Below are 72,089 nucleotides of genomic sequence, written 5' to 3'. Positions count from 1 at the left end.
AGTTTATTCTCAGTCCTTTCTTTTCTGTGGGTTAATCGAGCCCCAAGAATTGTGTGTCTATATAATTTTTTTCATGGTAATGATTTATACAAGATTAATGATATTTTGATGTTCATTTTATCAAAAAATATTTTTCGAGTCACTTTATTTATAAATTAATCATAAGCATATAAAGTGTGTTTAAGTGAACTTTGTTTACATTTCATGCTTTTTTTAAATAGGCGGTAAAGTTTAAATATTTTTGAAAACCTAAATCTAAATATTAAATGTAAGGCTGGAAAGGTTGCCAGTCTGTTACAGGGTAATAACATTAAAACTATATATATATATATACATAGATAGATAGATAGATAGATAGATAGACAGACAGACAGACAGACAGACAGACAGACAGACAGACAGACAGACAGACAGACAGACAGACAGACAGACAGACAGACAGACAGACAGACAGACAGACAGATAGATAGATAGATAGATAGATGGGAAAAAATGTAGATATATTTTACTTTAGTTTTAACTTTAAGGCTTAAGTTTAAAGATATGTATTTAGATTTAACTTTTACATGTAAGCCATAGATTTATATATAGATCTAAAATTTAGATATAAATATAGGCTACAACATTGAAATAGAGTTAACATTTATATTTAGAGTTTGCCATTAAATGTTCCAAAAAGGCACTAAAGGTAATAAGCATATGCTAAAATGTAGAAATGTCATAGTAAAAATTGTTCTACAATTTTGCACATTTAGCACCCATAAATGGTTGTATAATAATTAATAATGAATATAATTACTTCACAATATATTCATACATTTGTAAGTATTTACAGTATATATATTTTGTTTGTTGCATGATTATTTTTGGGGTCTCATGCTGAAAGAGGAGACAATAACTCTTCATCTTCTCTATTTTCTAACTAGCTCCTTTCTTTAGGTGCCTTGTCTAAATATCTAATTACCCTAAACAGAGGCTATAAGGTTTGCTGGTTTCTCAGCCAACGTATAGTTTAATTAAGTATTGATGTGGTCAGATGAATGTAACTGAAAAGCTGTCTTTCACCTGTTTGTTGTAGGGGTTCACCTATTGAGACTAACAATGAAATCAATCCTGGTAAATATGATGCACCGCTCGAGGAAAGAAGAGGAAATACTGCAAGAGATACAACGTTAGTATAGAAGAAACTCCCTCTTTATTGTTAATAATGAGTTTAAAGCTGTGAATAATTATCATGCTATGTTACAGAACCACATCACCAGCAGAAAAACTGGTTAATAAGCCAGAGCCACAAAAGCAAATGCCAGTTATAAACACAAATGGACAAAAAAAGGAGGTGGGAGTAGAAGCACCAGCTGACGAGTCCAATATGGAAGACAACATGGTGCCTGTTAAGGTCCCAGCAGATGTCGATAAAGAACAAGAAATCCAACCAGCTCCTTCAGCAACCGAAAATGTTGATGCAGCAGATAAACCTGCAGAAGTCGAAGGAAAAACCGCTGATACTGAGCCTAAAATAGTAGCAAAGCAGCTTTTCAGTGATCTTCAGGAGCCAGCTAGTGTCACAGACACTGAAGAGGTTCCTGCTACACCCCTATTCATACCAAAACCTCAGGAGGAAGCTTTAATCAGAGCAGAGCCAGCAAATACACGTAGTTTGGGGGATGCAGGGGAGGAAGAATCTGTGCTAACTAAAGACGGTAGTGCAGAGAAATCCCTGCAACAGGAGAGAAATGGAGAAATCCTCCCTGCTGTCTCTCAGTTTACAGTGCAGGAGATGGCTGAGAACTCTGCAGCACCTGATGAAGACATTTCTCCTCAAGCCACCAAGGAATCCGACATACAGTTTGAAACTGTGAGCAAGTCCCTAAGTCAGTTTGACAATGAAACACCTGTGGAGGGCAGTTGTGAAAAACAACCCCAAGAACAAGATAATAAAGAAGCTGAGGTTGAGAATGTGATGGCAACCCCCAAAGTTGATAATGCAACACCCAGTGAGGAGGCACCTCCACATAACAGCATGCAACCAGGCACCAATACTCCGTCTGAGTCACATTCTGATGCTGAGGATGTTGTTGTAGCTGTGAAGTGTGAAGTTGATCAGGAAGCCATAGAGGAGCCAGTCTTAAAAAGCAGAACGGAGGAGGCTGTTGAGGCCGAAATCCAACCGGTTAACAGCACTGCTGTTGAACGACATGATGAGCCCTCAGTGGAAAATGAACAGGTGGACCTTAACATTGAAGATGTTCATAAAGCAATACCCCCTGGAGATGATGGAGCTGTTCTGGATGCTTCTGATTTTAAAGCCATTGATCTGACAGATGCACTGGATATGAAAGTACCTCAGAATGCATCTGTTCCTGAACCTGAAGAGTCAAAAGGACTTAATCAGGAGGAGCTGTATGAGCAGCGTGATGATACCAAAGAGTAAGAATGCTTTCATAAACAATAAATTCACAATTTAATGAAAGGTGTAATATATTTTGATCATTTTGTTGTTTTTTATAGTTCCAATGGGATTCAAAAACCCGAAGAAGAGCCAAATTCAACCAAAGCCCCTAAAACACCCAGGTATGTTTTCAGTATCTCGTATAACACCCTGTCATCATTTCCCATGGGAATATAATGAATATAGTCAGACCAATAACTAACATTATGGGCCTGATTTTTAGAAGGTTTGCATGAATCAAAATAGGTGCAAAGTTGTCTTCAGGTGCAGAGCAGATCTTCAAAGATGGTTTGCATGTGTGTCTTCATCAATATGCGGATTGAATTTTAATCAGATAACTGCACAGATTTTGGGGCAGAGGATACACAAGTGAAAATATTTAGAATGTGCAAAGCTATTTTTCAAGGCTGACACCTAACTGAGGCATCAGTTTTATGTCTTTTTTAAAAATTTTAAAAGTTGCGTGGAAACTCACAAAATTTTCTGTGGTCGATGTTACAGACCATAGAGATCTTCTGAATGTAAACCTTTGTGTCCAAAGGTCTGCCCTAATCACTATATAGGGCACTATATGGTGGTTACGCCATTTTAAATGAGTGTCCGACAAATAACTGTAGCTGGATGACCCAATACTCTAATGCAATCTACTAGCTTCCACTGTACATCCAAAAACCCCACATCAGAGTCAGTGCCGAGAGATGGCACTGCTCGGACTTGTCAATCTGGAAGAAGAAGAACTCCAATTTTTGCACGTGCAGTGCGCGAGTTTCAGGTTAATCGGCTTGTAGCTCTGCTTCAACAGCAGAATTTGCCCACAAACACCTCACGAGGGCCAACTAACTTTCACACGTTGATTTTCTCCCGCCCTTACGATTCATGATTGGGAGGTGGTTGTGAGAGGCTAATAGCCCCTCGTTACTCCCTGTATACTACACTACGCAGGACGCTCAATGAGGCTGAAACTCGGCCGGAACAAAAAATACTCACACAACAGGAAATTCGGCCCAAAAACGGGCAAAAACTCGTAGAGTGTGTGCCCGGCTTTAGTGAACGGGTGAGGAGAGGGAGAAGAGGCTGGAAGGTGACTCCGACGTCTTTTTCGAATATCTCCACTGGTAGGAAGGCCAGGGAATTATCCAGGACAAGCTGGAGGGACTATGTCTTACAGTTGGCCCAGGAATGCTTCTGGCTTCCCCTATAGTAGTGGCTCTCAACATTTTCAAGCCACAACCCCCAATTTAACATGCACCGCTGTCCACGAGTAGCTGGACAGCTGGTTTTAAGTCATAAAAAGCCTGTTTGAGACCAGCCGCCTTCCATCTGTCTAATGTCTGGTCAGAAGTTACATTCATTTTGCACATTTATATTTTTCTAAAACTATTTGGCTACCCCCAGAATTCATCTTGTGACCCCAAGGGGGGTTAGGATCCCATTGTTGAGAATGGCTGCCCTAGAGGAGCTGAGGAGATGTCTGTGAAGAGGGGAGTCTGGAATCTATGTTGACACTGCTGCCCCAATGACTCACCTCTCTTTTAAGGCCAATCTGTAACTGTCAGTATAACACACAGTCTGCTCATTTCATTTGGGTGAAACCAAATCGCTTTGTGTATCGTAACGTACACGCAAACAATTCTTAGCTAACCTATGGCCCTATAGGCTTAAGAGGGCAATAATTTATAGACAAGGCGGATAATTGGGGAGAGATCTGTCACAATCTTTGAAGATCAGGCCGTGAATGTCTTACTGTAAAGGTAATGTTTTCAAATCTGTTTCAGGGATGAAAAATCCATCTGCTCCTACTGCCTCAACGTCATCGATGGGTGTATCAAGCTTTATTTTAATTATCCGCCTATGGCATGCCATCCAGAATGCCTCAAGGTTTGCATTGCATTTCAATTTAAATGTTCCATTTTTAAACACCTTGCCTTTCAGAAATATTCATATCATTTGTAATTATTTCTATTTGTTCTTTTTATAACCAAACGTCTGATGAATTTTGTGTTTTATGTGATAGACCTCTACACAAAGTAGTCAGTGTGAGCTAAATATTGTCAGCTCTTGCTAAATGTTTAGCTTTTGCTTAAATTGTCAAAAGGGTGGTGGATGTGGTTGTGGACCCAAACGTAGCATTGAAGGAGGGAGAGATGAGTTTTTGCTGATTTAATGAAGATGCCAAGGCAACACAGAAACATACACAGAAAACCAAAAATTGCACAGGTGGTGTATATAGGGGAGATAGAACAAAACTGAGGTAATTAGCTAACCGGGAGCAGGAGTGGATAGAAACTAGTTGAGAGGGGACTGGAACAAGGGGGAAACAAAGAGCAACACAAAAAATACAACACTACTTAGATATAACTATAAAACAAATATAATGACACAAAACAGAAAATAAACCAATGACCAAAAAACAGATTGACATAAATAATTGAAAATTCAAAAAGAAAATAAAAAAGAAGTCCAAAGGGGAGAACCATAACAAACAGCTGCCGGCTTTTTGGGGTCTTTTCTAGTTTTGAACATCTAAAACAAGTTTTATTCTTTTACAAATTAGCTCCAGGTCAGACAGATAGGTTCTTTAAGCAGAGTTTTTTTTTTTTTTTTTTTAAGTCTCTTTACAAAGTCTCAATTGGGTGTACAGTAAGTCTTGACTTTCACTGGACTTTTCAGACAAAATATTCAATACAATTCAAGACAATGCAATATAACTCTGGCCACTGGCTCTGACTTAATTCAATTCAATTCAATTCAGTTTATTTATATAGCGCCAAATTCACAACACATGTCATCTCAAGGCACTTTACAGTTCAACCAGATCATACAGTCAAATTGATACAAAGTTTTCTGTCTAAGGAAAACCAGTTGATTGCATTGACTCATTGACTCAAATACAATCCCTCACACTAAGCATGCTTGTAGCGACAGTGGAGAGGAAAAACTCCCTTTTAACAGGAAGAAACCTCCAGCAGAACCAGGCTCAGTGTGAGCGGCCATCTGCCGAGGCCGACTGGGGTTCAAGGAGACGGAAGCAGAGACACAAAAAGCAGCTGTAAAAGGCGGCCCCGTCCAGGAAACACACAGCCAGGCAGACGAGCTCCGAGCCAGCTCCCATTCCAGAGGACGAAGAGAGCACATCCACTCAGTCACGGTCAGAGAAACAGGACTACACTGGAAAACAGGCCGATCTCCAACATCTATAAACAAGGGTGTTGATGGAAGCAGCACAGCTGATGTTTCTTTCCAGGATGACGTCACAGCCAAACAGGAACAGACAAGGCAAAGCTACTCTGAGGAAAAGCAGAGAGAGCAGATGGTTAGAGATTGAACTAACAGATTCTGCAGAATAGGAGAACAGAGAGAGAATGAAGCAGAATGATGAAATGGGGGTCCCTATGTCCTCCAAAAGTCTAAGCCTATAGCAGCATAACTATAGAGATAGCTCAGGATAACCTGAGCCACTCTAACTATAAGCTTTATCAAAAAGGAAAGCTTTAAGCCTAGCCTTAAAAGTAGACAGGGTGTCTGCCTCACGGACTAAAACTGGTAGTTGGTTCCACAGGAGAGGAGCCTGATGACTAAAAGATCTGCCTCCCATTCTACTTATAGAAATTCTAGGAACCACTAGTAAACCTGCAGATTGAGAGCGAAGTGCTCTGTTAGGAACATAAGGAACAATAGGATCTCTGATATAAGATGGAGCTTGGCCATTTAAGGCTTTATATGTGAGAAGGAGGATTTTAAATTCTATTCTTGATTTAACAGGAAGCCAATGAAGAGAAGCCAGGATAGGCGAGATATGATCTCTCTTTTTCATTTTCATTAGAACTCTGGCTGCAGCATTTTGGATCAGCTGAAGGCTTTTAACTACAGTTTGTGGACTTTCTGATAGTAAAGAATTACAATAGTCCAGCCTTGAAGTAACAAATGCATGGACTAGTTTCTCAGCATCACCCCTGGACAGGAGATTTCTAATTTTTGCAATGTTCCTCAGATGAAAGAAGGATATTCTAGAAACCTCTTTGATATGGGATTTAAATGACAGGTCCTGATCAAAAATAACACCAAGATTTTTTACTTTATTATCTGAAATCAGTTTAATCCCATCCAAATGAAGTGACTGGCTAATCAGCTTCTTTTTCAGAGACTCTGGTCCAAAGACTATAACTTCTGTTTTGTCTGCATTCAGAAGCAGAAAGTTAAGAGTCATCCAGGTTTTTATGTCTTCAAGACATGCCTGTAATCTATGTAATGGGTTAGCTTCATCTGGATTTATAGACAGATATAGCTGGGTATCATCAGCATAACAGTGGAAATTAATCCCATGCTGTCTAATAACTCTACCAATTGGGAGCATGTATAAAGTAAAGAGAATTGGTCCTAGCACTGATCCCTGTGGTACTCCACAGGTAACCTGTGAGCATGTGGAAGATTTGTCATTAACATGAACAAACTGAATTCGATCAGATAGATAAGATTTAAACCAGTCTAGTGCTGTTCCTTTAATTCCAACAAAATATTCAAGTCTTTCTAAAAGAATATTATGGTCAACTGTATCAAATGCAGCACTAAGATCTAACAGGACGAGCACAGATACAAGTCCATTATCTGAGGCCATGAGAATATCATTAGAGACTTTAACCAGAGCTGTTTCAGTGCTATGATGAGCTCTAAAGCCAGACTGAAACTCTTCAAAAAGTTCATTATGGTGTAAGTGATCGCAAACTTGTTTGGCAACTACTTTCTCAAGAATTTTGGATAAGAAAGGAAGATTGGATATAGGTCTATAATTAACCAAGTCATCTGGGTCAAGAGACGGTTTCTTAAGCAGAGGTTTAATTACAGCAACCTTAAAAGCTTTAGGTACATATCCCTGTAACAGAGATAGATTAATCACATCTAAAATGGAGGAGGAGATCAAAGGGAATACCTCCTTAAATAACCTGGTTGGAACTGGATCTAACATACAAGTTGAAGGCTTAGATGAGGACAATAATTTTGCTAATTCAGGAAGTTCAACTGGATCAAAGCAGTCTAAACCCGGTTCAGATTCCATGACTACCTCAGGTAATTCCCTACAGCATTACCACAACATGATACTGCCACCACCATGTTTTACAATGGTGCATTCAGCGTGATTTAATATTCATTGGTAATCAAACCAGAATACCCTCTATCACACATGTACTCTGTTTCTATGGAAACTGCTGGACACTGAAGGAGAGGTATGGGTAATTATAACAAGGCTGGAGACTGTGGAATGATGCCTCCTTGACTCCATATTGATGAGTGCAGAATAGACCCAGAACCATCTCTACTTACGTCTAACTCCCAGTCCAAAGCATAGCTGGCCTTTGGTCATAATCCTGAGGCATTACGTTGTGGTTTATTAGTCCTCCATTTTTCAACAATTCCTAATTTTTTGGGGGCATAGCAGCTCATTTCTCTGTGCTCATCGTGTTATTTTCATTGCATTGAGTTCTAATTCTTTTCTAATATATTTCACTGGATCTTGTTTTACAAAGGGTGTATCTTTGCTCCATCACACCACACAACAAGCTCTGCAGTAATTAAGCACCCTTTATAGTCAACAAAAGCCTTTACAAAGCAAAGACATCATTAAAGTTACTTATGGTGTTCTAGTATTTATAGTATTTATCTTTATTTATTTATCTTTTTTTGAGTGATTTCCCATTTCTTGTGCATGTTTCTCAGAGCACCCCCTGGGCGTTGGATTGTGGGAGAGCGAATCGAGTGCTTGTAATGTCAGCTGTGGGTTATACACATTATTCTAGACACATCCCATGGGTTTCTTGTACCTGTGCTTCTGCTCTTTTTAATTAGTCGCCTTCCTTCAGTTGCCCTCCCACAGCTGCTCCCACTTCCATCTGATTAGCTTGTCTCTTTATTGTTTCTTTTTGCAATTTCTCCTGACCCAGTATATAAACCCCTGTCATCTCATTGCTCTCTAATTGATCCCTCGTTTACTTTGTCAATTTCAATCCTTGTTTGTGCTGCCTGTGACTTTGCTTATGTTCCCCACTCTGACCTCCCTGTGGCAGTCTGCAGATTTGTTTTTTTAATTTTTTTATTGTAGTTAGTCTTTTGATTTACTTTTTATGTTAGTTCACTCAAAATTTTACTTTAAGAATTTGACATTATATTTTTGCATTAAACCTGTAATAAGGTTCGGTTTCAGACCAGCGGACAGCCTCAGCTGGGCCTGGGACAAGATCTATCGATCAATCAATCAATCAATCAATCAACCAGTCGACGGACAGCCGGGTCGATCGATCTATCAATAGATCGATAGAGTAATCGATCAACATTACAAATCCAAATTGTCATGACTGACTTTCCTGTTTGATTTTAACATTTACAAATAGAAATATTTCCACTTATTACTAAAGGATTATTGAAAATGTGGCACTTTTGGCTTTCCATAACCCCTCTAGTAGCAATTTATTCTAAACGAAGACTGTTGGGTTACTGTGTTTGTGTAAATCATCAATTATTTTTTTGCTATTAGGAGTCTATTTCTCTTGCTTCTTCTTTTTGTTTTTAGTTGTTTTTTATTTTCTCTAGTCATTATTCCTGGATTTCTGGATTCATTCTTAGTTTATTTCTCCTAGTATTTATCCCTGTTGGACCATTTCTCCTTCTGTTAATCAGTCAATTCTCTGCACCTGTGTTTCCTCATTTGTTCTGTCGTTTGCGCCTGTTTTCACCTCTACTTAAGGTCTCAGTCATCTGCCAGGATTCATTGGGCCCTCAGTTCATCTTCATGTCTCGGTGCCTGTTTGTTGTTCCTCTGCCTCTATATCTCATTAAATCCTGCAAAGACTTACCTTGCTGCTTCTGAGTGTCCGTCTGTGTTCTGGTCCAGAACAGAAGCTTATAACAGTAGAGATTTTTTCGTTATTAAGATTAGTTTTTAATCACCATGCTGCTTTCAAGTCCTTGTAGGCTCTTTGGTTCATCTTCAAATTCACTGATCAGAGCCCTTAAACTGGTGATCTTACTAAAGTATTGTTGGGCCTTAGTGCAGCATCTGACATTGTTTTTCACTACATTTCATTAGAGCGCCTGGAAAATTGACTCGGCCTCTCTGGTCCAGCAGTGGACTGGTTTAAATCTTACCTGTTCATCTTTAGTAGAATTGATCCCTGCAGCGGTGTTCTCACAGGTCTGCCTAAAAAGTGGATAAGACAGCTGCAGCAGATCCAGAACGCTGCTGCCTGCATCCTAACCTGAACTAAGAAATTGGAGAACATCAGGCCAGTTCTAAATCCTCTGGCTCCCTGTAGAGAATAGACTTTAAAATATACATGTTAGGCTAGAAATCACTAAATAGCTTAGCTCCAAAATATATCTGAGATTAGCTGTCAGTGAATCAAACGCCAGAGATCCGAGGTTTTCCGTTTACTGAAGCAGGTTTACCAAAAATCTTAAGTTTTCTAAACTTGAAAACAGGGAAACTGACTTTTCTGGTTCACAAAGTGATTTATTCAACCTTTGTTTCAGTCATAGTAAAAAATTTTCCAGAGCTAACCTGGTCAGTAGCAGGTTTTCTTCAGTAAACTTGGAGTTTCCTCTGTCTCTGCTGAAGACTGAATCAACATCAGGAGGAATGCATGAGATGATCCACAGGTTTTATATATTAGAACGTTTTTAGACTTAATTTTCACCTGCTGCCAGAAGATTTCACCTAAATATATATATTGATCTGCTACCAGTCAAGAAATAATCCCATAATATTATCGCAGTCATAACAGGGTATGGCAAGCCATTTTGATATGTACTAGTTTTACTGAATATGTATTCCTGATATCTGAAAAAAAAACTTTTCTCTTTTTCCAAATTATCAAACAAAATGACATTCTCCACATCTAGAGTAAGCATTCTGGATGTCTAGAAATTAATTTCAGATCTCCATATTCCTAATATTACTGGTCAGCATTATATCATCACAATTATACTGGTCAGTATTATTTTAATTATGATTTTTTTTTTCAGATATCACAAATACATTTTCAGTCAAGCTGATAAATGTCAGAACGGCCATTTAATCTATGTAAGCATTTCTAGATATATAAAACTTAGTTCTTACTAGAAAAATGTTGTTTTTTTTTACTTTCTAAAATTCAGTTTCTGCAACAAAAATGTAATTTAGAAAATATATTATAATAGCTTGATCTAGGACTGTGATTTTGATCAGGAAGAATCTTATGTTAGTGATCTACAAATGGAAAAACAGAGAGGAGTGCTTTTAATAAATAATGCCTTCCATAACTCACTTAAAGGAATAGTACACCCAAAACATGATTAGCCTTCATTTTCTACTCACCCCCATGCTGAACAAAACTCTGGAGTACTTTTTTGATATCTCAAATGCATCTGGAGATCTGGGAGGCTTCTTGCTGTCTGCTGACATTCAAATAATGGAGGTCTATGGCGCCCGAGACAGAAAGGTCCACAAAAGTCCACAAAAACGTGTCAATATTCCTCCATACTGCTCGTCCAATGTAATCCAAGTGTCCTGAGTGGGTAGCGTCCATAATTTACTCGAAACGAAGTCATTTAGAACGTTTTAGAGCCTAAACAGTAGTGTATAGGATTTCCTAATAGCGCCCCCATGCGCGCTCACGATTCTACGGAAGTCGGCAGACCAAACCAGCGCATTCAGCTCGGCAAAGAACTCATGCTCTTCCTCAACACTGAAGTCCTCAGACATTTTTCTTTCGTTGTTTCTTTCTTTGCACAGGTAAACAGCACATTTCTTCTTCTACGCTTGCATTATCGGCAGAGCAGACGCTGAATGCGCACTTTCTTCTGGTTTGGTCTGCCGGCTTCCGTAGAATCGTGAGCGCGCATGGGGGCGCTATTAGGAAATCCTATACACTACTGTTTAGGCTCTAAAACGTTCTAAATGACTTCGTTTCGAGTAAATTCTGGATGCTACCCACTCAGGACACTTGGATTACATTGGACGAGCAGTATGGAGGAATATTGACACGTTTTTGTGGACTTTTGTGGACCTTTCTGTCTCGGTCACCATAGACCTCCATTATTTGAATGTCAGCAGACAGCAAGAAGCCTCCCAGATCTCCAGATGCATTTGAGATATCAAAAAAGTACTCCAGAGTTTTGTTCAGCATGGGGGTGAGTAGAAAATGAAGGCTAATCATGTTTTGGGTGTACTATTCCTTTAATATAAACTTACGCAGCACTTGGAGCAACTATCTTCCTCTCCTGCGTAGGTTTAGCTTGGTTTCAATACATTCTCCTTTTTTATTTTATTTTTTTACATTGCTGCATTAAAATCTCTGGTTCCATTGGGGTGAAATAGGCATGTCCTGTTGCCTGTTGTCATGGTGACTCGTCGAACCTGTGCTCCACTGATAATGACTTTTCATACTTGCTGTGCACACACTTAACTCTGAGTGGACCTAGTTAAAATTGATTGAACGGATTGATGGCAGCCGTTGTGACACCAAACTCAGAGTTCAGATCAATTTAGAGTTGTGGATTTGAATCTAAATTTGTTAAACCTGCTTCATAAAATGGACACCAAGTCTTTTGGATCTAATCTGATCTGGAGAAACCAGAACCAAACATGGAAAATCAGCTTTTAGTTGTTATGCTCCACTAATGTGGAATAAACTCCCAGATAACTGCAAAAGCTCTGAAACTCTGAATGCTTTAAATCAAGATTAAAAACATATTTGTTCAGAGTGACTTTTGACTGTGATATATATAAACATAATTAGTTAAGTTTGTTGTTTAACTTTTCTGTCATTGCTTCATCAGTAATTTAATATTTTTTATTTCATTTTAATTATCAAACAGTATTCTCTCATATTTGTTGCCTTTATACCATTACAATGTACTTTATTCTGCTTCTCATTTATAGCAACTTGATTTTTGCCTCTGAATATTCTATAGAAATAAACTTGCCTTCCGTGCCTTGAAGGGACTGGATCCTAACTAATGGTATCAAATGAAAGAAGATGAAATCTGCACTACTTTGTGTGGGTCTGACACATAAGATCCTAAATAATTACATTAAGATTGTGACAAAATGTGAAAAAGAACACCTGATACTAATACTGTATTCAAACACTGTGCAGAAAATTGTGACTCTTAATGGTTAATTCTAATAATATATTTGTGTTTTGCAGTGTGGCGTTTGTGAAAAGGCGATTGGAGACCTGAATAGCCGTATCTTCCTGCATGACAAAGTGATCCACTGTAATGACTGCTTTTCTAGGGTGCTTAATATTTGAATTCAGCTGGGGACAAACACTGTATGTCTCACAGGTTACGGTGAATAATGTACCCTACAAAATATCTTCCAATTATAAGCTCCTGCTCTGAACGTTGCTTTTCTGATTTATGTTTTTTTTTCCCACTTCAAAGAAAGATTTGGTTTATATGATGTTTAAAAATGGTGTAATTAAAAACACTGTCAGTGCTAATTACCACAAATGTTTGAATGAAATGCTCCACGTTCAGCAAAAATTATTTTATTGCCACTTACAGTATATGATTAAAATCAAATTACAATTAAGTCCCTTAGATCAAATCGTTCAATTAGCTTTAATTACAAATAAGCACATGCAACATTTGTCAGCCGCTGCACAGTTATTTAAATACAGACTTCTCTTTTTCTTATTTAAGTAGACATGAAGACTGTCTCTCATGTTTAACAGAAAGAGAAAGAAATGCACAGCTGATTTATTCAGAAGTGACAAGTTCCAAGATAAACTTACATTCAGCTTTGCTAGCTTTAGACTCATGATGCTCCTGGCGAGGTGCGGATAATAAGGCAGCAGCAGCAGCAGCAGCAGCAGCAAAAAAAAAATCATATTCAAAACCAATATCTGCACCAGTAAACACTGAGAAGGACGAACACAGTTATGAATTGCAAAGCAAAGCTGTCATTGCTCTTAATTATTCATGAAACCTCCTACATCACAATCAGCTCCAGCAAAGCCTCACAGAGTGATTTAAAAGAGAGAAAATGAACAACAAAGCATTGGGAATCATCTGAGAGGATGACTTGTGGAGCAGGTTGGGGCTCATTACTGCGGGTGAATTATCTTCATCTCTCTGCCTGTTGTTCAAATATAACAGAGAAGAAAAATGTTTGTCTGTTATCTGAAAAAAAAAAGGATGGCAGAGAATCCAGGTTTGAAAGATTCTGCTTCAAGGGGGTGGAGATGAAATGTGGAGTCACACAGGCATCTCAAAGTGAACTGTGCAGCACTTAGCGAATTCCTTTTCTGCCAAGGAACCGCAAGACTGCGTAGTTGTAGGTGGTGGGCACCAGATACAGAATCTGCAAAAAAGGACAGGCAAGGGAAGGGAGGGTGTGTTAATATTTTATACTGGTGGTATGTTTGCCATTCACTGACGAGAAACTGAAAGAACTTGATAAAAACATTAACTGCAGCCTTTGGTTACAGGTGGTAAAAAAAAAAACCAGAATACATCAATGATTTCTACCCATGATTTGGGAAACTGATCTGGGTATCTTTGCTGATTTCTGCAGCATGGATGGTTCAATGCTGAGGCCACCAGAGACCAGTGGCTCTGAAGAATTGGAATTGAATTCACTAATAATAATCAAAATATTAAAGTATTGCGCATTAGCTTCAGCCATATTGAAAGATATGATGGGATATGTTTCTATCTACTAGATCAGGAGCTGCAACATGCAGCTGCAGGACTGCAAATGGATATTTGGTTCGGTGGCTCCCATGATATTTTAAACGATAAGCTATCACCGTGTTTTGTTTTTTTCATCCGTTTGTTCTGTGTCGCCATGGAAAAAATAAAAACTGGACCCACCTTAACCCCACTAGTAAATTTGGTCTAGAAGCACCACTAGCCTGCAGGAATAGTCAGGTTTAATAGTTTTTATTTTGTTTTATTTTAGATAGTCTGCTAAAGGAAAAGGAAAACTGGATAATTTTTTCACTGACTTACCGCTAGCTACAGAGCTAAGGACATAGTCAAGCTAAGTCATATTAAAAACAACTCCTGCTTTAAAAATCTCCCAGTGGCAAAGAACAAGGTAGTTAATGAACTTTCTGCAGGAGGAAGCATGAGTACCTGATTAACACATGAATGTGGAGAACATGCTGACTGTATGCAGAAAACCCACAGCCTTGTTGCTGCAAAGTAAATGACTCTTTTATACTGAACCAGGTCTGAGATACATTCACTTTTTATATTTATTTATATACATTTAAACTTGATGATCTGTATAATACAATAAAATTCTCCAGTAAAGTCAGTGATACTTTTATTGCATACTAACAGTTAGCTGCTGAAATTAACATCAGCTATCGGCATCAAATGAGCATATTTCAATATGTAATGAGCTTGCACTGAGGACAATATTATTTTAATTTCACAGGGAATATGTAAAAATTTATTTTATTCTAACAGAAAGATGCATTGTATCAGGTTATGGCAAGCTATGCTAACTTCCAGCTGTAGTCCTTAGGTATGCTGATGTTAACTACATGAAGGTTTATAGAAATAGTAAAAAAAATGGTGCAGCCTTAGAAATAATTACAGTTCATTGTATTGTATAAATATGCAAAAAAGTTATAAATCACATTTTCCTCAATCAATCAGAATATTTAATCAACAACGTTACACACTCTGCAAAAGTGTGGCTTCACTCATGCAAAATTGTCAGTAAAAGGTGCAAATCTTTTCCATAATATCCATTAACTCTAGTTCAAGATCTTAAATACCTGAACTAATCAAACATGAACTGGAATAGTTTTCAAACAAACTGAGATTTTAGAAAACATCTAGGGCTGAGATAAAACCTTTATCTTATTTGTAAAAACTTAGATTTGGTCTTCTTTATATCATTAGAGATTTATATGAATTATATTAACATACAAATCAAATTATATGGGCAAGTAATGCACTGACTGGAATTAAGGGGACAGTGTATAATTAATATCTCTATTTAATAGCAAAAATCAAGTATTTTTTTTATAAGTGCACATTCTGTCAAACTCTAAAAATTCCAACATGAAAACTAGTTAACTTCTGGGGGACAAATTGGTTAACTGCTGGGGTTTTAAAGACAGGAGTTACTGGTTTCCTCCTAAATCTTATTCCTGATTAGTTGGAAGAAAGATCCAACCTTTCATTTACATTTATAGAAGTCTATATCAGTATCATGGTGGTACACAGCTTCCCTGGTAAAACAAAGTAAGTCGTATGTGTGTAGCAAACAGATCATCAATCTCATAAAAATAAAGATAGGTAAAAGCATGAATGTTACAGCATTTCAAATGATTTATGCTGCCCTACAGCTTAGCTTACTTCTTCTGCATGTTAGTAAACTGGTTACAGAGATCAAGTTCTGCTTTAGCAGATACTGGTGCAGACCAAAAACTACAATGTTTGTGTGTTGATTATTCTGCATTGCAAGCATGTAAATGAGTGTAGAGGTTTTATGAACCTGTGTTGGCAAGAAACAAGGCATCATTAGCAATAAACACAGGACTGAGTTTCTTTCTGAAGAAACAGGTTTCTTCCTGACTAGTGGAGTAAAGTTTTTTTTTTCCAGTTCTTCTGTTTTCTCCAGTTCTTGCAGAAGAGACTGGAGGAAAGTCCTGGTAATACATCATATTTTGGAGAACTGGGATAGTTTCATTGAAAAGTCAACTCATTATATCCACTAGACTACATAAGGAGAAATCTTTATGAGAATACACATAGTGAAACAGATTATTTAAGAATTTATCAAATTTATTAAATGTATGTAATACAAATCTAGATTAAGGAATAACTATTGGTCACATCTGTTTACTGCACCAGCTGGCTTTTTCTTTTATTTTTCTTCTGCTATTCCTGCTCCCAAACCTACTTTAATGGATCTGAGCCTGCTTAAAGCAAAACATTCACCAAAATAAAACAAAACTTTTCAGTAAATTTGACTTTCCAAATTTCTTCTGGAAGAAAATAGAAGAAACTCTTTCTTCCGACCAGCAAAAGAAAACATGGAAAAATCCTGAAAAAAAAAAAAACTTTCAACCCTGAATAAAAATAATCACATTTTTTTATTTTATTTAAGATGACAGGAGCTTTTGTCTCTGCCTAAGTTTAACTAACATTCGCTGGAAAATGGCATTCTAATTTATTAAAATAAGGATACTGAGAGAATAATCCATTACAAATAAGGTGAGTTCTCAATGGTGAACAACACCCGACTCCAAATAAAACCATACAGTAATAAAAGGGAACCTTACCAGTGCCAACAGATTGACTCCTGCCCCTGCAAATGTTGCTATGTACAAGTCATAGGTGCTGTGGAACTGTAAGCAAAAGGAAATTATTTATTGGTTCAGTTAATAATACAAAAAAATAATTTACCATTCTGTGTTATCATCTTCTTTTAACTAAAAAGGCTCAAACAAATATAAAAACTAATTCCCAAACAATAGCTCACCTCACTGGTTTTGCAAATAGCTGCCAAGGTCATTCCACAGGACTTTCCCGGCATCACATCCCAAGGAAGCAGACCTGAGGTGAAATCATGACGTAAGAGAGAGATCTCCTGGTAACGCTTAATCATGACAGGCCTGTGATGCATAGAGATTCTGCTTTACATGCAACACATCAGAAACATAGCAATGAAGAATTATCTCAATCTCTCACAGCAGATTCAACTATCAGTCACATGGCCAGGCCTCACAGATTAATCCCTCTGCTCCCTGGGAGACATTAACATGCTCATCTGAGGGACGTGCAGTCATTCATTGTAAAGCAACCCACCGAACTGCCTTGCATCTATGCAGATCCAGTTTTGCAGACTAACGGGAGAGGATTCAGCCTGGATGTTGATGGTGTGACAGGTGTGCTCCATGTTGAAGAGAAAGAAAACCGGTATAGCAGAGAAAGCAAACACCGCCAGCCAGATGAAGGCCAAGATGTACGTGACTATTACAAACTGTTGAAACAAGAGTGTTACAGATCAGTAGCCTTCAGGTGTCAGCTTGAAAAATGTGTTTTCTGTTATCAGCAATAATTAATGGTTCAGAGTTGGAAACTGAAACAAATATGGTTTCCTTAACACAAATCGGTATTCAGTGTGTCAACAATAAGCTGACGTCATACCCCCTCCCCAAACACATACACACCCCAACTCACCGTCAGGCTGAGGCAGCGGCCACACTGGGTGCTCCTGAACTCCCCAAATGTTTGCTTGACTGCACTTGTGGCATAGAAACCCTCAGCCAACAACAGGATACCATAGAGGAAGAAAAATGATGCCAGACCATAGATCACGAACTGGAAGTATTTGATACTGGAAAAGTAAGAGAAATTCATTTGAGCATATACAAATATAAAAAATAAATAAAATAAAAATCAAGCAACATGTGAGAACATAAATGAACGCATTCAAGCATAACTCACAAAGATGCCATGACCTCATAGTCCTTAGGTTCACGGGCAAAGTGAGTCTTGACGAGCACCTCCGTCTGGGCCAACGCCTCGTACCCACAGCCACAAAACAAGGCAGTGCCGGCGTAGCACAGCAAGGTGGCCACCAGGGATGGGTAGGGCACTGCCCCAATGCAGCGGATACAGCAATCATAACAACCTGAGGGGGCATAATATATCAGCACACAGGCGGCACACACCGCACATACAACCACACAACACATCAAGGTCCCTGCAGGAGGGGGGCTCTTTCACCCCGATGGGGAGCTATGAGAAAGGTCTCGCTCTGACTGCAAATCCATGAACATGAGTCAAAAACCCCCAAAGAGCAACAAAAAACAAGAAAAACAGAATTAGACAGCAAAAACAAGCAAGAGTTCAAGCCAGCGTCCCGCAACAAAGCAATCAACCAATCTTCAACACGTCTTCCAGTTTAAGCTGCCTTGCTGAAGCGTTTATCAAATATCCAAAGGGTTAATAATCAATGCATTGCCAGAAATTGCATAGAGAAAAGCACCTAAGGCTTTGCAAAGCCAGTGTTGTTTGACCGGAAACATTTGCTGCCCGTGATGCCGTACTCCGCAACGAGAAGAGATCCCTCAAACCAAGCAGTTATGTACAAGGTTACCCTACTGTACAATATTGCTACGCTTCTGCGCTGATTTCATACGTATGTGACTGGACAACACCTCACAGCTTAGTCCTAAGTAAATCTGGTCCGGCCCCTCTTTCAGCGACGGTCACGGGCGTCACCAAGGCCATTCAGGGACGGTGGTGAGACCCTGGATTCACTGAGAGCCCGAAGAAAGAAAGTACTTCTCTTTGTGGTTGGCGGAAACAATGTTCTTTGTGTTTGGAGAGATCGGAGATGGACAAAGAGCAGTGATGTCAAACAAACAATGGCCATCATGAGAAACAGTGTAGTGAGTGATGGCAGAAGGGGTCATCAGGAATGTTTAAGTATCGCTGGCAGAGTGACTACTCTGGCTATGCGCAGCTGGCTGAGGCTGGCACTGGGTGTCAGTGTGGGCAGGGGCCCGACTCAAGTGATCCGAGAGTGGGTCAAAGGAAAACGGGCAGAAAATGGGGTGGGGTTGTAATTCAAACGTCTTTGCAATAACAACAACATTCAAAATGGCAACAACTGCACATGAAACCTTATAGATCCTCAACTCTCAGAAGACTTTTAAAATCATCCCTGAAAGATTTCTGAAGAATCTGTGTCATTTTATTTTGCGGGAGAAGGATCTTGGGGTACATTAAAGTTCTACTAAATGATAAACTCTAACAGGAGGAAGAGGGATAGACTCTATAGATAATAACAATCTACTGCAGAGGAAATATGCTGTTGTTGTTGTGGCTTGATGAATGTGACCGGTACCTCACAAGATTTCTTTTGACTGCATCTACATGAGTTGCAGTGAATATGCAAAAGTTTATAAAAACAATGATTATGCAAAGATAAGCACACAAGGTGTTTGTTAGGTTATGTAAGTGCCTGACTTCTCTCACTCACATAACACCAAATCCCCACCAGTCCTTTCTGATTTGTCTTAGAATAATGCCAAACCATAGATCTGAACTGGATGAGATGCATCTGCAGTAAAAAAACATTTTCCATTAACTGTGAAATCATCTTTGGTTACAGAGCTTAAAAAGTCATCCAGAATATTTTAGCAATAAATAAAATGTACATGTACCTAAAAGAAAAAAGAGAAAGAAAGGCTAGGAAAAAAAAAGAGCAAGCAAGCTTTGCCCACAGTGCAAAAAGGTCAACGGCGTCCAAAGACACATTAAAAGGCAACATTTGCAAGTTATGAAAATCCACAGTCTTCAAATTCCATTAATAAGAGATAAGAGGTATTAGAAATTCTGTGCACTCACCCATGTCCAGAAAGAAGAGCGGGGATATTGGAGTTTAGCTGGACGGCTTTGTGACTGATATGGGGATATGAGAAGTTATTCCCCGCCACCCTTATATGAATCTGACTCGCGCTTTTGTCTCATCAACAATAGATGGAGCACATCTCCCCGAGTCACATCTTAAAGTCACAAAGTCCCATTTCAGCTGCCAGTCATTATTTGTGGAGCCGCTGGTTTCAGAAAGGGGGATGAGAAGAGAGGCCAAAGTCCTAATCTAAACTTTATTGCTTGTTTTAGCGTGTGGAGCAGCTCTTTTCACTGTATAATCTGGTTTTTACTGGTTTTCACAAGAACACCTGGATTTATATCAAATACTGTACATGTTTAAAGGAAAAGGTTTTTTTTTTAAGCTATATTTAGTTGAATCTACTCTCTCTTCTCTCCTGTTATATTTAATATTCTCAGCGCAAAACGCAATATGGTGGCAAGACAGACTTGTTTAGCTCTCTGCACAGTAGATTGCAAGATGCATTCAATTAACTTTCGCTCACAAAATGTGTTTATTGTCAGCATGCCTGTGAGCTGCACATGCTAGATGTCACCAGCACACAGTCAGACAGTTTTAATGCTCTCCTAAACAGTGTGTTCATAGACAAAGAGATAAGAAGTATGCAGAAGGAAAAGAGCAAAATAAATCACAACGCCAGTGACTGACATTGATGAAGTTGGCTAACAAGGGTGACATTGATGATTCGGTCCAGCTGCTGTGCTCCTTCCCTCCCTCCAGTTCGACCCAGCTGATGTCAAAGCTGAGTTTTCAACAAAGGCGCCAGTGTGGGACAGGAGAAAACACCAAGCTGCTTCTTAATTTGGAGAAAGTCTTCAACTTTTTAAAAACATTTCTTATTTGAGGCCATACATATAAAGTTGGATCAGATGGTGGTAAAATATTATAATTGTACTACTACATATGTCGAAATTTCTTAAAAAGTTAGAAATTTTGCCATATTAGAAACAGGTAATTTTGAGATTTTGAGTCCCAGATCATAAAAAAAATCTCTACTCCAATAGTCTCTATAAAATCCAGAGAAGATAATTGCCTCTATATATCGAACATGATAAATAAAAAAAAGCTGTTTGAGAAGAGAGTCAACAAACCTCCCAATGATCAAAGCTAATATTTCAGGAGTAAAGCTGTGGAGAAGTTTAAAGCAGGATTGAGATATGAGCCTCCATCTCAAGGTTTGAAAACCTCATAGTTCTGCTTGATTTTTTTTCTGCAAATGAGAAGAGGATGGCACAACTGTCATTATACCATGTCCAATGAAGCACCAGAGGGGAATCCAGGACGCGGTCGAGAAACAATTCCAGGTTAGGCAACGGGCAGGAGGACAAACAGATCAGCGTCAGACAGGGATCAGGCAAGCTCAGAAACAGGGAAAGATCAGGTTTAGAGAAACAAGCAGGAAGTCAGGAATCAGAATAGATCTCACCAATGGCTCGAAATAATCTGGCACTGATGATTGGTCTGAAGGCTGGTTATATACTGATAGGTAGTAATAGAATGGGGCGGAGCGGAGCAGGTACGTCTTGAGAGAAATAAGACCACAGCATCACTGCCGGGATTATGACAGATTCATTCGTTTTGAAAAGCGCCAACCTCAACCTCTGTGGTTCAGAAGTGGAAATTCCACTTTTAATCTGCAAGACACAGACTCAGTCCAAATTGGGCCAAGCAGTAAGGGGCCTTAAACCTAAGTGAAAGTGTATCAGCTGATGCCACATCACTGTCAAAATGGTAGTAAAGAAGGAGGTAGGATGAGGAAGCAGGATGCTTTCTATTATAGTTCAGTTTGCAGAGGAACCTCCTGAGGTTACTATCATTAGACATTCCTAAAATACATTATTTGATCACATGCACTCTTGTGACACATGCAAAATACGCACATTATTTTTTTTGTGGTTTTATGATGGAGAGCTTTGGCCATTTACTACATTTGTTTGCTTTCTTAAGGATTAGTGTTTAGACTTTGTGTTTCTGACCCCTAATGATGTCAGGCTGAATGCTGTCCAGATTCAGCACAGCAGTCCGCAGCTCTTTTCCAACCCTGGATAGAGTTTTTACTGATTCAATTCAATTCAGTTTATTTATTTAGCGTCATTTCACAACACATGTCATTTCAAGGCACTTTACAATTCAACCAGATCATACAGTCAAATTGATTCAAAGTTTTCTAAGGAAAAACCAGTTGATTGCATCAACTCATGGACTGAAAGGTAATCCCTCACACTAAGCATGCTTGTAGCAACAGTGGAGAGGAAAAACTCCCTTTTAACAGAAAGAAACCTCCAGCAGAACCAGGCTCAGTGTGAGCGGCCATCTGCTGAGGCAGACTGGGGTTCAAGGAGACAGAAACAGACAGAAAAAGAAGCAGAGATACAAAAGGTAGCTGTCAACCTGCACCACAGATGGCCCCATCCAGGAAACACAGCCAGGCAGACAAGCTTCTAGCCAGCTCCCATGTCAGAGGATGAAAGAGAGCACATCCAGTTAGTCACAGTCAGAGAAACGGGACTACACTGAAAAACAGGCCAAGCTCCAACATCTATAAACAAAGGTGTTGATGGCAGCAGCTCAGCTGATATTTCTCTCCAGGATGGATTCACAGCCAAACAGGTACAGACCAGAGGAAGCTAATATGAGAAAAAGCAGAGAGAGCATAACATTAGAGATTGAACTAACAAATTTTACAGTGGGAGAATAGAAATAGAATGAAGCAGAATGATGAAAAAGTGGGTCCGTATGTCCTCCAGCAAGTCTAAGCCTATATTAGCATAACTTTAGAGATAGCTCTGGATAACCTGAGTCACTCTAACTATAAGCTTTATCAAAAAGGAAAGTTTTAAGCCTACACTTAAAAGTAGACAGGGTGTCTTAAACTGGACTAAAACTGGTAGTTGGTTCCACAGGAGAGGAGCCTGATAACTAAAAGATCTACCTCCCATTCTACTTTTAGAAATTCTTGGAACCACTAGGAAACCTGCAGATTGAGAGTTAAGTGCTCTGATATAAGATGGAGCTTGGTTATTTAAGGCTTCATATGTGAGAAGGAGGATTTTAAATTCTATTTTGGATTTAACAGGAAGCCAATGAAGAGAAGCTAGGATAGGAGAGATATGATCCCCCTTTTTCTCCGAACTGGGTGAAGCATAGGAGCTGCCATTAGCTTGATCTGAAATCAGCCTCTCAACTAATAATCTCACAGAGTTACTTCATAGTCTTCCCCGTAAAAAAAAATACAATAGTCTTTGAAAAATTCAAAATTGAAAAAGTGGAAAAAAAGTTAAATGTGGAAAAATAGCAAAGTAAAGTTATTGGTGAACTTTTGTGCGCACACTATAATTATGTTGGAAAAAAATATGATTACACAAAAGTTAGGCACCATACACAATTTTGATCAAACCTTAATTGCAGTCCATTGTCATTTAAACGATCAGAACACTTTGCCACATGCCTTAACTATCTGCCACAGACACAAATCTGTTTGATTAACTCTTTTGGGGACTGCCATACTCAAAGCCATTAACAAACTTCAATTTTAATGGTGTCTTCAAAAAACAGTCAATTTCTATCCTTTTATCTCCTGAGAAACAGAGCGATTAGGGATCAAGTAATTAGTGTGTAAAATGGAGTTATAAAACATGCTAAAAGTGAAGCGCATGAAAAGATGCCTTTGAAATATCAGATAAAACCAGGGAATAGTAGAACGGAAGGAGACCCGGAGCATCAGTCAACCTCCATGCTTCAGAGGATGTTGATTGAATGTCATCTCTGCAGCTGAGATGCATGTCACACACATGCGAGATAGATGCATGTGTCGGTTATCAAAGGATGTAGTGGGAGGGAAAATTTTAGTGGTTCTGACACAAAGAAGGAGAATATATGTTTGAAATACAGTGATCTGAGTTTGATTTGTATGGGTGATGTGAGGAGCTCATATGATAAATGACAGCATATCTTAGGATCACATTAAACACCCAGGATGTTGCATAAGCTAATGTCACACAAGTAGACCTTAATATTTCAGATGTCATTAAGCTTAAATATCTCATTTAGTGACTCTGCATCATTGCCTTTTAGTCTAAATGAGCTATACTTCATGTCAATTGCATGTATGGAATTTGGTGTGCAGAATGTAGATGCATAATGGTACTGGGAACTCTGCTGTAAGGCGGATGCACTTCTAATATTTACACACTAAACGCAGCAATACGCAAAGGCCCACGTTATGTTTTCAGCCTCCTTTCACCCGTTATCACGATGCTTCTTATGTTATCTTTTGGGACAAACCAGACAAACACTCATCAGGCAAACAAACAAACCCTTGATAATTCAGCGGTGATGACCTCCCGTGTTGAGAGAGTGATGAAGTAAAGTTAGAGCTGAGCTTGTTTTCCAGCTGGGCGCCTGTATTCGCCCGCGTTTTTGATTGACTTTTGTGATTATGCCATGCTCTGTGTGTGGCTGCGTGTTTGAGGCCTGCAGGGTATGTAAGCAGTCACACGGTCTGACAAAATCCTCATGTTTGTTAGAGGCACGTCTAGCTTGAAAATCTTACAATGATACAGAGCGATTTCTGGAGTATGTTGTCGTCAAAAAAAATCAATTTCCCATCAAAGCTCTTCATAATATTTTCTTAGGAGTGCTTTCATTTACTTTATTATTCACTCAGGCCATCTCACACCTGCAAGGCTACCCAGTGTCTGGGTGAGAGGAGTTGTTTTAAACACAACAGAAGATAATGGAACAGATAATTTTTCCCATCACAGTTCAGACTCGTTCTTCTCAAGGTTCTTTCAACATTTTACTGTTAGGATTAATTTATTATTGATGTATGTTGTTGTTAAACCCTAATATTACATGCCTGTTATGTGTTAAGGCTCATGTTTTCCCTGGCAGTTTATCTAATTAGGACCATTCTTCTGTCAGGATAAAAGTCAATCATCTTCATAATGTGGGGTACCTAACAAAGATTTGGGAATGGGAGTATAAAGACGGAGTGGATTATTCTTTACACATAGCTCTTACTCTGTGCAATCGGGTCGTCCTTGATCTAAGAACACTGTCTAATACTTGATATAGCAGGAGCAAGTGAAGTCTCCTCATGTTCAAATATATGTATTACGAAATGTATCAAATGCTTATTTAACCGTTATTCAGGGCTGCTGCCGAATCTCTAATGCAGCGAGCCCGAAGTTAACATCGTATCGGTGCAACCTCTCTGAAGTACGATTACATTTTCTATTAAAATCTGTTCTCATGGGTCATAGTACATTAATACGTAAACCTTGCAAGGGTGTCTAAGGCAAGAACCTTTGTAGGAGAAAAACTCAGGTTAGTGACCACAAAATTTGATGGAGGATGTGAGTCACTTACCTGGATGAACAATTCAGTCAGTGACCAGAGAACAAGGAAGAATCCAGCCGGTGGGCTGCCAACAGGATTCGGCGGGCGCCGCCCAGAGTGTCCTAGATGCTGCAGCCCCGCAGGATGGAGAACAAGCAGGAGAGCAGATCCGAGTAGAAAAAAAGAAGGCAGGATAGTCCAGAAGGCAAAGCTAAAGCCGGTGCCGAGGACGTGCTAGGGATTCAGAACCAGGAGATCAAAAGTCGGAGGAGGTTCCAAAGAAAAAACTCAGGTCGGTGACAGGAAGCAGCTCCAAGTTTAGCAAACACGCAGAATCCACAGGAGTCTGAAGACAGCTCAGGTAAAGTGATCAGATGGGAACAGGAAGGCTCAGTGGTTGAGAGCCAGAAAAGGATCAGGTAACCAGAAACACTAAGGTAACGCTGAAACGCTCTCACCACTGCACGAGAATATTCTCACCTAACAGCTGGAAGCAGGCAGATTAAAATAGACCAGATCGGAACAGGCGTACTCAATGGTTGAGAGACACAACATGAAATCAGAGACACCAAGGTAATGCTGGCACACTCTCTTCACTGGCTAGAGAGAAATAATCTAGCTCTGACGACTGTTAGCAGGCAGCTTAAAAAGAGGCAGGAGCAGGTGGATCAGATGAGCAGTAATGAAAAACCTGAGTTATACAGGTGAATGAAATTAGTAATTAAGCCAGTCATCAACAACAAGACCATTACATTCTTAAGTAGTTAGGGAAAACCTGTGCGATTCAGAACAGGTAGGAATATTGGCAACAGTGTATCTGTCCTCCCTTGCAAAGTATTTCATAGAATGTTGGCTTGAATGAGAAAGACTGGATGTCAGTTTCTTGTTAATTAAGAATTAGACACTTTTTCCATCAACAGTGTCGTAGAGATGACTGGCTGCTACTTCATGGCAGTGCCTTAGGCTTTTCACACCCCTTATTTGTATTAGGATCTTATATAATAGAGTAAACAAAGTAGTGTCTGATTTCATAGTGTGAGAAAAATGACACCTATTTTTTTAAATGTTATACAAGTAAACAAAAAAAGAAGTCTATATTTGCGGTATTGTCATGATCTGCCGTCATAGCTGAGCTATTTGTTCATTTCACTCACCTGCCCAACTCTGCCCGGTTTCTAATCATCTCTCATCTTATCCAACTGCGTCTGCTGCTTTATATTCGGCTCAGCCCAGCTATCAGGGCCAGATCATTGTATGATGATTGTTTGTGTTCAGTTTGAGTCATTTAATTAGTTCATGTTTTTCGTTCTCTTAGGCCAGTGGTTAGAGAGGGTTATTTGTTTTGTCATCATGTTTCCTCATCGTGTCCTGGCTCTCTCCCGCTTTCTGTTCCTGTTTTGGCTCATTAGGGGGGAAGCTAGTTTACACTTCTGTAGTCCTGGCTCTTGAAGAGGTTCAGTTTAAAGTTCTGCAGTTCTCCTTGTACCTTGTCTTGTCTCTGCCTCTCACCACTGATGCTGCCTGGCTCCCTCTGAACGTATCTGCCTGAGCTCGCTGCTGGACTCATGGAGCTCTGAATCTGCCTGAATGCTCTGTGGATTCCTGGAACCCTGAACCTGTTTGTTGCTGTTTGGATCAGAACCCCTGATCGGGCTACGGACTCCTGGATCTCAAAACCTTCCTGGTGTGATCTGTTTTCCTTGACATTGATTGGACTCCTGCCTTTTCATTGGAGCCTGCTGTATCGGGGGCACTCTGGACGGCTCAGCGCCACATATCATTGGCGGTGCATCAGCTGAATCCTATCTCAAAAAATGTTGAAAGTCTTTCCAGGTTTCCTCAGCTTCCTCCTTAAAAGTCCCATATTATGCAAAATTCCCTTTATAAACTTTTTTTTAACACTCATATGTGTGCTAAAGCCTGTGTAATATAAAAAAAAAAAAAACCTTTCCCCACTCTCAATGTCTTAATCCTCCTCCAAGTTAATGTGTGCTTAACATTCTGATTGTGTGCTTATGTTAAAGTACTTATGTAAGTAGCAGCTTGGTTACTTAAATACAGCTTAGGGTAACTGGCTACTGGTTGTACATGTTGGTTTTTTTATTGAAAGACTTTAATTAACCGTGTACCGGAGGCAACAAAGTGGACAGTATTGTTTCTGTAAAGTGCCTTGAGATGACGTGTTATGAGCATGCGTTATATATATATGAATAAACAAAAATTAATTCACAGTCTAGGGTTTCTAGCCTTTCCTTGAAAAATGAGATTGTTCTGTATATAGAAGGATTGCTCCATGTTATATATTGAGGTGATTTGAGGGAAATTTGTGCATATTGGGCTGGATTAGGTTTTTGGTACTTGCTGTCTCCTTTATCTCAGAGATTTCATGCTCAAGCAGTAAAAACGTGTTCTGGGTTGGCTTATTGTAAATACTTTTTATTTTCAAATGTAGTATAATGTGAGATCTTTACACAAACAAATCTTCCAACAGTGTATGACTTTCCAATTTCCTAGTCTCTAGGAGTTTCTTAGTGTTTATTTTCCTAAAACAGAATTCCTAATTTACTGAAAATGCAGCCGTCCTGTTGGAGATAAATGTTTCACTAATGGTTGTTCAGCTGTGATCTTATATCTTCTTTAATTTCACATTATGACATTTCTCAAGGGACTGCATGATGGAGAAGAGGGTATCATTGTTGCCTTGCAGCAAGAAGGTTCTGGGTTCAATTCTCAGCCCAGGATCTTTCTGTATGGAGTTTACATGTTCTCCCTGTGCATGCATGGGTTCTCTCTGGGTTCTCTGGCTTCTTCCCACTGACATGTCTGTTAGCTTAATTGTCTTCCCTAAACTGTCCTTAGCTGTGAGTTTGTACATGGTTGTGTGTCTCTGTTTTGCCCTGTGAGACCCTGGCGACCTGCCCAGGGTGGACCCTGCCTCTTGCCCATAGACTGCCAGAGATGGGCACCGGCCCTAGCCTCGTGAGACCATCCTGATCTCGTGAGCTTTCAAGATTTCACTCGCTAATCAGTCTGGAGACTCTCCGTTGAAGAAAATTTGGAGCCGTTCACCAAACGAACGTCCAATCAGCGTTGGCTTCGGCAAGAGTTTGATCTATCAATTGGCTCCTCTTCGTCGTCGCTCTGTTGCTTCGTTGATCTGATTGGTTTATTAGGCCCGTCTATCACCAACATAGGCCAATCAGCTAACCAGTATATTCGCCCCTTCCCAAAATTACTTCAACGGAAGGTTTCCAGATGGATATGTGGAGCAAATCCATCTGGTGGAGTCAGGTTACACCGGCCCCACCGCGACCCTGAAAAGGACTAAGCAGGAGAAAATGGATGAATGGACATCTCTTACCTTTTATCTCAGATTTTTTAAAGGATTGAATTCAGTCTCTTTCGTTGTTCATCTTCACAAGGGTTTTGGATATTGAGATCACAATGCAGAACCAGAAAGTATGGAGAACATTCCCAAAATATATAAATAATATACTATCAATTAAGGATACAGTAGAAGGGATGCACAGGCAAGTTTCAATGTCTGACAGGAACACCACTTTAGTTTCAAAAATCTTTTAATACTTGTCTGGTTTAGGTTAAACAATGTTATGATAGGTTTAAAGAAATCAAGGCTCAGTTCTCCAGGTTCATCATGTCCAGTCAGTGTTGGAAAATCCCTTTGATTTACTTAGAAAAGGGTCCAGACCACTTGGAAAAGGAGCAAAGTCTACCATAAAGTCATAAAGCTCCCTTTTTCTTTTCTTCTCTTCTCTTTTCAAATGATGAATAACTGAAGTGGTTTATATACAGCTAGAAAGTAATTACAGTCTTCTCTCTGAGGGGCTTACAGTATTCATAAACAAACAACAAATCAAACATCAGTCTAAGTTTATTCTGTACAAACAATCCGAGCCAAAACCATGAGTTAGTTAGAGTAGGAAAACACATCTTATAAGCAATATTTTGTTTATAGTGAAGCAGAAGTTATATCCCTTTAGCGTATTTCGCCAAAAGGAAACAAAAAACCACACAGAGCCAAAACAAGGATACTCAAGTGGACTACAATAAACTACACAACACTACATATGCAAAACCAAGAGGTTAATTTCTAAACGATGCCTAATTTACATTTCTGTTGCACAGATTTCAGTACATCCACGCACTCTCACACCCAAACAAACACACACATACATACACGCAGGTGCCAGATTTGCACCGCCTGATGGGAACATTTAGGCAAAGTTGAATATTTTCTATGGAGGGCCAGGGGAGAGGTTGAAAAAGAAATACAAGCGTTTCAAATGTAATATTTAAATCGCACAATTAGAAATCCAGTTTAAAACCATTTGATTACTGTACATTTTCAATTACATTTTAAATAGGAATTTTAGATTATATTTATGAATCCATTAACACTGAAAATTGAAGACATATTTTAAAATCTTATATCCAAGTAAAGATTTAAAAACATACATCTAATTACAAGTAGCTTTCCTCATTAAACATTTTAAAGGCAATTTATGTTTCCCTTTTTTCTTTTCACCTCTCATTTTCAAATCCTTCTTGTGTTTGTATTTTCTTTTTACGTCATCCTCTCCTTTTATTTTTGTAACCCAACAATTACAGCCTTTCAACAGTTTACATAAAGCTGATAAACAGGCTAGTTTTAATTTATTAATGGTTTAGTTGCATCCGATTAACATTTTTGTTAAACCATATAAGCAGTGCAGAAGCAACTCACAAAATAGTTTAGCTACAGCTCATTATCAGTAAAAGCTTATAAATCTTTATCTAGAAATATGAACGAAAAAACACATGTTTAAATTGCATTACTTATTAATGATCGATAAATACAATTTGCAATTCCTCTTTAATAATACAACTTAAAATGTGCAAATACAAAATGCTTTTCAACTGGATTTTTAATGAAATTATTTAAATTTTTGATTCTAAATGGTAGTATTTCTTTTTCCGTGTCTCTCTAGGTCCTCCATAGATTTCATGGTGTGTTTCATTCATCATCCACTGCAGCTATGCTTCCACAGTAATTTAGTGTTAAAGAGATGTACAAGGCGTTTGGAAAGTAATTAAGAGTAAAAATACTTTTTTTTCATAATAAGCAATATGACATGAGAAATGTGTATAAAATAGCTGGATAATAGCAACGGTAGTAATGCTTCTCTGTTTTTCCTCTCTAGCCGTCATGAGTCGTAGTGTCACTTTGTTCTGCGAGAGCAAAATAGATATTACAGAGTAAGAAAAAAGCTTCCCATACAAATCCCACTGTATAAACATTATACTAAGTTCCTGCTAGGCAAGTATCCAGAAAGTGGAAAATGAAATGCACTTGTTTTCTTTTAAACTGCCTTTGACAATGATTATTATAAAATGACTGCAGGTAAGACTTCCTACTATGAAAGAGCAAAGGCAGGATGTTTGCGGTGTCACACCTTTGGAAAAGACAAACATACTCGATCCTAATTTACGTTCACATTCTAAATACAGCTTTGAATGCTCATGTTTGGTGTTCTGTCAACAGGCTATACCCGAGTGGTAGAGTGGGTGCTGGGCAAGCCTGTGGAGCTGTAGCCGGCGGGGAAGGTGCTGTACGGACTCATGTTGGACAGACCCATCAGGGAGTTGGGGATCATGGTGATGTTGTTGGGCGTCATCAGAGGGATGTCGTCAGGCGAGCGGCGCTGGCTCAGAGAGTAGCTGGGTGAGGCGTGGAGAGGATTGTGAAGCGCTTCACACGGGCTCCTTTGCTGAGACGACAGGGTCTCGTCCACTGTGTTGGCATGGCTCGCATTGTTGCCTTTGCTATCGCGTTGTGGACTGGGCTGCTGTGAAGTCTCCTGGCGACTGCGCTTGTCCTTGCGGTAGTACAGGGCGGCGAAGGCCAAGACGTTGAGGAAGAGCAGCGATGCTCCCACGGCGATGGTGACGCTGAGCTCCGTGGAGTAATCTCTGGGGTTGGGCATAATCAGAGGACCCATCTCTCTCCCGCCCTCCCCGTCACTGTGGGAAGTGGACATGGGAGGCCGGCCTGTGCTGCCAGACCTCTTGCCGTTGGACTGGGTGGGGTCCAGGGGGGTGACTTTGGTGGTGGTCGATGAGTAGTGGAAAACATCGTGAATGTTGTAGAGATGGGGGACCAGGTGTTTCCAGAAAGCTACTTTCGTGGCTCGATAGTGGTCACGGATCCGAGGCTTCAGGCCGATGTGCAGATAGAGCTGGTCGTAGGGGTCATACTTGGACCAGGCCACCTCCTCAAAGCGGTTGGCCTTGGTATGGATGAACTTGGTGTCCTGTGGGACTGGCTTGTTAGGATCCCTAAGAATAAAACACACAAAAAAAAAACTTTAGCAAACAACACTAGATTAGATTAAACTTCACGGACATTACATAAATAGAACTAAAAAACAATGAAATAGTTTTTGTCTCATCAAAGACAAAAAAAAAAAAACTTAATACAGTGGATCATAAACAGTATTTGTAGTTAAAGCATTTATTGCAGACACTAGGGGTGTAAATAATAATCGTTTTGTATCGATGCATCGATACAAAAGCCGACGATCCGATGCATCGATACGTCCGCAAGATAATCGATTCATGTTTTTTTTTTTCCTCCGGTCTATTTTTATCCATTTGCTCCTGGGCGTAATTCTACCTCCCGTGCTGCCGTGGCGCTTAAAAAATTCATAACGATATTACAGCTTTCATTGATTTATTTCAAACTTGAAACTTTGTTTAGCCTGTAAGGTGTAAAAAACATAATAATAATTTTTTTTTAACCAATTAATCGATTAATCGAATCGAATCGTGGTGTATTCTTGAGTATCGAAAATAATCGAATCGTTGGGTCAGGAAATCGATACATAATCGAATCGCCATGATGGATGTGATTTACACCCCTAGCAGACACTAAATACATTCAGTTTAATTTTTTGAAAAGGTCAAAGTAAAATGATGAATAACTGATGTAGCATCTGGTGGAGTTTTCTGAAGGGGGGGCTATAAATTCAAAATAGACGTATACCAAAAAACAATCAAATGTATACTGAGTTAATACACCAGTATATTTATATGAATGGGAACGACAAAAAACATTATGAAATTTATTTTAAAATATATATATATATATAACTTCATGAACAGGTTTACTTTTTTGTACATAAATCTTGCCCTTCTGAGGCTTTGTGAAGGCAAATGTTTTGCATAGTCCAATATTGTGTCACAAACCTAAAAAAAAACAATGTACCAGTTTAATAATGGAGAAGCTATTGGTCAGCTTTATTCTTTTTTTAATATATAGAAACTATTTTCTGAGAATCTGTTAATTTACAATAAAACTATGCAAATTAACAAACATCTAGAAAAAGTACACTACATTATATAATTTTCCATGTGAATCCTAGATTGTTCTTTCTTCTTTGCTTTTTCTAAAAAGTGCTTTAAATCAGTCCTAGCTGTCTTTATCCATGCTGGGTCCGATCCTGATGTTTGAAAAAGGAGGCAGGGAGAGCAGAATAAAGCTACATGCTACTAGGCAAGCTTCTTACCAAACCAGGTCCTTGTATTTTTCTCTCTCTCTTGCACCAGAGTTGTGCTCCGCATTCGCTTATACCTTTGTATTGCAGAGGACTTACTGCGCATGTACAACTTTTAACGAAAGTCAATGGGCGAAGATATTTGCACCCTAGTGCGTAAATACGTCACCAATCCGCCGCAAAATGGAATGATGCTTTACTAGTCATTAAAGATTATATAGATATCTTGTACATCTAAAAAGTATATATCTTATATATATATATATATATATATATATATATACCAATATCGGGCAGGGCCCTGATCCAGCACTAAAATGGTGGAATCGGTATCGGCGAGTACCAATAAATAGGGCACCGATACCATTTTACCAAAATGTATGGTTGATACCAAAAGTTTATTCAACTATTATCACCCATTCCAGGTAGGCATATATATATATATATATATATATATATATATATATATATATATATATATATATATATATATATATATATAATTTACTTTTTAATTATGAATACAATTATAAATATTTTGAAATGTCTTAAAGTCGTAGGAAAGCAGCTGTTCCAACGGTTACAGTTCTAAATTCTCAGAGTGGTGCCCGGCTTTACACGAGTGAATAAAGTGAATGTGATTGGTCGATTATCAAGAGGGCGGGATTGTTGTGGCGGAAGGTTCGCAAGCCAGTTTGGTTGTGGTCGGTGTCTCGGAAGCATCTTGGCATCTTGCTAACCAGTTAGCAACGTAGTGCTAGTAGGTTCCCAATGGGAGATTACAGTGGGACCAAGTAGCACTTACCAACAAAACTGTCAAGGAACGCTATGGACAGTGGAAACATGCAAGAGGAGGAGAGTTTTGTGTCAGAGGTAATGGATGAGTCTCCTCCATCATACAGTTTTTATTTAGAGGAGGAAAGCAGGGACGAAGTTGTCGTGGAACAGGACGCCAGGGCTGCAGAAGCTTGGTTTGGTGTAGAAAGCTTAAAGCCATACATGTTTGAACCCTTGCCTCGCAAAAAAAGTCTGTGTGTTCATAAAGAGGTGCCAAGTTCATTTCCATTAATCCTATAGGCAATTTTTTCTTAGGTTTGGTAGTGTGTCATATTCATTCTACTTCGAAGTCATAAATGGAGGAGTGCTCCTTTAAATGCTCATACTTTCGTATATTTTTTACATTACCTTAACCTAACTCCGCTTTAAGTTTTTGCATACAGCAGTTTTAAGCTATCTGCTCTGTAATGTTCTCAAACACATATCTGAGGGCCTCTTAGAATAATCATATTTATACTGGGATCAAATTACAGGTGGACTCCATTCACTAATTAAAACACTGCTGAAGAGAATTTGCTGCTGGACGTTGTTTAGAGTAAAGTGAGATTAATACAAATGTAAAACTCAGTCAACAGCTTTTTATTTGGAAAACAAAAAAGAGTTACTTTCTTCCTTATAGCACCTAATAATCCACTAATTAGTTTTATCCTATCCCAAAAACTCTGTATTATAAGTATATAAATATATATGTATACATCAAATTCTGTAGTTGTATTAATACTTTAGAAAGAACGGTGAAGGGTTTTCTATAAAACTACAAAAAGAGTAAAAAAGATTTGTCCAAATGAAAGAGCTAAATAGACGCTCAGTGTAATATCCCCATCTATCCTCAAAGGCACAGCTTTTACCAATTCGTACACAGCAGCATTAGCAGCCCACAGTGACCTGTGCTGAGCTTTCGCCTTCTGCTGGGGTCAACCTACACAAAGATTTATTGCAGCTGTAGAGTACTTCCAGCAAAGCAGCAGAGAGGTCCTCCACTAAAGGGAAACTCACTTAAGAATCTCTTGGCTTGAGGGGGAAAAAAAGACACAGCAAGGCTTTGCTTTAAAAAAAAAAAAAGCGGCAGATCTTTTCACTGTCGAAATCTAAGAAACAAGATTTTTCTTTTTAACTGTCAGCATCAAAGTTGGAGCTTGTCTTGAATAATAAACATCACTTAGAAACACATGGAATACATGTTTAATATTTCATTTTTGATGTCAAATATTACAGAAATGAAACAGGTTCTTGCAAATCTACAAGAGAGTTTCACACAGCGATAGAAATCTCTGCTGCTGTTTATTCAGATTAACAGAAATAATTCATTGCTAAAAGAAATTAAAGCTCAATAGGAGGGGTAAATGCTAATATTCTTTATTCAAATGAGTGTTTGACTGACATCAGGGTATGGTGAGCAAACATCCAGGAAGTGCTCGGATGGAATAATTTATTTATTAATTATTTTTTTTAGAATGAGAGATACTGGGGACTTTATGATGATACCAGAGACAATTTACTTTTTCCATAGATGGGTTCCATTGGAGGAAAAATACACTGCTATAAACACAGCAAGGTTTCTGCTGTATGTAACTGATGGTGGTGCAGCATCACAGCAAAATAAAAGCTCTCTGAATGAGTAAAACCAAATATTAAAACGATGAAAATCAAATCTTATAGAACATTGTATATTTATTATGAAATGTTAAAATTTACTCTATTTTGAAAAGCAACATGGCCGCCTCCTATCTGTCTTACTCTGAAGCTTCTTAGTTTTAAAAGGCCAACCAGATTGTTTAGTCAAATCTATACTTTTTTTCTTTCCTTCTCCTGATTTTAATTCTGTAGATCAGGGGTCTTTAATGTTTTCCAGGCCAAGGACCCCCAAACTGATGGCGAGATGGAGCGGGGACCCCCTAATTATATATATTGTATAAAATAGTGTTATATCAAACTGGTGCTACAGTCACTCTGTTACAGATGGAGTAATGTAACGAAAGTAATTTCTTCCTGGGATTAATAAAGTATATCTGATTTGATTCCTTGTTCATGGGGCAGGTGTTGTGAATGAAACGGTGCCCAGATTGAAAGAGCTCCTTCCTGTGTGTCGCTGAATGTGTGCATTGATGACTAGAAGACATCTTCTGCCTCCATTTATCTGTTTACTACAGTGTGTTGAATTCCTGTTAATGTGCATTTAAAGACATTTCCATTAGTGGAAAAAATGGCAGGACGGAATATAAATATAATATCAAATATATTCTCTGGTTAATTTGTCATTTATGCTGAAAAAGATCTCAAAATATAAGTCTTTTTTTTTTAGAATTTTAAACAATGTAATTTAATATTTCCAAAAAGATAGAAAAACTTTTAAAGATTACATATTATGTGTCAAATCTTGATATTCTTTCTCTGACTATTTGAAGAACTAAAAAAATCTAGAGTCTCTGTTTCTGTTCTTACTATTAAACTTATTGGAACAACAATGACAACATATATATATTTTTTTTTTATATCTCCTCATTTCCACTCTTTTGTCAGATATTTGACTTATTTTTACTCAGAAACACAGATCTGCATTGATGACTGAAAGACATCTTCTACCTCCATTTATCTGTTTACTTCAGTGTGCTGAATGTGTATTTAAAGACATTTCAATTATTGGGAAAAATTGCAGGGGGGAATATAAAATAAAACTGTAATCAACCAAAACTTTCGCAACTCCCATGCAGTACCCCCGCAGACCCCCTAGGGATCGTGGACCCTCTGTCGAAGACTTCTGCTCTAAGCTTTACCCCAGTCTCATTGGCGATGATAATACACTCATATAGCTTGTAAACTACCGAAAACCTTTTAAAGAAGAAGAAGTTGGCTGGCAAATGAAGTTAACTATTAGGTACAGCTGCTCTGCTCTCTGTAGTGATGGAAAACTGGAGACAAAAGTCCAGTGTTGCAAACTGAGTGACTTTACTGTTATATTCAGGGACTTTCAGACACCTCTTAAACAACAACAAAAAAAACAGTAAATAACAAATGACTTTTCTTTGTGTTTTTAACAAATCTACGTGAGCACAGGAATGGTGCTACCATTAGTGTCTCCAACAGCAGCTAGAGCTGTAGTGAGTCTCTCACCGCTGTCTGTCAGGCAGCTGCCTCGTCCTGAAAGCCCCACATGCAGTCAGAGAAAAGAGAATAGACCTTCTCTATTTTCCCACAGCTAATCAGGGGCGGATCTAAAAGGGTGGCTGGAGGGGCATGGACACCTCTAGCCAATCGTAGGTAATTCCTGCTGCCCACCTAGCAGGTGATTTGTTGTTTGTTTTGTTGTAATTTACCACCTCTGGAAAAAAGCAGTTATCCACTAGACAAAATCTTGAGGTCCTTTCATAATTTAAAGTTAAGGCCTGAACACACAAGCTGCTTACGACTTTTTAATCTCTATGTCACATTGACTGCGTATAGAGAGGCTCTGGCTAGGCAGGGTGAGCAGATCTGTACAGATTTTTTATTTTTATTTCTGTGTCTTTGCTATACAAAAATTTAAACAATTTACCACATTTGACTTGGACAAATTATATGAAAAGTTCTGGGAAGTTTATCCAAGTTTTTCTTTCTTTTTTTTTGATAAAGCCGTGCTTACTTGTTCTGTCTGCCGCTTGTTATTTTGGTTTTTGTGAGGCTCAAAGAGGATCACTACTTTATCCATTTTCTGTCCTCCTATACTCCTATCATAGGTAGAATATTCTATTTTTAAATATTCAATTGATTGTTTTTTGCACAAGTCTGACCCGCTTACTATAAACACGATGTGCGACTCCAAACTGACTATTTCCCCGTGTGATTAACAGACTTTATTTTCTATTTTCCCCCAAAGTGGATGTGTTTTATTTTGTAACTGCGTCTCTCTTCCTGTCAGCTGAAATTGCTGCTGATTAGTCTGACTTAATGGTGAAAATATGCCAGAGTGACACGTTTAGAAACAACTCCCAATTTGTATTGAGACTGAAGTAAAGAGAATCTGTAAAATGATGAAAATAATGAAAATAAAAAAAATAATGCGATTTGTAAAAGGATATCTAAAAAAAGAAATAGGAAAAAAAATAAAATAAAACAATATATAATATTGCGATAGACTGGCGACCTGTCCATGGTGTACCCCGCCTCTCGCTCGTAGAAAGCTGGAGATAGGCGCCAGGACCCCTCACAACCCCAGCAGGGATAAGCGTGACAGAAAATGGATGGATGGATGGAAATATAAAAGAAATAGAAAATGAAATCTGAGAAAAGAACAAAACTACTATCAAAATCTTTTTTGATTAAGAAATCTTTCAGTTTTATTTCTGGATTTAATGTTTTAAATCTAATTTCCGTTTTCCACAGTAACGAAACAAAATTCCCTCCCTTTCCATCAACTCTTAGATAAATGGCAGTAAGGTCTAAAGCATCTACAATGCACTGTTTCTGCCTCAGAAAAGATAACACAGATGTAAAAACCTGCCAGTTGATATTTAATACAAAAGGATCCTCCTAGTTGTCGTGTAGAAAATAGGTAATGATCAAATTAAATATAAAACAAGAAGACGATTTCTAATTAAAATTAGCAGCAGCACAGGAGGTAGACCTGTGTTTCAGCTTTTAGACTTTTGGGAATTCAATAAAAACGCAGCCTTGTTTTTTTCATGAGAGAGTTTCAGTTTAATAAGAAAGGAAAAATGAGGTAAGGGTGAGAGAGATGTACGTGGGAATTCAAGCAGCTCTTAATTAGTGGACTCTACTTCAGAGTGAAACCAGCACTGCGGCGGCCTCTCAATCGAGACTGGAATGTTGAATTAGATATTGAACGGGAGTCAGAAGGACAACCGGACCAAATAAGTAAATCACATCTATGTCCCTCTGTTGGTAGCTGCTGATGGACTCACCCGCTCTTTGCAAAGTTGGTCCAGTACGTCATAACCACGGCGCTGAGCATGATGTCATTCCTGGAGAAGTTGCAGGGGAACAGATCAGTGGGGCCCACCATTGGGATGCCGAATACATAAGGCACCTCATCTCCGTGCGCTGAATCGGACCACACCGGCTTCATGAGGCTCTGGCAGTGGTGATAGAAGGCGTAGAAGTATGTAGGTGAGCCGTAGCGGGCATGCAGGTCAGCTGTCACCACTGATGGCTCCACCCACTGATGGTCAGTGAAGAGGGCCACAAGGGTCTTCCTCCTGGTCTCTGGGTTGTCCTTGTCAGCCCAGTCTGTGTACATAAATTTAATTGTCTCCCTCAGGGTGTCCTTACCCTCTGGGTAACCATACAAGCTATCCACGAAATTCGCCACGGCGAAGTCAAAGTCGCTTCCGGAGACGCCGTCCTCCAGGTCCATCACGCTCTCCACGAAGCGAAGCCCCTCTCCCTGATTCACACCCAGCATGATGTCGTAATTTAGGAACTCCCCCTGCTCCATCAGGATCTCAGGATCATCTGGGATCACGTCACCGTCGATGACGGGGCCGAAAGCCACTCGGTAGCGGTCGGCCTGGATGTCTTGCTCTACGAGCTCCTTGGCGCTCTTCTTTTGTAGGCAGGACACCATGTCCACCGTGTCCAACACGTTGCAGCCAACTCTCTCAGCGAGCATGCGAGTGTACTTGACTGGGTGGTAGTTGACAGCCCAGCTGGAGAGTGCTGAACCGCTTTGGATGATGGCTCTATGGAACAGACCTTTGGGAGAGAAAACATGAAATAAATAAATATATTTCACAGGATAACAGCTTGTTTTTGACCTATCAAATGCCTTCTGCTTCATTTTGCAGAGCCCTCAGCGTATCATGATTCATGTAACACTAACCATGATTCACATTTAGGATTGTTTTTACTTTCTGCAAACGACATCTACACATATGCAGGATGACAGTAATACTAATTCTGCTTTCTTTTTTTTCCTCTGCTGTAAATTCTACACCTTATATATGATATCACTTTTAAATATCATTCTAACTGTACAACAATGACAATATTTATCTTCTAAACTTTTAAAACATTTAACCTTTTTTATAAAATATTCTTCTTCCAACACTAGTCTGTTGCAAAAATTAGAAATATCCTTTCCAGGGGTAATGGTTAGAAAGTAGTCCATGTATTTGTTACTTCAAGGCTGGACTATTGTAATTCTTTACAATCAGGCTTTTAACTACACAAACTGTAGTTAAAAGCCAAAATGCTGCAGCCAGAGTTCTGATGAAAATTAAAAAGAGAGATCATATCTCTCCTATCCTAGCTTCTCTTCAATGGCTTCATGTTAAATCCAGAAGAGATTCTGTCTTCTTTTACACAGTAAATACTTAATGTCTTTTTGCAGCCACTTCAGATGTTATCATACCAATAAATGGTCATTATTAGTGGCTATCAGTCCCATAGAATGGCTTCAGATTGTGCTAGTAGACTCGGTAGGTTGTTATCACCAAGTGAATCCTAATCCTAACCCTTAAGTTATTCCTTTTCCTCCTGCTGAATTATTGAGTCTATTTATGTGTAATCTGAAAATTATTTCATTAGTTCTTCATGTATTCTATAATGTAAATATAACAAAATAAATAAAAATTATCCGCATCGGACTCATATTAAACAAACCAAAGAAACATAAATCTCCTTTCCTGTCACTGAGTTGTAGAATCCTCTCCCTACAAATATTTAAATCTCTGTGAAAAAATGCCGATCATTCTTTGATAAGATCCTGGTCAAACAGATATGCAATGTTTGTTTTTAAAAGCTAATGTGTCTAACTGACCTAGTTAATGATTTTTTTTTTTTATCCATAAAACTACGGCAAAAATTAGACTAAATCAGGAAATTTTAAAATGTGATTGGCTGTAGGGAGAGCAGAGACAGAGGATGCTCACAACCAGATTAGCTATGGGGAGAATGTTACTATGGTGACTGAAACAGAGGTTTCAGTTAAACGGAAAACTCAGAGTTTCCCATATTTCAGGTTTAGAAAACTTAAAAGTTTTCAGTAAAGCTGCTTAGTTTCTCAATGCTTAGTCCTGTTTCTGTCCTAGACATAATTATGGGCTCAGCTTTTACTAACTGGATGTTCTCTCTTTTATCCTTTTTGACATGAAAACTGACTCAGAGCTCATCTGGTTAACCATTTCTTTCCCAGGCCGAGCCCCCTATGGAGCTAGTTTATGTTACTTTTTTATTTTCCTTCTGTGTGTCTGCCTCTTCTTCCTTGAACCGTATTGTTATAAGAATGTGCTTTATAAATAAAAGTGGTCTGGTATCACTGAATATCTGATACCTGATTCCTGCCTGTATCACCATCACTGCTTGTTGAAATAGGATAGTTTAACCTCTCCACGCCTTAATCACCAATATTTCTCTTTTCCTTTGGTTTCAGAAACCTGTATTACACTGAGATTATACGTGTTTGCGGATCAGTGCTTCTATGTTCCTTTTGTATGTCTGCTTCTATCTCATTGAAACCTGGCCGGCCTCAGCAGAAGGCCGTTCACACAGCATGGCTCTACTGGGGGTTTCCTTCTGTGAAAAGGAGAAGAAAAGAAGTTTTTCTTCTCCATTGTTTCTGCATGCTCATCCAGGAGTAGCGTGTCCTGCAAAGTTACCTGACTAAATCCAATCAGCTGATTTAGACAAAAAGCTGAACCTTTAATCTGACTAGATGATCCGATTGAATTGTCTCTGTAAAGTGCCGTGAGATTACATATGTTGTGAATTAGGGCTATAGAAATAAACTGAATAAAAACAAATTTATTTTAACCAGTTAAGTCCTGGTTTAAAGGGATAGTTCGGGATTTTTGACATGAATCTGTATGGCATCCCCATCACCAGTGTCATGCAATCACACTGACTTACCCCTGGCAGCATCCTGTGAGCAGAGTTCTCGTCCAGCTTTGGTCAAGCCGAAAGTAGTCCGGCAGGTTTGCTAGACCCAGCGAAATAAAACGTTTCTCTTCCCAAAACATTATGTGTTCAAAAGAGAGATATTTTTGCATCCCAAAAACATTGTAGTGGAAAAAGTCACACGTCGTTATCACTTGGTCCTATTTTCTCTCTGTTCGTATCAGTGCGCGCCGTCATTCTGACAGCGAGCTCAACAACAGCCAGATGCATGTCTCGCTCCGCCTAGCTGCTAGGCGGAGCGAGACATGCATCTGGCTGTTGTCAGGTTAGTAGGCCCTAGCTGTCAGAATGACGGCGCGCACTGATACGAACAGAGAGAAAATAGGACCAAGTGATAACGACGTGTGACTTTTTCCACTACAATGTTTTTGGGATGCAAAAATATCGCTCTTTTGAACACATAATGTTTTGAGAAGAGAAACGTTTTATTTCGCTGGGTCTAGCAAACCTGCCGGACTACTTTCGGCTTGACCAAAGCTGGACGAGAACTCTGCTCACAGGATGCTGCCAGGGGTAAGTCAGTGTGATTGCAAGACACTGGTGATGGGGATGCCATACAGATTCATGTCAAAAATACCGAACTATCCCTTTAAGTTTTTTTTTTTCAATATTATATTTTTTATCTACCTCCTTTCATTCTTATTTTTAAACGTAAAATGACTGCCTTAAACGTAAAATTACAACCTGTAAAAAACAAAGAAGTATGAAATTCTAAACCACTGCAAGATAAAAGTGTAGGAGCCTAAATTCAGTTTAAGTTATGATAAAAGAAATCATCAATAAATTACTGTGTATATCAGAAGTTAAAGGTTTCTTATATCTAAGGATATGCAATATTTTTAATTGCACCGAGGTTCTTTTGCAAATGTGCACGGTTTGTCTCTGGATGTTTAGGGCTTCTGCTTCAGTGTTAGCCAGGTAATTGGAGCCACAACATTTTCTGACGTCATTTACATTCCTCCCAATCTTTTTTATTGTTTTATTTTTATAGAAGTTTTATACCTGTATTGTTTTTATTTCTTAAGTAAATGGTTAAACCTAACGGAGAGGATCCCATTTGATCTCTGTTTTTTTCCACCTTCAAGAGGATTAAAGAGGGGAAAAGAGTGTCAAGCTTAAGGCTTCATTACTTAGGAATCTACCAAAAGCAAATGTAAGTTATCAAACTGCTTTATAAAGAAATTGTTTTAAATTGAAGTCAGTGACCAAAAAAAATCTATCAGTGTTTATCTATATTAATAAGGATATTAGAATATATGAAATTCAACTTGAAACACACAATCTGACCACAATAATGTCATTCACTTCAGCAGACACAAAATTATATTTTGTTCTGAAATCTTTCAAGCGAGCTCAGAGGATTCACCAGATTAAAGCAAACGAGGAATGTTGTGGTTTGCTTTGATAACTCGTCAGAAGGACACAGCAGAGCAAAGACTGATGAAGCCACGACAGATGGCAGGTTGGTGAGCAAAGAAACATATAAAAATGCCTACCATGTCCTCTGCTGTTTCTTAAATTTCTACCATAAGTCTTCCTCTCTATGCAGATCACATCAGGGCATGTCAAGTTAATGGTCAATTTGCAGCACTGTGTCAGCGAGTAGGCGTCAGGTTTTTACTCCACCAGTCCTATGCAAACATACTGCAATTGTAGAATCGTTAATATGGTGTGTCTAACAAGCTGCGGCTCTACACAGACTGCTGACGCCAACTGTACAGGGGCCGGGGCTGTGCTGGGAGCTGAATATGCAGTAACCCTGATCCCTCAGTGTTGATACAGGAAACAAGCTGCTCTTTCGACCTGTTTACATGCGGCGCATCACCTCTGTCTCTGGGGGATTTGCATGTAAAAATGTCACAACCCTAACCAGACAAGTCATATCAATGTTGTGTTAAAGTTTATATTCAGAGAAAGGAAAATGCATCAGCAGGGTTACTTTCTTTACTTTTTTTGCAGGTTTTTTTTTTTCCATTTTTCCATTTTTTAAATCATTTTTTCTCAATTTCAGCGCAGTAGTGAGTCGGTCTACTTCAAAGGCAGCTGGAGGTCTTTGTCCATTTGCTGCAGCGAGTGAGCACATCCAATACAAATCCCCACCACCTCTGTTGCACTGACGAGAACACGCAAATTCTGCCCTCCTGATTTTATTCAGCATCAGTGAGGGAGCTGAAAGATTAGTAAATCAACAATAAGAGGGTTCAATTCTGAGAGGGCCACACATGCTGAAGTACAGACCTCTGAGACCTGCAGGACGCTCTGAGAGGACGCCTTTTGAATGCAAAGCCTTTTGTTACCTGAGCTTCCATCCCCAGTGTGGTGGGTTATATCTACTCTCTTTGGTATTTCTCTTTTTTTTACTAAATCAAAACCAACAGAACCATTTGCTAAAAACATGTCAGTTTGCAGGTTATACTGTGTCTTCCATAATCCATTCAACACAAGAGTTAGCAGAAAAAACTAAGGGGTTCAAACACGCAGTAAATACATAAGAGTTTTCTAGATATGAAAAGCACAGAAAACACAAATACTTAAAAAAATATATAAAATATAACTGATTTGTGTAGCAAATCAGCTGTAAGTTAAGAAAATCTGCTCCAGGCCACTAGAGGGAGATGGTCAATAACTTAAGTGGAATCAGACAAGAGAAATTACAAAAAATGTACGACTATGGACCAGACTGTATAATTGACGACTTGACCAAAACACTAACATAGCATAAGCTAATTTTTGCACCAGAAATACATCCAAATCGCGATGTGAAAAGATTACAGTATTGAGAGTACTTATTTATAAAAGTACACAAAAGTATATGATGTAAAATTTTAATAATGACAGAAACCAGGTAAACCCAGCAGAAAAAAATGTATATGCTTAATATTAATATCCCCTTTAATCTGGAATTCTGTTATGACATTTTTTTGATCAGGCACTGTACACTTTATAAGTACAGTGTAATAAAGAAATAAAACCAAAAATGACCACAATCATTTCAAAATATAAAACCTAAAAATTAGCTCCTGGAGGCACAATATGGATTGTACTTCCGGGACAGAGCAGGTGGAGCATTAAAACAGAAATGATGCAGAGACATTCCTTCTCTCAGCAAAGTCAGGGTTCCTGTAGGATTTTTAGCCTTGGTGGTTGGCTATGTCGCTAAAATCCAATATATGTTAACCTAACTTAATGAAATCATGTGTTTTTAAACATTGCCTGAATCAACACTGCATACATCTAATTTTAAGTCACATGTGAGGATATGGGCTTATACCATTTTGCAAACAGAGTGGGCAACAGCTAACCTGACAACAGCCAGATGCATGGAGCTAGGCGGAGCGAGACATGCATCTGGCTGTTGTCAGGTTAGGCAACAGCCAGGTGGAGTTTGGTTTTGTTTCTGTTTTGGTTCTGTTCTGTGTTCATTTCTTTTTTGGGTTGAATAAAACTTAAAGTTTGAATAAAGTATAACAAAAAAGTAAGAATACCTCTTTTGTTAATTAGACAGATATTAGGCTTCTCATTAAAAAGACTAATCTGGCCACACTGTGGCTCTCCCTTTCTTATACCTCATCCAAAATACTTACTGTAGGCCTAGACTGCTGGAGGACAAAGGGACCTCTTTTCATCATTTTGTCTCTTTTCTCCCATTCTGCAGTATTTGTTAGTTTAATCTCTAATGTTATGCTCTCTGCTTTATCTCATAGCAGGTTCATCTGGTCTGTTCCTGTTTGGCTGTGACACCATCCTGGAGAGAAATATCAGCAGTGCTGCTGCCATCAACATCTTCGTTTATAGATGTTGGAGCTTGGCCTGTTTTTCAGTGTAGTCCTGTTTCTCAGACTGTGACTAACTGGATGCGCCCTCCTTCATCCTCTGACATGGGAGCCGGCTCGGAGCTAGTTTGCCTGGTTGTGCGTTTCCTGGATGGGGCCATCTGTGGTGCAGGTTGACAGTTGCCTTTTGTATCTTTTCTATATCTGCTTCTGTCTCCTTGAACCCCAGTCGACCTTAGCAGATGGCTGCTCACACCAGGCATCGTACTAGTAATATGTGATACCGGGCATTTGCCCGGTGGGCCGGTCCTAAAATCATACCGTCCCCAACACTTACTCTCTGGCTGAAGCATCTACTTGTGACACTAAATAACTCAAGGAGATCAAGAAATAATACAATGTTAACTACCTAAATGATGCATAGAGTATATATAGCCCTTCCTTGTCATGCACATCCTTGTGACGGTTGGCATATGGTGTAATTTTCTATTTCTTTAAACTGTAAAATCTTGCAACAAACTAAATTATAATAAAAATTCTTTAAACCAAACTACAATGTTGCTCTTATATTTGGCGAATTTATTTTCAAATATTTTGCAAAAATATGTACGTTGCATGATGGGGTTTTGAATCTAAAGGCTAACTTTTCCTGTCTTAGGTGCAGGGGTGTCCATAAGTGGGCCAGTGTAGATGGAAAAATCCCAGGGCCGAAAATCATTCCAAGTCCCAGCCTGGCTTACACTGAGCCTGGTTCTGGTTCTACTAGAGGTTACTACCTGTTAAAAGGGAGTTTTCCTCTCTACTGTCGCTGCAAGCATACTTAGTGTGAGAGGTTGCTGAAGAGTCAATGAGTTGATGCAATCAGCTGGTTTTCCTTAAATAGAAAACTTTGAACCAATCTGACCGGATGAGCTGGTTAAATTGACTCTTTAAAATGACCTGAAATTACATGTATTGTGAATTGGCAAGATAAATAAAATGAATTAAATTTAGTTAAATGCAAAACGATTTATTAACATACAAAACATTGCCAACTTAAGCTTAAATAAGAAGTCAGAGATAATAAATAGAGATCAGCTTGGGAGCCAAAAGAATTTATGTAAACAAGCCAAATTTTGCCTCCCTGCCTAGTGGCAAAAGGCTACACAGCATTGCTCCAAAAAGATGGTGCTAAGATCTTTCAGCCTGACATATTTTAGGTAATGTTATATTTCAATCTCCAGATGCTGCAGAGGCATCACTGGATTTGAAGGTTGAATCCAGCTGAAGGTGTTTCTATGACATTTAAAAAATTGTTCACCTTTTGTGTTAATTATGTGATAAAAAGGAAGCAGCGTAAATGTGTCGCTAAATATCTAAAGACTTTCTTGTACGGTGCTGTCTGTTGACTGAAAATAGCTCTTTATTCTAATGTTTTAAAATAAAACTGAACCAACTGTTGAGAACTTCCCGCCGTTTTTGGTAACTATTCAACTTTGCTGACATGCACGCGATAATAAACAGATCCATCTTGAAAGCAAATCAGTTCTATTGGTGATAATCTTGGATATTGACGCGCTGGTATGCTGAGAACTTTAAATAAAAATCAGGCTTCTTTAGGAGGATTAATTTGTGTGGAGAGGAACAAAAGCAGTCACTTACTTAATAAATATCCCATCTCACCCACCCTGTCATCATGACACTTCATCTCCCTGCTAAAACATGCATGAAACATTGTTTGAGTTCTATGGAGGGAATATAGCTTTATTATTTTTAGAAGTAGAAAATATTTTTCGTAAATACAGATAAAAAGAAAAAACAGAAATGACACATTGAAAAACTCCTTAATCAGAAGAAAAAAAAAACATTTACATTTACAGAATTTAAAATTTCTAAATAACATTTTTTAATTTCTTTTTTTCAGTATCTTTAAGAATTTCATTCTTTGGAGTGAAGAGCAAAGGTACATTTCTATTGGTTTAAACGCACATTAGCAAAAATGTGATCAATGTGAGCCTCAAGAGCGAGCGTTTGTACTCAGGCTACAGCAAAGCAAATGTGATTTCTAAAACTCGATCTGAAAAATGGAGATTCGAAGAAAATAAAAAAATAAACAATCTAAGAAAGCAGCAAAGTCTATCGCATTTTGTTAGGAATCCACTTTGTGTGGGTTGTTTGTGTTTTTTTTTCTCTCCACCACCAAGTGGTGCCCCGTCCTCGTTGGGCCTCCCTGCACACCTCGTTGGATCATTATCTGGTGGAGTATTTAAGCAGTGGACTGTCACTACCTCGACGCCAGAGTGTTTGCCAATTTTGGGTACTCTAGCCAAGCTGAGTTTAGCTGAGTGTAACCTGAGCCTTTGTTTCTCTGAGTCTAACATTTTTTTTGTCTTTGCCTTTCGGCAGGAAGCCTTCCTGTGTAACTGGACAACTGGCCTTTTCCCACTGGAAGGATTAACTGAGTTTACACTGAGCAGGGGAAAACACCCACATGTGCCGTTCAAGTCCCTTTCGGAAATCCAATTGATAGTCCGCTCCATTGCTCCTCCGAGTCCAACGAATGTTTACCTGTCCGCTCTCCAACGAGTTCCCTCTTCTCTGGATAAACCCAAACAGACTGGATTCAAGGATTAACAAGAACCCCCTCAAACGTGAGTCCCGCTCCAACAGTATTCTAGCCTCAGTCAATTTTCCTACGGTCCCTGAGCTGATCACTGTGATCTCCCCTACAGACTTTCCAGTTCCGGTTCACCAGTTCAAAGAGTTCCAAATCCAACTCCTGTTCTCGTTTCCTCAATAAACCTGTTTAACTTTTCCCCTGGTTCTCTGAGTGGTTCTCTGCATGTGGGTCAGATCTCTTAAAACAATCATGACACATTTTTTGTTTTTATTTCGATATCTTTCAAAGTTTCTTTTCTGGATTGCATTATTTTTCAAAGAGCCATTTGAAGCAACAATAACAACCAGTTTGTATTGAATGGTCTAGATCAGGGGTGTCAAACTGGTTCCAGAAAGGGCCGTGGGGCTGCAGGTTTTCTTTCCAACCAAGCAATAGCACACCAGAATCCAGTCATCTCATCAATGTTCAGATTGGACTCACTTGATGAGATGACTGGAGTCTGGTGTGCTATTGTTAACTGAAGAGGTAAAGCATATTTTATATTCTTACCCTCTGAGTGATGGGACAGGGTCAGCAGACTGACGCACGAAGCTCCAATCCCAGATCCGAAGACTGTAACGCGGCCCGGATCTCCTCCGAAGTAGCCAATGTTTTTACTTATCCACCGCAGGGCCTGAATCTGATCCAGGATGCCATAGTTTCCCTTTGCTGCTTGGTCACCAGTGCTGAGGAAACCTGGAGAAAACAGAGAAGCAACACATCCAATGCTTAGGTTAGGTCTATGTGCACTATAGAGGAGTCGCATCTCTAATCCAAGGCTGCTGCCCAGCAGGGAGCCTGAGAGAACAGAAACAGATTCCCCCTCAGGTGTAAATGCGACTTTGTTCTCTCCTGCTGTGTCTCCCTTTTTTGAGTCTCTTTTTTCAGATCGGTCACTTTATTTCATCCCACGTGCATGAATGGTGTTAAACTCAGAGCCTCTCTCCATCCTGTCAGGTACTCTCCCATCTACTGTAGCTGCATTTAAAATCCCATGAATGGTTAACAGGAGCACTGACCTTGTAAATGATCAGAAATGCTGCAGCATTTATCATCTAAAGCATTTTCACTCTCAAGAAGAAGAAAGGTTGATAATCTTGTACTGATAAGATAAATCTCTGGACAAAAAATAAACCAACTGCAACAAGGAGTTTAGGCAGAGAGAATTGATGAGCATTTGCATTTTTATTCCTCTAAAGAAATAACACAGACTCCTTCAGTGGTGCATAGACCTAACATGCTTAGATTTTCACGTATATTTGAGCTGTTTTTGTTCTATAGTGATAAAAAGATCCACTAATTTCAGGTAATGCTGTCAGAGCAAAGCTTTGCAAACTGTGGTTCATAAGGCGAGGATGCAAAGCTGTTATGATGCTTAAAGAACAACACATTAAATATTATGTAGGTATTTACTTATTGCTTATTTGGTGGAATTATTTTACCGAGTAAAACAAATATTAGCTGGTTAATTGGTCAGGTTATCTGTTAGATAAGACTGTGTCTTTCACTGATCAAATCTTAAAAACAGAATTTTTTGCATCTTTTTATATGTTTTCCCCAATAAGCTGGTTAAGGTTAAGAGCTAGAAATGCTTCCAAACAGCAAAGATACATTTTCCTTCTAAGTGGAGAAAAATGAGAGGAAGCCATTTTTTAGCTAGCTGACACGACCAGTTTTGCAGGTTAGCCTGTTTATATAGCAGTTTATAAATGCAAAAAAAAAAAAATGGTATTTGAGTGCCTAACATTTATGTTAGGGTGACCAAACGTCCGTATTTCCCAGGACATGTCCGTATTTCACCTCCTGTCCTGGGCGTCCCGGGTTTTTTTTTAGAAAGTGAGGAAATGTCCTGTTTTTTTTAAATTACCTTCATTGGACCATTAAATTTACAGACGCTAGGGCACTGCGCACGACGCTGCGTGTGACGTCACCCCTGAGCTGCGCCAGTGCAGGCAGCCTTGTTCTTAATCAGAATATAGATTGCGTGGCTGTCAGTATGCCAACAACATGCAAAGGCACAAGTGTATGTTTACCAACGATTTACAAAAGAGTTTCCCCGCTTTCAGACCGGATCGAGACAAATGGGAGGCCTTGTGCACAGTGTGCAAAGCAGGCACATATGTCTCGGTGTCCAATGGAGGTGCAAGGGATCTGAAAAGCCACCTGGACTCCGAAAGTCAAGATATTCTATTGATATGTTTGTTCGTTTTTGGTACATTTTGAGTTATTTTTGCTACAAAAGAGGTATTTTTTGTTAATTAGCTCATTTGTTTATTTTTTCCCAATAACCTACAGAACAGACATTATTTCGTTCATTGCTGAGGCTGAGTATCATCATATTGGGAGTTGAGAGTTATTGTTAACTTTTATTGTTAAGTGAGGGATGTTTAGATGAGACATTATTTCTTTCATTGTGCTATTCATTCATTACAGGAATTGTTAAGCATTTTTAATAAATACATTTTGAATAAAATTATCATTTGTTATTGGAGTTATTGCTGACTTTTACTGAAAAGCATTTTTAATAAATCAACTGTTAATATCATGTTATTGTAGGATTACCTAGGCCTATGCATGGGAACAGAGATCCCCCGCCGCCACCCCCCGCTCCAAGGTGTCCTGGTTTTTCAAAATGAAAATATGGTCACCCTAATTTATGTGTTTCTCTATGTTTTGTTTTTCTTCCCCCAAAAACACATACCAAACTGCACTGTAAAAAAGTTTAATAATTTATTTGATTTAAATGCATTTAAATTCTTCCTGTTTTAGCACTCATTTGTGGGCGTTCCATCCTGGAAATGGTGCTACTTAAGGGAGCTAACTTTTTCAGCTTTGTATTTATACATAAATATAGTCTTTTCGAGTTTTACTTTTGCCTTCTTTTTAACCTTATAAAATAAAATGCATAATCTAAAGAAATAATCAACTCAAATGCAGATACACACGGTGTAATCATATTTTCCTGGACTGGTCTGTGCATGTCCGATGATGAGATCAGACAAGCACTTTAATGGAGAAAATGTAAAAAGATTAATATTGTCTCAGAAAAGTTCTGATATATTTTTACATGTAGTTAAGTAATCATTGGTGATTTAAGGATATAAATGAGTACTTTTCCTACCATAATTATACTGTTTATGGCTAGAAATACTTCCAAACAGCCAACATACATTTCTAAGTGGAGAAAAATGAGAGGAAGCCATTTTGGATAAATATCTGCTTGCACATGCACAAATAACAGCTTCTACAACCTATTTCTAAGATGAACTCAGAATAACAATTTTATTGAAGTCATCACAATATATTGGTCTTATATATATATATATATATATAATATATTTGCTACATTAAGCCATTATGTTAATGCTAAGTCTTAAACAATGCTGCATTCAGGGCTGATTTCAAGGCGGATTTTCTTTAAGAAAACCTTAACTTAAGGTTATCATGCTTAGTTACCTTTAACAGTTTTCATAAAATAAACATGCAGGTATAAATACCTTTTTTATTACTGAGTTATGTGTTTGTAAATATTGGTGTTAAAGCAGTTTTTTTTTGTTTGTTTTTTTACAAATTCTCATTATGTTGAATGTCATTTTGAATACATTGTTACAGTGTAATACATTCATTTTCTGCTGTTGAAATCATTTTCATCACTGAGTTTTGGGCCTTTCAGACAGGACAAGTTTTGTGCTTCATTTGCGGCGGGGTTCACAGAGGATTGGCGCTCACTTGTGTTGTCATCTGCGAATATGCATCTAAATCATGCTAACAAGCAAGAGTTAGTCTTAGCTCTGTTAGTTAGGAGAAGAAGATAGGCAGTTCTGGCTTATGAAAGACTTCTGATTTCACAACAATAGTTTCCAGGACTAGTTTTGGTTCAGTAAAGGTCAGTTTGAGAGTTTTCTGGTGAGAATTGGACCATTGCTCTCAATGATCAATACACACCCTACACAGTACCAGCTACTCCTCTTTTTTGCTCTTTGATCTCCTGCCTTATGAAACGGTTTGTATAGGCTGTGCATCTGCAGTCCTGCCTGAAAGACCAATTATTTTTCTTTCATAATAGATCATAAAAACTTTTTTTTACAACAAATATCATTCATCAAATGATGCAGATCTCTGCCCAGGTCCCCCTTGAAAATAAGATCCAGATTTCAACGGGGTTTACATGGTTAAATAAAGGAAATAAAAAAAATAAAAATAAATGTCACTTGTTTAAATTAAATCAATGATTTCAAGGCAAGAAAAGTGATATTTTATTTCTATGTTTATTACAATTTTATTGCTCTAGTTAATGTTCATTTTGACCATTAGGCCCGTTAGGCGACGTTGGTTCCCTGATCTTATCTAGAAATGGGCTCCCAAATCAAACCCTGCTTAGGTCCCTATTCAACTGTGGACTGGCCAGTTTTCACATATATGGAGCTATTTTTTTCCATTATTGGTGTGAGCAAAAACTTAAATGTGAAAAAACAGTAAAGTTACTCTTAAAATAATTTTTTTTGATGAGGCAGCATTGGTATGGTTTCATTTCTGGATTGCTTTTTATTTCTTAATTTTCATTTAACTAGTTTAAAAGTTCTTTTTTTTCATTAATAAAGGAACAAGATTCACTCCAAACACACACTCTGTATCATCACCTAATATTCCGATCCTGTAGTTGAGCGTGACGACGACGACGTTCCCATAACTGGCCAGAATGCTGCCATCCATCATGTTCCCAGTGCCCTCCATATAGGAGCCTCCGTGGATGTAAACCATCACAGGTCGGGCTTCCGAATCCCTTATATCTGTAACACACACGCACAACCTGAGCAAAGAGGTGAAGGTACAACAGCAGTGAAGTGGAGAATTAATGGAGAAGTGTTGCTGAAACTTTATATCACATTGCCCGGTATGAGGTATGAGAGAGGTCTGCTAAGAAAATGTGCTTGGAAGCGAGCCAGAGCGGTAGGCCTGAGCTATAAAAGCTGTAATGACAATCAAAACATGCCCTGTAAATACACTCTGACAAGAGTTATGAATCTAATCAATGGTTCTTTATGGAATATGGAGGTGTCACCCAAAGCAAACTTGCATATGCAATTCATCAAACATATTCTGTATCAGATGTAAAGAGGAGAAAAGGTTTGACCCAAGCAATGAGAAACACATAGTATCAATATATAATATGCACATGCAGACATAAAACATGATCTTTTTCTATTGTGTATTTGAACTCAGAAGCACGAGTTTACATTAAACTTCTGGTCTCTGCTTTTTTTTTTTTTTTAAAGCAAATTAGTTTTTTAGAGAGACTTTTAAGAGAGATGAGCAGATAATTCAGTCTGTGGAACAACAGAGATGGTGCACTTACTGAGACGACTGCAACATTTCCTAATTCAGGACAGGGGATGCACTAATAGAAAGCCTACAGCATTACAAATCAGATGACCTTATTTCATGTCACTCAAAGAAAGAAAAAAAAAACAACAACAGTCGTCTGGAAAAGGTAAAAAAAAAAGAAGAAGAAAAAAAAGATTTGAGGAAGAAGAATCCATGCATCAAAACTTTGAGCTCTTAGAGAAATACCTTCAGATATATGAATCTCAGCGTTTGCGAAAGCCGCCCCCCTTTTCTTGTGCTGGCTCCCTGGGATTCAGAAAGGAGGGGAAAAAAAGAGGTAGAAAATTCAAAAAAAAAAAAAAAAAAAAATCATGGTAGTTTTGAATGTGCCTCTTCTTTAATGTATAGCGCTCCGATCAAAGAGGCAGCATGAGGAGGAGAGAGCCAGGATCTATTTTTGGTGGAGGAACAGGAGACTGTTAAAGGAAAAAAAAAAAAAAAACTGCTTCTTAAAACAAGAAAAGGTTTGTTCGCTCATAAAAAAATACCCCCGAATCGCTATGTCTGTCACACCATATCTTTTAAATATTTTAAATCATTAAATCTGTTATAGATTGTTAAAAAAATAAAATAAAATTTAGAAAAATCAGTACTGATGCATAAAGGTGCGGATTTCATCCATGCTTTTTCAGGCGTTCTTTGTGATTTTGTTGCGGCCGGTTAACAAGTTAAATACTCAAATACATTTAAAATGATGAATTACCAAATTTTATGTTATTTTAGATAAATAATCTATTCAAAATGTTATATAATTAACTCAAATATAGAGTGATCACTTTTTTTTTTCGGGGTCACTAGTCAGTTGCATTATTATTTCTTGGGGTCCAAGGCTGACCTTAGTGGGAACCCCGAGTGTGAAGCTACTTTGGGCGGCCATTTTATTTTAAACAGGCAACTTCTAGCCATTTTTTTTAAGCTTTTCTGAAGGTCATCAGAGCTGACCTTCACACCATGCAGGGCCTTTTTCAGTCATAGTATTTCTGCAGAGCCTACACATTCTGGACACAAGCTGTTACCTTCAGGCTGGCAGTACAGAGTGCTGTCTGCAAACAACAGCCACTAGAGGAGAGTTTCTTCCTCCCAGTCTAATAGACAAGATGAAAACCTCACAGCTGCTCCTCTATGAAACAAAAAGAGTTTATTTCCAGCTTCATGGCCTCCCGACCCTTTCTTTTTTAACATATTTAAATGGAATAGTTTAACATTCTCCTGGGCCTTCTTCATGTGGGGATGATTGGCTCCCACTGAGGTTTGCATTTAAAGGTCGGGGCTCACCTAACTACTTTATTCAGACCTGAGACGCTTCAGAGATTAAGCACAGATCCATAAAGGCGACGCCCAGCCTGCAAGGGTACAACTTTCCTTAGGCTACAGTTCTTTCTTGTTCTTTCTTTTATCTGCAGCCTAGATCTCCATCGGGCCTTAATTTTAATGATTTCTGGAATGTTCTCTCAACACTTTTACAAACATTCATCATAAATGTCTGGAAAACATTTTCATAACAACTTGAGTACAGGAGCTTTTAAAAATATTTAATAAACCTCAATATAAATGAAGGGTGTTTATGTGTAAAATCTGAGTTGAAAGCTTCCATCTCCAGCACGCATCTGCATGCGAGTTAAATCATTTTAAATGAAATCCCTTTGCCAAGTTAGCAATTATACTGTTAATATACCAACATTTCTTCTGTGCTTAGGGAATCAGGCCACAGGAAGACAAAATGTACTTCAGTCCTAATTTTACTTCCATCTGATTTCTTTACATACTAGACTGCAAAAAAAGATTCAGAAATAGCTAAAGATTTACTGTAGTAATTATAACAATAATAATAATAGGCATTTTCTTTAGACAACAGTCGGAAGGCTGCAAACTAGAACTAATAGAAGGGGGCGACAACCATCAACTCATATGAGACAACTTTATTAGTTAATGTATATGGACCGGACCCTTAGCATAGATTTAAACAGGATGTAGCCCAGAGGACATCTGAAGGGCAGAAAGAAAACAAAGTTTTCCTTTGCATCGTTTAGATAAGTTTAATCTCTCTAAGCATCCCGTTTATGCCTTTACTGATTGTCTCCCCCTGATGGTCTGGAGCTTGTGCATTTTAACGCACTGGTTTGCAGTTATTCTTCCTAATTGCAGAATTTTTCCTTTGCATGTGTTTTGTCTGTTTACTGATTCACTGGAAAGACCGATCTAAAAATAAGTAAATATTTGTTAGAATAAGTGTTTTGGACCTTAATTTGAGCAGGTAAATACAATGACAGTGGAATGAGGATTTCTGTACTTTGAACAACATAATAAATAATAAGATATCATCCACTTGAAATAAGATAAGGGAGTTTTTTTTTCTTATTATTTTTAAACATAAATTGGCTTATTCAATTGGCAATTTTTTAATTACTAAAAACAAAAATATGAAATACACTTATTTAAAGAAAATATTACTTATTTATATAATTTTTTTTATAGTGTTATTGTGTTAGTGCTGTATTTGTCTTTTGCTAGTCTCATTTCTTTTGAATTTGATATGACATTTACGAAGCCTTTGCAACTAATAGCCACCGTAGTAATTGATGTTGGGTTCGGCTCAACAAACTGGACTCTGCATAAAGAAAATCTAAGCTATGATTCTTTAAAGTAGAGAATCAATTTTATATTCATTCAGATAAATTTGGATAGCTTTCTTGTGTAACAAATCATATAAACTATAGCTTTCCCAGATGATGAATTTTGTTAACAATCTATAGTGTGACAAAAAAGTGAAATCATATAAACTATAGCTTTCCCAGATAATGAATTTTGTTAACAATCTATAGTGTGACAAAAAAGTGAAAAACATTTTAAATCTGTAAGGAGGGGATTACTTTCATAACTCTGCACTCAGGAACTGAAATGAAATGATTCATTACGTGAGATTAATCAAAGGTGAATCTTTCATTTATGCTGTCTGATACTGCAATGTCTAATGCTCAAACAAACCACTGCAGAATACAACATATAAACAATGAATATTGCTCAGTATGACACCTCAGAAGATCCACTCAAACAGCTAGATGAGCTGCATATTAGTTTTAAAGAAAACAACAAGAGGGCATTATTATCGAGATCCCTAATTACATGGGTTACATCTAAAATGGACCAAAACATGAAGATCTAGAGGGTCATGGAGCTTTTCTAGCAAATTTTTAAAGGGGAACTTTAATTGACCAGCTCCTGCGCCAGGTGGCCAGGCCTATCGAGAGCACTCAGGCGAGAGGCTTTATGAAATGCATGGGCTGCACCATTTTGGACAGCTCCCTTTCAGACAAGCTGTTTATCGACTGTTGCTATGCTACCACATCAAAAAAAAAAAAAAAAAAAGAAAGAAAAACTGTCTCAAAGAGCAGAGTGGCAAAAACACAAGCAGAACCCAGTTCAATGCTGAATGCTGACTGTTTTACAGGAGCCTGTGAGGGGAGCATGTCCTGCAAGCGGGCAAATCTGGATTAATTAGGATCTTTAATTCAATGAAGAAATTAAGAAAAAACTGTTGTCGCAGAATTTCTAAACCGCACAGCGTTACTGCCATGTTACATTGTTCTCTTAATCTGCAGACTAACAGCAGACACAAAAAATTTTCCCTCGCTGGATCGCTTTAGATCAGGAAGACGAAAGGATTCAACACGCCATAGACAGTTGACTCCTGCGCTTCCTTAATTGGCCCCCAACAGACACACTGAACAAAGCAGTGACTCGTTATTGAGCAGAATATTTTGGCAAAAAAAAAATGGATTTAAACAAAATAAACTTATTTTTAGGAAAATCTTACATGACAAGGGCTGAGATGAGATTTAAAATAAGTTATAGTATTTATACAACTGAATAATAATAATAATAATAATAGGAATTGAACTTTATTGATCGCACATTGGAGAAATTTACCTCTGCCTTTAGCCCATCCCCTTGGGGAGCAGTGGGCTGCCATTGTGCGGTGCCCTGGTAGCAGTGTGAGGTTGAAGGTCTTGCTCAGAGAACTAGAGTGGCAGTCTGTGGGAGTGGGGCTCGGACTCAAAACCCCAGGGTTCTAAGTTCTATGTCCTAACCACTATCCACCACACCCTAATCAACACAATGTGTAGCACTATATGGTTAATTTTAAATAAAAAAAAAAACAAATATTATTCAAAGTGATATTAATTTCAATTGGAAAAACACCTGGTGCCCTTATTAACTACCGTATTTTCACGACTATAAGGCGCACTTAAACGTCTTTTTTTTTCCTCAAAATGTGCGGTGCGCCCTATGGTGCGGTGCGCCTTATGTGTGTTGTAACTGCGACTTTTGAGACCACCTCATTGAGGAGATGATGAAAGAGTGGCTGAATGTAAGGAGACCAGGTGTTTTTTTTCCACCCCTCACCATCGCTGTTAATATGTAACTCCATGCGTGCCCATCTCACAGCTGATGTGAAAAACATGGGGAAACAAATTAACGCTGTGCTCGCTGTTCAACCGCTCGACATCGGTGTGAACCGGACCCAGCAGGTGCAGCAGAAGCAGCGAGTTTACATGCAAAGTCAATGGTTGACGCGCGTATAGGTGCAGCAAAAGGTCCCGCAGCGCGTTTTGGTGCAGCACGTCGGGAGCGTTTAAGCATCTGACGCACCGCCAACGCGCTGCTGCAGCTCAGATGGAAAAATTGAAGTTTTGCTGCTGGACGCGCCGCATCAACCAATCAGAGAAGCAGATCTGGGAGCTGGCAGCGAGACAGACACAGCGCTCTGATGATATTAACGCAAATGAAAAGGCTGGGTGGATGCGTGGCTGAGGCAGGTGTATGTGAGAAGACTAGGTGGTTTTTTCCACGCATCACCATCGCTGCGTGCCCATCTCACAGCCGATGTGAAAAAAAGATGAATCAAATGAACGCTGTGCTCGCCGTTATCCCGGGGGGTCTGACAAAGGAACTTCCACCGCTCGACATCGGTGTGAAGCGGCCGTTCAAAGTAAGGCTGCGAGCGGCGTGGGAGCGATGGATGACAGACTGAGACCACAGTTTCAGGATAAATGGAAGGCAGCGCCGGGCAAGTTACGCCACCGTTAGCGGATAGATTGTAGATGGACTGTGTCTGCTGGCTCTGTTGTTCAAGCTTTCGCAAAAGCCGGCATTATTTCTGAGGAGCTGCGCTGCACGGAAAGTGACTCTGACAGCGAAGAAGGGGAAACTGGCATGTCTGATTTAGCGCAGCTGTTTTATTCAGAGGAATGCTGAGGATAACAGAGGATGATGACTTTGATGGGTTTGATTAATACTTTGTAATAAATACATGAATAAAGCACAATCATACTCAGTTTTGCTTCCGCTGTATTTTTCTACCTGAAAACTTAATTCAACAGCAGCCTCTGGTCTCCTCCTCCTCTTCAGCGCGGTGGCTGGCAGGTGTTTTTTCATCTAAATAATCTAAATCTTGCAGCTATATTTGCTGTGATCAGTGGGAATAAAGTAGTTTTAATATGTTTTTAAGGGAGAAAGGCCACCTGAAAACTTAATAATTGCAGTCAGTTCATCCAGATTATCTATTTCTGTCGAAGGCGCTCAGACCCCCACATACCAGCGGTGCACCGACAGGAGAAATCCTTTCGTTCACCGCGGCTGCTGGCAGGTGTTTTTCATCTAAATAATTTTAGCTGCAGGCACCAGGATACCGGTAATAAAAGCGAACATATTCTGTCGGCAGGTTTCAGGATTTTAAGTTAATTTAGGAGTGATCACAGCGCTGTGTCATCTGCGATGTGTCTGTCTCACGGCCAGCTGCCAGGTTTGATTAATACTTTGTAATAAATACATGAATAAAGCACAGTCATACTCAGTTTTGCCCCCGCTGTATTTTTAAATACGCAGTAGAGGTATTTAAAGGTAGTAGAGGACATGCACCTGTATATAAAAAACGCGCCCTATAGTCCGGTGCGCCTTATGTGTGTGTTAAATACAGAAATGGGACACATAACTGAGAGTGCGCCTTTTAGTCCGGTGCGCCTTATGGTCGTGAAAATACGGTATTTCAAATGCTGATCTCTACATAACAAAAATACAAGACAATATTAGCAGGTTAATTAGTCATGTTATCTGCTCTGGTAGCCAGTTGTATAGGGTCCCATAAGGAAGAAAAATATGTTTTTGTTTCTTAAGGCTTATACAGTATATGTGGAGGACCAGAAACTGAAAAGAGTATTACAGAAGAATTATAATTTGTTCTAATAATTTATAATTTAATACTGAATTTGAAAATATAACGTAAAAATAATTCCCTTTTCTACTTCCATTTTCTTTTTCAACATTTTCTCATCCTGACCCAACAGCATCTTATTAAGAGGTTAATAAACTCTCTTAACGTTTTCTCTTTTCCATTTAGCTTTTGTTTGACCCTTGTTATTAAACAGTAGAGAAACTGTTTAAGCTGTCACTAAACTGTTTATAAGCTGTTGCTAAAAACATTTGCAACAGGGCTTTTATTAATTTTTATGGATCTTAAGGACCCATGGGAAAATGTAAATGTTCAACAAAATTCAAGGACTTTTGAGGACGGGTGTTTTTTCAAGGCTGTGTTCAAAAGTTTTAAAGGCCCAGAACTTATTTTTTCAAATTCAAAAACTTTCAAATATCTAGGACCTGGGGGAACCCTGCTTAACCCCTTGAACCCTACGGACCCACCGGCGGGTCCAGCTGCTACGTGACCTCGTAATTTTACCAAACCCCCAGTATTGATGTAAAAAACATATTTGGCACGGTTTGGTGACATTTATGGATAAATGTGCCAAAATGGCCTCTCCGCCTAAGAAATTTCTCACTAATACCATTCTAAAATAAATATGATTCATCTGATTGAGTCCAAATTTGGTATATTTTTACACAACATTTAGATTCGAAAGTCTGTACTACTTTTTTGTGCTATAAATAATATTTTGGTAGTGTTTTGCAATGTTTATTTCAAAGAAAATTTTGGAGAGGTTCAAAAAATGCAAAATATTTTGTATTTTGTCCCTAATATTTCAGGCAGGGTCAAAGCTACAATGGCGCTGACACCAGAAAACCATTTTATGACATCTTACCTTTACAGACGTACCAAAAGTTTCTTCTTAAATCTAATAGCTTTGAGGCTATAAGTTATTTACATTTGTGTGTTTTTGTCAGGCAGAAATTTATTTATACCCCCTTAGGGTGTAAGAGGTTAAAGCGTTTTCTTTCTCTAAATCAATGGTTCAAGTCCCCGCCCTCCCATCCACACACACACACAGAGTGGCTGAAGCAGATATCAGGAAAATGAACAGAAAAAACGCCACATTGTGAGGAGCTTCCACCTAAATTCTCAGGAGATAATGGTTCAGTTTCTGCCTCCACAGTGACAGCCTCTCACACATAAAAAACACCCAGCCAGTATAAATGAAAGTTTTACCTAAATAAGTCCCTGTGGAAAAAAACGTTCCAGGTCTGTTCATGCCTTTGTCTCACTTTAACTGGTTCATTTATTGTTTGCTATAACACAACAGATGTATCATCATAGCTGATAAAACTGCTGCACTGCACGTAAAACTAATCCATTGTCTCTTTTCTCATATATTGAGCAACCCGTCTCTTTTTATGCTTTACTCTGGAAAACTCAGCTGTCCACCGCTGACTCCCACGACAAGCTGGGCTTATGAAGCCCCATCACCTTCTGCTCGGTACAGGGAGAGAAAACTGCTGTCACTTTCTGTGACATCTCATTAAAAGGTCTTTAAACTGGGAAGTTTTGAAGTCAGAACTTTTTAAACCCTAAGCATAACGAGCCCATTCCTATTCCTTATGAATACTTTTAAACCTGAGGATTTTTTTTTTCTTTTTTCAAATTTTCGAAGCTAAAAAATACCTTTGTTTACTTTTTGTGAAGTTTGACAAAACATTCAGTGTCTGTTGGAAGGTAAAAATAAGTTAAACTGTACAGTGAAAAGTGCTTCTGAATAATTAGATCTCCCTTGATTCAAGAAAGCAAGTAAAATAGCTGATGGAGTAAAATGATTTACATTAGAAAGAAGAAAAAACATTATATGTTATTCTAAATGCATAATATATAATTACCTTGTATTAGGGGGATAAACGTGCTCCATTGGCAGACATTTACCTATTTTTAAATCCTAATCATAGCAGCACACAAATAACGCAAATAGATTTAAATCCTTTTTTGCAGTGTATAACATAGTGTAATGTTAAACTTTAAAACTGATCTAATTTCTTCAAAAATGTATATGTACCCTTAATTTGGCCGAGTTAAAAAAGATGATCTACCGATGGCATGAGTATTTTTTTTACTTAAAATGTCCCCTTCTTTCATTTAGAGGATGGAACCAACTAAAGTAAACCACCTGGGATTGGATACTTTTCTAGATATCCACATGTCAATTTATTCTTTATTTATTTTATGACAAAACATTTTCTCTCAGCACTTTTTATTTAGTCTTAATTAACATCAGTTTTTGTTATTGGTGTGAAAATGTGTTCTATGCAATATATATTTATTTTACTTTCAAAATTATTTCCCCTTTTAAACCACTTTTTTTCTTGAATTCAATAAAAATATAAAAATAAAACTAATGAGGTGTAGGTCTCGTGTGTGTTTTTAATGAAACTGCTCATATGAGTATTTATTACATGTGTGCACTTTTGGCAGAATTCTACCTTCACATGAAACCCACCTATTAGATATGATGCTGTTGGAATGGTATAATAGAGTTATTTATTTCTTATTTTCAACGTATATCATCTTATTTCATTGGAATATTGGCTTACCTGCTCAGATTAAGGGAAAATACACTTTTTCAAGATAAATTGGCTTACTTAGATTTCAGCTTTTGCAGTGTAACCCATAAACCAAACTGCTTGTGCAATGATGTTATCATATAAAAACATGGCGTTGCTTTGAATGTTAAACCAGCCTGTGGAGGGAGCGGTGACATGAGTAGTGGTTGCAGTTCATGGTGATCACAGAGCAATGAATCCTGCAGAGAAGCAGCAGCCAGTGAGCAAAGGACCAGGAAGGAGAATCATGGGTTTTTGTCCCACACACTTACCGTCCTCCGTCGGGGTGTAGATGTTTAGATACAAACAGTCCTCGCTCTGATCCTGAATGTAGGTGGCTACGGTGTCCAGGTTGTAGGTGAACCATATGGGCATCATGATCTCCGGCGCCGTGTTGTGGATGTTCTGGGGGCACACAGGCATGAAGTGGGTTGCGTTCTTGACGCCCGACCATGGTGATGGCTGGTCGGGGGGCATGAAGCGCTTTTCCCCAACAGGCGGGGCGGCGTAGGGGACTCCGAGATACTGATCGACAGGTCTGAGGACCTCGCTGGGCACAGGCACCCTGAGGCCCCGTAGCTTCCCAAACTGGGTGGTCACAGTCGGGTAGAACTTCTGGGTTGTTGCTTTGGCCAGGGAGCAGTAAGAACATAACATCCACCAAAGGAGAGCGCAGCGAGCGACGGCTGCAGGTCCTCTCTGATTTAACAGGTTTGCAGGCAACAGATGGCCTCCAAGTATAGCCAGCATGGTCTGGGCAGGACAGGGCGGTGTACAACACTAATGCACAATCTAGTGTCTGTTTAGACCCTCTGCGCTGACCCTGTCAAACAGGCATCACTCGATTCGTCTTTAAATCCAACGGTTGTCAAATCCCAACAAGTTGCAGCCAGAAATGGATAGGCCCTGCTTCCTGTTTTCATGTCAATGTGCATAGATCTAAAAAACAAGAAGAGATCCATAGGACAATTAGTAGGCCTCAAAACATTTGATAATGTAACATTAAAATTCAGGGAGCAAGAATTTAAAATGCTTGGATTCAAGGACCTTTGTTCCTTCAACTAGTTGCCCATAGGAAAACGTTACTTGGATATAACCTGACAGAATATCTTCAGAACAGCTCCAAATGACACAAAACTTGAACACAGAGCATTATGTAATAACGTAAAATAAAGGGCCCAATGTAAAAAAAAAAAAGGATTCCCCTTAAAGTTCTCAAAAATGAGTTTAAATCATTTTCTTAAGTTAAAGTTATCTCCATCCATTTTATAATGCAGGATTCACTCCAAGGACCTTACTGCTGCAAAGAAACATCACGATAAATTATTTTACTTCACAGAGCCACCAGCAAAACAGTCAAGATAAAGAATCTGCTCCAGTTCTAACCAAATATCCTGTGAGAAATATATCAAAAACTAACAAGAAGCAAGTTTCATAGGTACCGGTATGTTTGTATATCTGAGACTATAAGTACAATTTTGATCCAAAAAGTTAAATCAAACTTTGAGCTTCTAAGTCTTGTTTTTAAAAGTGTTTTTTTAAGATTCCTATAAATTAGCATCAGCTTTGCTGTAAAGCTAAGAGTGTGTTTTTAGAGGAGGACGTGATGCCATACGCTGATAAACAAAACCAAACAAATATGGAATGAGCATTTATTTTTAAAGGTTTACATCTTTCAGCTCAATCTTCTTAGATCTTTGACAACCGCAACTCATTCATTGGTTTTGATCATATTCCACACAATCTTTCTATTTCCAGAATGATAAAATAGGGAGATGTTTGATAACTGAGTAAGAAAAGAAATCCAATATATTCCAACACCTAAAGCTCTATACACGCTTTTACCCTTAATTGGGGGAATTCATGGCTTTACATACAGCAGAATACTAATCTTCTTATCAAACAAACTGAAATCTGGAAAGAACAACTCCAGATAAAAGATGTTAAAAACCTTTTTGATTTTTCTTTAGGTAAAAGGAGCCAGACGAACAAAAAATGAAAGAAAATTCTTTTATTTAGAAAGGAGATTAAAAAGGCACACTCTCCAGGAATAAAACAAGCCTCTGACCTGGTAACGCTTTACTGTTTCATTTCCACTGCATGATGGACGGATCGTTTGTCTCTTAGTACATCTGAGCAGTACTGTTAGATACTGACACAGAGATGCATAATGGAAGTGTTGCACATTCCCAGAATAAACATGTCTGATGGGACTCCACAGGCACCGACCCTCCACATACAGATAAGTATAATTAGGTTTGCTGAAAGTAGCCAGAATATCTTCTAGGAAGAAGACAATGTGACTTAGAGGCTTCATCATTGTGAATGTTTTAAAAAATATTTAGGTTTTACTTTCGGTCCATTTCAGCAACAACTTACTGATTGTAAATAAGCAATACTTCCTCTATTTTTGAATTAAATACTCCATCCATACCATGTTTTTACATTCTTTCTTAAAATCAAATAGCAGAAATAGACCCCTAAATTCTGTATTTAGTCTTTTTCTTTTCTATCTGTGATTCTATCAAATGAATTCATTTAATAGGTGGAAAAGAAAAACAATATTTCAATACAACCTCAAAAACTTTTAGCATCTCTTAAGGTGCATTCAGACCAAAGGCAGTGTCCTTAACAAGGGCGGTGGAGTAGCATAATCGGGTGTGTTCGATTTCAGGCGCTGCGTCCTCCAAGGACCCAGACCAGGTAGACTGGGTCCTTGGAGGTCCGTGAAAATAAGGAGGCTGGAAGAGTTTGGCTATGTATTTAAACAGGCCCAACCTTCTCTGGTTGGCCTATTTGATAGAGCCCAGTTTAGTTGGACTACGCAGCCAATCAGCAGCAATTTCATGGGTCTGACAGGATGAGAGACATGGTGACAAAGTAAAACACATCCGCTTTGGGGGAAAATACGAAAAAAAATCAGTTAATTGCACAGGGAAATAGTCAGTTTTGGAGTCACACACCGCATATATACTGTAGTAAGCAGGACAGACTGGTGCAAAAACTATGAAAGAATTAGAAACAATAGAAAATTTAGCATTTTTTTCTATGGATAAACTTTACATGCACAAGTTCACCCTCACACACAACTACAGGTGCTAGGCTTCAGGTACTTAGAGATTCACTTCCAAACAGAAACCCCACACTCATACCTTCAGGTAACACAGAGTACATGTCATACTTAATAATATTACTTTAGCGATAGTTTCAAGGTGTTGATTTATTGTATATCTCGTACCATGTCTTTCGGTTGTGCTGTTCCTTTTTCATCTCGTTACAGGTGATGAAGCAGACTGAAAATGTTTTGTCATTGTCCCCTTTCTATCTCCTCTTTCTTTCATCTTTTCTCTTTTTTTCTCTTTTTTCCTTTTTCTTCTTCTGTTTTTCTGCTCTATTTACATTGCAGTGTCCATATAAACTGTAAAACTCCCTGCATAATTATAATAAAGCAATTTATATGCATAAAACAAGTGGAGCAATATGGCAATTGCCATACTGCTGCACTTGTGAAAGTAAAATCTGTTGGGCTCTTTTTGGCATCAAGACAATTATTCTTATTGCCACATTGCCAGACAGGACACTGTAAAAAAAAAAAGAAAAAAAAAAGAAACAATAGAAAATAAAACTTTACCCATAATAGGAGTTCAGGACAGAAAACTGATAAAGTAGTGATTCTCTTTGAGCCTCATGAAAAAAATGAGGGGCAGGCAGAACAAGGAAGCCCAGTGTATCTCTCTCACCTCTTTATGAAAAAAAGAAAGAAAAACTTGGATAAACTTCCCAGATCTCTCTCTGAGAATCACTTCTCTGCCTCAGTCAGCACAGAAACCGTCCCACAGCGTTTATTGCTGTGTTTTTCTGTTTTTGATATATGAACATTGTCTATCTGCTCTTGTTTGAGATGCTGCACAGACTCGTTTAGAGGTGCTGTGCTTTATATAATGCGCCGTTCCCCCCCCCCCCCCCCCCCTCTATTTTCTGAAATAACTTTTCATAATCTGTCCAAGTCAAATGTGGGAAATTAATTTAATGTGTGTATAGCACAGAAACAGAAGAGAAAATAATCTGCGCAGAACTGCTCATCCTGCCTAGTCGGAGCCTCTCTATATAAGGTCAGTGTGACATGGAAAAAAAGCGGATTGAAGATTAAAAGGTCTTATGAAACTGTTATGTTCAGGCTTTTACTGTCTGATGGCTGCAGCCAGAGCTGCCATGGGTTTCTCCTTACTTCCCTCAGCGCTTCCTCACAGGTAGCTGCCTCGTCCTGAAAGCCCCTAATGCAGACAGCGCAAAGAGAGCAGAAAGGAGACCTTCTCTGTTTTCCCACAGCTAATGTAAAACATACAAAAAAACTACCAATAATTTTGCCCTGGATTACAAAGCAGGAAGTAAATTTGATGGGAATATAGTTTTCAATCTTTTTGCACTGAAATAATAACCTGGTTAACACACAGCCTAAATCCCTTATTTGTCTCAGATTACCGTCTGCTTGGTCAAATTAGACGTATGCAGCGTGGATTCAGGTGAAGAATAAGAATTCCTACATTATCTCACACAGTCATGTTAAGGTGAGTTGCATTTCGATGACATAGCTCCCCACCACCACAGTTAAATAACATCCTAAAAGAAAGACTGCACTGGTTTTAAAACTTCTACCATCAAACCTGAAAACTACTTGGGTTGTTTTGTATTTACCTAGTTTGTCATAAAGAAAAATGCCTGCTGTCTAACCCTGGCCTGTCAATGAACAAACCAAAACAGGCTTGTTAACCTACCGGTAATCAGATTTATAGATGAGCTTCTTCAAAAGATTGCCGCTACAAGCTCCATTTTTAATCCGATGAACCTATCAACAGAGGGGACAATTTCCCCTGACTCACACACTAAGGTAATTAACCATATTTCTGATGCATCCAGCTTTCCTCTGCCTCTAAACCATTTTGTATGCACTGTGGGGAGTGTAAACACACACACACGTACACACGGATGTAAAGAAGGTGGCTCTGTCTATCTTTTCACAGGTGCTGTGCATCAGCTAACAACAACATCATTACTGCCTGCCAATTTGTGAGCGATGAGACAAATCAGATCACTTTTCCACTCACGCTATCACAGAGGTTCATGTGAGAGGAGCTGGACTTGTCTGCTCCAGGCCCAGCTTTGTCCATATTAATTAACAGTCACAAATGTTCCCTACAGCCAATTAAAAGAAAGACAGAAACTGAGAAGGGTTCACCTATCTGCCATATGACAATGACATAAAGCTCCCAGGACATTAACAAGGAAATGGTTTCCCCTGAGCAGATAAGGCCACATCGTTTGGTTCGAGGGTGACATGGATGATCTATTCCATAAGAATTTATTCTGAAATTGTTGTGAGACATTTCTTTATTAGGAAAAAGGTGTCGTATTGTAATCTGTGTTTACCAGCATTTTACAAAGACGTGGTGGCTGAAAAAATGTAAAAACAACCGGAGGGACTAAAAATGTAAATTAATTCCTAAAATGATTGTCATTGCCCTTTAAATATCACAGATGGGGCGCACGTATCAGTCGGCGTAGATCTTTCACTCTGATGTCAGATGAAATGTCTAATTTAACCAACAGAGCAGGGGGAACAGGGATTCCTTTAGAGCTATTCTCTGTAAAAAAGAGGAACTTTTAACGGTTCTAAATGTTAGTGATATAATTATTTAAGTAAACTTGAATCAAGCACATTAATTAAACTTATATGCAATAAACGTTTACCACAAAATGTTGGTTTTATCAATGTAAAATGCATTTATTTTCTTTTGCAAAGAAAAATAAAAGTTAAAAATGGTTCTAAAAACACATGCTTCATAGCAATAATATAGGTTTTTGTCCAGTAAGCAACATGCCAGCGGGCTGGGCTGCTTGACTGCATGGCAGCCATTTTTAAAGACAGATTCTATTGCCCGCCCCTGCGGCTCCCATGAGTTTTCTTAAAAATGTTTTAAAATGGAAAAAGATGGATTTTTGGTTTGATTTTTTAAATATAGTTTGCAGGAGGTCAAACAAATATTCCTTATGTTTTCCAATGCTGTAAAAATTGTTCCTAATAAATAACTTTAAGCAATAAATGTAAACATTTCTGTAAAGGAAGATTTGCTTCATAGCCTGCAACACATCTTTCAGCACGGCGCGGTGCCAGGCACGTGGCTGTTGTAAACAAAGCGGTGGATTTGTCTCATTCCATCGATACCAAAGGTTAAACAACAAAAAGGAAGATAGCTGATGAGAACAGGGGATTCAAAGAAGAATGGACTGAATATATACCAAATCATAAAAAGAGTCACTTGGATAGGCATTTCCCGGGTAGGCATGCTACATATGCAGGGGACCACCGAGTTGGGAGTGAGAGAGAAAGTTAGATTGCAGACCTTCTGGATAAATTAGAGGAGACCAAAGATAGATTTGAGAAGTTGAGTGCATCTCCAAACTCCAGTACTCTTGCTAGTTTTGTTGCAAGCATAGAAAACCGTTAACAGATCAAACAGGTAGCGCTCTGATGCAGTGATGGAACTTTCTTCCAGTTCAAAGAAATTTACCTTCATTGATCTCACATTGGAGAAATTAACTCTTTGCATTTAAGCAGTGGGCTGCCATTGTGTGGCGCCCAGGGAGCAGTGTGGGTTTAAGAGTCTTGCTCAGGGACTCAGAGTGGCAGTCTGTGGGAGTGAGGCTCGAACTCAGAACCTCAGGGTTCCAAGTTCTATGCCCTAACCACTAGGCCGCAACTCCCCTGTAATAGATTAATATTGTAATGGAGTTTATACTTACAGCACCAAATATCATACAGCAGCGTAGTCACATGATGTGACATTTGCTCTAGGATAAAAATTGAATCATGAATGCCTATTATATATTTAAGCCTATGTAGTCCCTTATTAAAATGGGTTAATACACTTAGAGTCCCTGTTGCCATAGTAGGCTTACATAAGACTTCTACATTTTTGCGGCTCCAGGCAGATTTTTAACCCACAGCATGAAACTGCTGATAGGGTTCACCTTTCAGGATTTTGTCTTCTGAGTTATATAGAGTATACTTTCTTTCACATAAAGTTTTTGGCACATATGCGAAGAAGTTTACCAATACCCTCTTTTGACCGTTGACCTTTTCTATATATTTGCGGTTTCTCCATCATCACAAGCAGAACTTTTTTTGCCCTGCATCGCCTAGCAATGAAATTCGTCTTGACTCATTGGCCAGTATTGTGTCCTGCACATATTTCTTGTAAGGTGTCCTGGTTAAATTTAGTCTTTCTTTTGTTCTTCTTTTCTTTTTAAATGCATAAACGTAGGACCAACCTGGTATAAAAAGGGAATGATTTGAATTCAACAACTGCATGTTAGTATCTTCACGTTATAAAGTGACATAATTTTTAATGTGTCATAAAAATCATGACATAATTGCACTAATTGAATCAGGTAAATTCCAGTGTTTTTCTTTATCAATAGATAGAGGATTTTGATATCACTCTGCCAACAGTAAGAGGTACTCTTTTGGGCTATACTGGCAAAGATGTGCATAAAGAGGTTTATGGAGTACATCAAATGGGCGATGTTATAAAAGTAAACCATTGCACAGTTAAATTGATGAACTGTCAAGTTATTGGGTAGTTTAGACTAGTGGTGCAGAAGGGGACTTTACCAAAACCTAAGGTATCAATAGAATCAGATTAATGCCACTTGGGGGGGTTTCGATAATTACATTTCAGACTCCCTGTTTTGAGGTCTACTGCTCTTTCATCCAAAAAAAAAATTTAAAAGGGAATTCCTGATCTGGAATTGATATCAGCTAAAAAATTCATATTGGAATATTTCGATCTGCATCTAAAATTTCTGTTATCAGCATTTCGATAGAAAAACTCCCCTTGTGTTTAAAGTTTCTGTATCCCACTAGTGAATAATACATGGGTCAGTTGTTGTCATACCTGTTGTTGTTGACGGTTGTCCTTTAAGGGAATATAACTTGATGAATATTTTCTAAAAATCCACACTACAAAATAGGTAACTACTTTATTTATGATCCTTGCTGATATCATATCAGGTAAATATTGGTATCGGTAATTACTCAAAGCTGCAATATCAGTATCATATTGGAAATGAAGGAGTTGCATCAGACCCTCCCTAGTTTTTAACATGTATTGCGGTTTGATCATGTATTCAAGGCAAATCCATAACATACCATTTGGGCATTCATCATTGTGAAGTTCAAAGCCAGATACCTGCACCTATTCCATGTTGGGAAGAGGGAAAAAAATGCTTTCTGCATTGGAGCAAAGAGGAGGAAGGGAATAAGATAAGACCCCTGTCTTTTACTTGCCTAAAATTGTATATAAACAACATATACAACTTTGTTCCATATGTTCAAAGAAAATACCCCCAAAAAAACTAAACTCCAATTTTGACTGCCTAGATCCAAAGCTATTAAAGGGACATGTTTCACTCTAATAACACTATTTCTACACAAGCAGTATTGACAGACGCACAATTAGGCACCAATTCAGCGCTAAAAAATCTCTGGGACATCTTATCGATTGGAGGGAGCTGATACCCTTGGGGGAGGTGGATGGGTACTTGAACTGAAAGCTGAGAAAGAGAGGAGCATCTCACACAACGGGACCAGGCTCCCTGTGTCCTTGTAGTGCGATGGCTGTGGAACAAACCTGTTCTGAAGTCTGGCCCCTAATTTGCCAGTGGACTATGGATGCATGCATAGGGAGCACCCTGCATAATAATCACTGTTTCATAAATTAACGCAAGAAACCAAACCCACGAAAAAAACAAGAAAAAAAAAAAAAAAACAAGGCACAGCCCACATAGCAGAAAGAAAACTGCTGTAGTGTGTGCGCGGTGTCTCATGGTGTGAATGGGAAGCCTGTTTAATCTAGGTCTAGGACGGTGGAGAAAATAAAAATAGATAAGGTGTAAAGAAAATGTCGAGGAAAAGAAGAACTGATAAATATCCATAAGCGAACAATCTGGCCAGATGTCAGTTACCAATCAGGACAGTGGAAAAAAACCCCAGCATCATTAGGTTAACTCACCTGCTTCTACACCAGCTGAAACGCGCTCCATCCCAGCATTTTCCTCCATACCAGTCGAGTCAGTCAGGATTGCAGGACAAGAGGCAGGAGAGGATGGAGATCTGAAGAGAATATCCTCCCCTGGTTTAGGATTATCAGACACACGGATCTTCGCTCTTATCTGCTGCTTCGCACAGCCTGCGTGCTTTGCGCATTCACGACGCCAAGGTCAGGAGCGCCAACGGTTTTAATGGAGCGCCCACCACACAGATCTCTCTACGGCGCCCACTGCCAGCGCGTTACCAGGCAACCACCGGGATACGACAGCGCGTTCACCCCGCTCTCTCTAAATAACGATTAAAATAAATAAATCAAATGAAATAAATAGGATTCATGTCCAATTTGCCCACATCGGCTAAACACCTTTAGGCTCAGAGAGCCTGGTGGAGGGACGCCTTTGACCGAATGACAGGAAACAGAGGAAGGCTATTCAGGAGGAGAGCTGATCTGCAAGGAGGAGATGGTGCCCTGCATCTGGAACACACTGTTTGCAGGTTTTATTTTTAATTTCAGCACCAACAAAAATTAAAACAACCAAGAGAAGAATGATAAAAAGCAATCCAGATATCCACATGACAATGTTCATAATAACCATGGAACGTTTTTCTTTATTACAAATATAAAATGTCATTTGTACACCTTCTTTATTCAGATAGCCTTAAATAAAATCCAGTTTAATCATTCACCTTCAGAAATCACCAAATTAGAGAGTAGCTCAGCTGTGAGCAATTCCCATAACCCCTTAGTTAATTGGCTTCCTAGCAGTTAAATACAGCCAACATGCTTAAAGACTTATTTATTAGTATGCTCTAAAATCTACTAAGCTGGTCTTCCTTAAAATTATCTTAAAAAATTAATAATTATGACTACAAGTGGGGGCTGCTCAGCAC

General features: G+C 38.7%; 3 protein-coding genes across 5 annotated transcripts in view; 1 reads left to right on the top strand and 2 right to left on the bottom strand.

The window, feature by feature from the left end:
• Positions 1 to 13,292, top strand: part of si:dkey-125i10.3 (zinc finger protein 185) — a 28,934-nt gene extending 15,642 nt beyond the window's left edge. Inside the window, exons 5-9 of the mRNA XM_038294510.1 lie at positions 1,079 to 1,171; positions 1,249 to 2,427; positions 2,509 to 2,571; positions 4,225 to 4,327; positions 12,628 to 13,292. Coding sequence (XP_038150438.1) covers positions 1,079 to 1,171; positions 1,249 to 2,427; positions 2,509 to 2,571; positions 4,225 to 4,327; positions 12,628 to 12,732 — 1,543 coding nt within the window. The 3' untranslated portion in view covers positions 12,733 to 13,292. The remainder of the gene's footprint in view (positions 1 to 1,078; positions 1,172 to 1,248; positions 2,428 to 2,508; positions 2,572 to 4,224; positions 4,328 to 12,627) is intronic.
• On the bottom strand, positions 12,957 to 19,963 carry plp1b (proteolipid protein 1b). Of its 2 annotated transcripts, none has more exons than XM_038294514.1 (7): positions 19,811 to 19,963; positions 17,900 to 18,086; positions 17,633 to 17,789; positions 17,258 to 17,432; positions 16,932 to 17,005; positions 16,732 to 16,797; positions 12,957 to 13,787 (listed from the first exon to the last, which is right to left on the bottom strand). In XM_038294514.1, the coding sequence occupies exons 1-7, from the start codon at positions 19,812 to 19,814 to the stop codon at positions 13,716 to 13,718; spliced, it is 735 nt and encodes a 244-aa protein (XP_038150442.1). In that variant the 5' UTR covers positions 19,815 to 19,963; the 3' UTR covers positions 12,957 to 13,715. The 2 variants fall into 2 exon arrangements, with proteins under 2 accessions (XP_038150442.1, XP_038150440.1); XM_038294512.1 differs by lacking the exon at positions 19,811 to 19,963 and adding an exon at positions 18,444 to 18,635.
• Positions 19,964 to 28,756: 8,793 nt separating this feature from the next.
• nlgn3b (neuroligin 3b) lies at positions 28,757 to 71,624 on the bottom strand. Of its 2 annotated transcripts, XM_038294548.1 has the most exons (7): positions 71,161 to 71,624; positions 62,362 to 63,028; positions 53,459 to 53,518; positions 52,528 to 52,677; positions 48,398 to 48,583; positions 38,485 to 39,274; positions 28,757 to 31,532 (listed from the first exon to the last, which is right to left on the bottom strand). In XM_038294548.1, the coding sequence occupies exons 2-7, from the start codon at positions 62,837 to 62,839 to the stop codon at positions 30,740 to 30,742; spliced, it is 2,457 nt and encodes an 818-aa protein (XP_038150476.1). In that variant the 5' UTR covers positions 62,840 to 63,028; positions 71,161 to 71,624; the 3' UTR covers positions 28,757 to 30,739. The 2 variants fall into 2 exon arrangements, with proteins under 2 accessions (XP_038150476.1, XP_038150477.1); XM_038294549.1 differs by lacking the exon at positions 53,459 to 53,518 and having other exon boundaries at positions 71,161 to 71,623.
• Positions 71,625 to 72,089: the final 465 nt, after the last annotated feature.

Source organism: Cyprinodon tularosa, unplaced genomic scaffold (genome assembly GCF_016077235.1).
Source record: "Cyprinodon tularosa strain WSP-4 unplaced genomic scaffold, ASM1607723v1 ctg341, whole genome shotgun sequence".
Taxonomy (NCBI): domain Eukaryota; kingdom Metazoa; phylum Chordata; class Actinopteri; order Cyprinodontiformes; family Cyprinodontidae; genus Cyprinodon; species Cyprinodon tularosa.
This window is presented reverse-complemented; position numbering and strand designations above follow the sequence as displayed.

Coding starts and splice junctions, on each gene's coding strand:
- plp1b (XM_038294512.1), bottom strand. CDS start 18,483: ATGTTTCCGGTCAAACAACACTGGCTTTGCAAAGCCTTAG. Junction 17,433..17,632: donor GCCGCTGCCTCAGCCTGACG/GTGAGTTGGGGT, acceptor TTGTTTCAACAG/TTTGTAATAGTCACGTACAT. Junction 13,788..16,731: donor GAGTCAATCTGTTGGCACTG/GTAAGGTTCCCT, acceptor CCTTTTTTGCAG/ATTCTGTATCTGGTGCCCAC.
- nlgn3b (XM_038294548.1), bottom strand. CDS start 62,839: ATGCTGGCTATACTTGGAGGCCATCTGTTGCCTGCAAACCTGTTAAAT. Junction 53,519..62,361: donor CTACACCCCGACGGAGGACG/GTAAGTGTGTGG, acceptor TCTGAATCCCAG/GGAGCCAGCACAAGAAAAGG. Junction 31,533..38,484: donor ACCAACTTTGCAAAGAGCGG/GTGAGTCCATCA, acceptor TTTTATTCTTAG/GGATCCTAACAAGCCAGTCC.